We start from the raw sequence: 55,103 nt of genomic DNA, 5'->3' as shown, positions 1-55,103 counted from the left end.
TTTGAAGTACATAATACAGTATGGTTAGCTGTAATCACAATACTATGCATTAGATTTCCAGAATTTTTTCACCTTTGTACCCCTTGAACAACATCTTCCCAATTCCCTCACACCAAGCCCCTGGTAACCACCATTCAATGCTCTGTTTCTCCGAGTTCAGCTTTTTCAGATTCCACATATAAGTGATATCATACAGTATTTGTCTTTCTCTTGTCTAACTTCTCTCATTTAGCATAATACTCTCAAATTCCATCCAGGTTGTCACAATGGCAGGATTTTGTCTTTCTCGTGACTGAATAATATTCCATTGTGTGTGTGTGTATACATTTATACCATACCTTCTTTATCCATTCATCTATTCATGGACACTTAGGTTGTTTCCATATCTTGACTACTATGAATAATGCTGCAATAAACATGGGAGTGCACATTAAAAAAATAAATAAAAAGAGCCAAAGTAAACACACAAAAACGTGGCCAACTTTCTTCTGACTTCTTGACCTTTGGTTTTCTTTCTCCTTGCTGCACTGGGGTCGCTGGCTACTTAATTCCACTTGCATTTTCCTGCCAGTAATAAGGTATACACTCAACGGTGTGACCTTTTCCCCCCCACTTTGCTGCTTTGTGGCCAGTGATCCTATTCTTGTTTTTTTTTTTTTTTAATCAGATGAAGTTGGTCCCTACTGGGTGTCAGTTTTTAATGCAACACTTTTTTTTTTTTTTAAATTTATTTATTTATGGCTGCGTTGGGTCTTCGTTTCTGTGCGAGGGCTTTCTCTAGTTGCGGCGAGCGGGGGCCACTCTTCATCGCGGTGCGTGGGCCTCTCACTATCGCGGCCTCTCCTGTTGCGGAGCACAGGCTCCAGACGCGCAGGCTCAGTAGTTGTGGCTCACGGGCCCAGTTGCTCCGCGGCATGTGGGATCTTCCCAGACCAGGGCTCGAACCCGTGTCCCCTGCATTGGCAGGCAGACTCTCAACCACTGCGCCACCAGGGAAGCCCCCTATTCTTGTTTTAAAAGGACACATCAGGAACAAATGAAAGAAGGCTATTAATTGTGAAGTTATTCCTAAAAATGGAGGAAAGAAATGAGCTGTAAAAATGTGAACCATGTAACTGACTCTCAGCTGAGTGTTTACCGTATTAGAATTGCAAGTGCCAGAATTCATTTTCCCACCCAGTGGCTTGACACAATGGTAATGAGCGGCTTACACACACGATTGTGTGTTTTAAAAGCCTGTAGTTTCTTATAATTAGAGATTGATTTCACTGTTAGCCTGGCAAGCGGTTTAACTGTTAGCGTGAAGGCAGGATTGTTCCGCCTCTGAGTTGCTGTCATCGTGTGGAGTGGGGTGATGTCCCCTGCCTGATTATTCAGCCCTTGGGCAGAATCTCCTCCTCTGACCCGAGTCATTTGGGGTCATTTCCCTGCTTACCAGCACCCATAACAGGAAGTAAAATAAAAAAATTTTAAATTAAAGTGTAGTTGATTTACAATATTGTGTTAGTTTCAGGTGTACAGTAAAGTGATAGTTATACACATATATATTTTTTTCATATTATTTTCCATTATAGGTTATTATAAGATACTGAATATAGTTCCCTTTGCTATACAGTAAATCCTTGTTGCTTATCTGCTTTATGTATAATAGCGTGTATCTGTTAATCCCATACTCCTAACTTATCCTTTCTGCCCTTCCTCTCCCCTTTGGTAACCATAAGTTTGTTTTCTATGTCTGTGAGTCTGTTTCTGTTTTGTATATAGATTATTATTTTTTAGATTCCACATATGAGTGATATATAATATTTGTCTTTCTCTGTCTGACTTACTTCATTAAGTGTGATATTCTCTAGGTTCATCCATGTTGCTGCAAATGGCCATATTTCACTCTTTTTTATGACTAATTTTCCTTTGTGTATATATACCACATATTCTTAAGCCAATAATCTGTTGATATTCACTTGGGTTGTTTGCATGTCTCGACAATTGTAAATAGTGCTGCTGTGAACATTGGGGTGCATGTATCTTTTTAAAAATTTTTAAATTTTATTTATATTTACTTTTTTATTTATGAAAGAAACTAAAATTCAAAGCAATTAATTTTACTTTTTACTTACAGTTTTTTAGTTCATGCTGTTTTTTCCAAAACAGCAATATTATTATTTTCTGTTTATAAAAGTAATGATAAGCTCATTTAAAAAAATTAGACCATTCAGAAATGTATCAACTATAAAGTCCCATTGCAAATCCTACTCCCCCAAATAACTACTACTATCTACGGTCCTGTCTATCCATACTTACATAATTCATTTTGATTTTCTAATGCGATCATGTATCTACTGAATTCTGTAACTTATTTTTTCGTTTTACAAAGTGCTAATGTCATGTGGTTGATGAAATGTGACAATGTGCTTCAAGTGTCTAGCCCAGCACCTGGCACATAGTTAGGACTTGGTAAGTAGTGAGATTTACTAAAGTAAGGTTTGGGGGTTGCCTTTGGCTTTCAGATCTTCATTCTCTATTTATCATGGATAATTGAGAGTTCATATAAAATACCAGAAAACTGAGGCTTACCGTGAGGAAGCGAAAAATCTAGCCTATGGGGCTTGACCTGGTATCTCTGAGGTGACCACTCAGAGGTGCTGTGTACAGCTGGGTGATGTGTGCACTGCACAAGAGGAGTCGAGCGGAGAGCTCAAACCCAGCCTGCATGCACTCCACGCTCTGCACCGAGGGGGCTACACCTGCCCAGAGGGGAGCCTCTTTCTGATTTTCACACAAATTCCCACACCAGCTAAGTGGCACCCCTTTGACTACTAGTAAGAGGTTGCTTCTTATCGGGTAATTTTCTGTTACACCCTAAGACCTAGCACAGCATCACCCTGAAGAAGTTGGTCTGGAATATTGAGCTCCCCTAAATGGGCTGCTGCTGACTCCAGCAGGCCTCCCAGAGTGCACCGGGCAACATCTGCAAGGTGGACTTGCACAGGCAGCTGGTGTGACACTTGGAGGACCAGGGCTCCTGGATTCCAGACACGCCCCAGAAGCAGGGGAAGGAGGTAGGGAGGGCCTACCCTGCACATCCACGCACGTGGTGCTTAGAAGGCAATAGTGGGGCTCCAGACAAGGCCCAACAAGGTATAAAGGATTGGTTCTGTTAATCACACAGAGTGTGGCTCAGGGGACTCTGGAAGGAGAAAACCACATGGGAGCCAGTGTGGTCCAGGCATCTGCTTGGCCCTGGAGAGACAGCAGAGTAAGAGGATGAGGTCCACCGTCTCATGGAGCTTTCATTCTGTTATAATAAGTACATACGGAGGTGATTTGAGATAGGGGCAAGTGCCGTAAAAAAAATAAAGCAGACTGAGATTATAGCATGCAGCTGGGCAGAGGTGGCCAAGGGCCTGGGGATACTGAATCTGAGGTCTGCAGTCAGCAGTGTGAATGAAGAGCTGGAGAAGAGCATCCCAGGCAGAGAGCATAGCAGGTACCAAGGCCCTGTGGCAGGCCAGCATGGCCAAAGCACGGTGAGCTAGGGGGACAAAATAACTAAATGAGATGGGAGACGAGGTGAGATGTAGAGCATGCGGGGCCCTGGAAGCCACGGGGAGAAACGGGCGCTGTGTACTTCCCTGCAGTGGGAGGCCACTGAAGGGTTTTAAGCACGAGTGTCAAGATCAGAGTTATATTTTCAAACAATCGTTCTCAGAATGAAAAATTAACTTAATGATTAACTCTGCGTGCTGGGAGGAGCCGGTGTTGTAGGTGAGCAGGAACAGAAGCGGAAACGTCCTTTAGGAGCATCTGCAGTGGTCCAGGCGAGCAGTGAGGTCTTCGACTGTGGGTGGCCATGCAGATGGGGAGTGGTCAGATTCGTGATGTCAGGGATACAGGAACCACGGTCTCAGGGGAGCCAGGATGGCTATCATGAGAGCCACTAGGATAGTAAAGGTTGAGACAGGCCCCCTGACTGGGGTGTGAGGTTAGAGGGTGGTTATAATAACCAGTAGGAAACCACACCCCAGAGCCTCTGAGCCATCATGTAGGCTCCTAAATAAAGGTTAGATTCTCCCAGTGCCTGGTCTCAACTACAGGATAAAAGACTTGAGAAATGTGTTCGTTTCTTCTGGTTCTTGAAGACCTCCCCCTCATTAAGAACATTCTGGTTCTTGAAGGCCCATTAAGAAGCAATGAACTTAAACATTTTAAACATACCATACGACAAAGCAGTCAATTAGATCTGGGGAAATGGAGACAAGGAATGGTGCTATTAATTGTTAAACATTGATGCAGGGCTGAGATCATGAGTCATCGCCCCTTCCATCCCAGCCCCCTCTCTCCAAAGAAATAAATCTGGTACTAAAGCTGGAAAAGCACAGAAATAATTTGAAACCCATTTCATGTTAATGTTGCTGCTTTGAAAATCCCACAGGATCCCCTGTAAGATCCCGATGTACCCTCTGAATTATCTGAGGAAGATGAATTATGTCCAGTAGAGTTTGAGGGTTAAGGGTAGTAGAAAGGAGCTGAAGATAAATGTGCCAGTGACTTTTGTAGGTTTTAGGTTCCGTGGTGAGAAATAAATCAGCAAAGGTTCATTCTCTCCCCGGGGCAGTGAATTTATTATGATCATTCCTCCAGCCACTTCTGGCAGAGCTCTCACATATCCTGGGGAATAAGCAAGTAACTTAAAAGCAGCATGTGGTGGAGGGGGCTTGAGCCTCAGCCACCTACCTCCTCCGTTAGGGGAAGTCATACTTTTCTCGTCAGACCAATTTACGCTCTTACCAAGAGTGAATGAGGGCTTCCCTGGTGGCGCAGTGGTTGAGAGTCTGCCTGCTAATGCAGGGGACACGGGTTCGAGCCCTGGTCTGGGAAGATCCCACATGCCGCGGAGCGGCTGGGCCCGTGAGCCACAACTGCTGAGCCTGCGCGTCTGGAGCCTGTGCCCCGCAACGGGAGGGGCCGCGATAGTGAGAGGCCTGCGCACCGCGATGAAGAGCGGTCCCCGCACCGCGATGAAGAGTGGCCCCCGCTCGCCGCAGCTGGAGAAAGCCCTCGCACGAACCGAAGACCCAACACAGCCAAAAAAAAAAATAAATAAATAAATAAAGTAGCTATAAAAAAAAAAATTAAAAAAAAAAAAAAAAGAGTGAATGAGAGGAAAGACTTCTCTCCACCACCCACCATCCCCTCCCCCAGAGATGGGGGTCCTCCTGCACGTCTTAGCTTCTCCAGGTCAAAACCAAGAGAGCTGGCCCCTGCTGGCAACCCAGCTGGGACCCTCCTTCCCAGTTCTTGGCTCTTCTCCAGGAAGAGACTCTAAAATTGACCACATTTCAAGGAGCATTTTCCCCAGTGCAAACACAAACAAGGATGTGGCATCGCTTCAAGGCTTAGTAGCATAACCAGAGAGCTATTTGCTTTAAACCATAGATTTTGTCTTTTACAACTTTATTGAAATATAATTGACATACAATAATCTGTGCCTATTTAAGGTGTGCAGTTTGATGAGTTTTGACATACGTATGCATCCAGGAAGCCAGCTAAAAAATTAAGATAATGGACACACCCATCATTTCCAGAAGTTTCCTGTGCCCTGTTGTAATCCATCCCTCCCTTCCCCATCCCCAGGTAACCACTGCTACTCTGTCACTATGAATTAGTTTGCATTTTCTAGAATTTGTATGTAATTGGGATTATACAGTTTTTAAACTGGCTTCTTTCACTTAGCATAATCACTCTGAGATTTATTCATCTTGTTGCATGTATCAATAATTCGTTCCTTATTATTGGCTGTCCATTATTTCTAGCATCATTTGTTTTGATGTTAAAAACATTTTCAATTCTCAGTTGAATTGCCTAGGCACCTTTGTAAAATATCAATTGACTGTGTGTGTGTGATGTGGGTCTATTTCTAGACTCTCTATTGAGTTTCATTCATCTGTGTGTCTATCTTTACACTAATACCTCATTGTCTAGATTGTTTTAACTATATAATAGCCTTGAAATCAGGTAGTATAAGTCTCTAGCATTGTGCTTTTTTAAGTTGCTTTGGCTATTTCAGGTCCTTTGCACTTCTATATAAATTTTAAAATTAACTTGTCGTTTGCTACCAAAAAAAATGCTGCTGGGATTTTGATTAGGATCACCTTGAGTGTATAGACCAATTTGGGGAGAATTGACATCTTAACAATATGAAGTCTTCTATTCATTTTGCTGTACAGTAGAAACCAACAACATTGTAAAGCAACTATACTCCAATAAAAATTAATTAAAAACAAACAAACAAAAAAACCGATATGAAGTCTTCTGATCCATAAGCATGGCATCTCTCTCCATTTACTTAGGTCTTTAATTTTTCTCAGTAATGTTTTATAGTTTTCAGTGTACAGGTCTTGCATGTCTTTTGTCAAATATTCCTTAAATATTCTCTACTTTTTTTTTTTTTTTTTAAACACCTTTATTGGAGTATAATTGCTTTACAATGGTGTGTTAGTTTCTGCTGTATAACAAAGTGAATCAGCTATACGTATACATATATCCCCATATCTCCCTCTTGCGTCTCCCTCCCACCCTCCCTATCCCACCCCTCTACATGGTCACAAAGCACCGAGCTGATTTCCCTGTGCTATGTGGCTTCTTCCTACTAGCTATCTATTTTACATTTGGTAGTGTATATATGTCCATACCACTCTCTCACTTCGTCCCAGCTTACCCTTCCCCCTCTCCATGTCCTTAGGTCCATTCGCTACATCTGCATCTTTATTCCTGTCCTACCCCTAGGTTCTTCAGAACCTTTTATTTTTTTTTTATTCCATATATACGTGTTAGCATACGGTATTTGTTTTTCTCTTTCTGACTTACTTCACTCTGTATGACAGATTCTAGGTCCATCCACCTCACTACAAATAACTCAATTTCGTTTCTTTTTATGGCTGTGTAATCTTCCATTGTATATATATGCCACATCTTCTTTATCCATTCATCTGTCGATGGACACTTAGGTTGCTTCCATGTCCTGTCTATTGTAAATAGAGCTGCAATGAACATTGTGGTACATGACTCTTTTTGAATTATGGTTTTCTCAGGGTATATGCCCAGTAGTGGGACTGCTGGGTCGTATGGTAGTTCTATTTTTAGTTTTTTAAGGAACCTCCATACTGTTCTCCATAGTGGCTGTATCAATTTACATTCCCACCAACAGTGCAGGAGGGTTCCCTTTTCTCCACATCCTCTCCAGCATTTATTGTTTGTAGATTTTTTTGATGATGGCCATTCTGACTGGTGTGAGGTGATACCTCATTGTAGTTTTGATTTGCATTTCTCTAATGATTAGTGATGTTGAGCATCCTTTCATGTGTTTGTTGGCAATCTGTATATCTTCTTTGGAGAAATGTCTATTTAGGTCTTCTGCCCATTTCTCGATGGGGTTGTTTGTTTTTTTGATATTGAGCTGCATGAGCTGCTTGTCTATTTTGGAGATTAATCCTTTGTCAGTTGCTTCGTTTGCAAATATTTTCTCCCAAGTATTTTACAGTTTTGATGCTATTGTAAATGATATTTTAGTTCAATTTTTATTGTCGTATATACTGCTCATATGTAGAAATACAATTGTATTTGTATCCTGCAATTTTGCTAAACATATGTTAGTTCTTAATTTTTTGTGAGATTCAGTTGGATTTTTTATATAGACAATCATGTCTCCTGTAAATGAAGACTTCTTTCTTTCCTTCTAAGAACTGTTTTAAATGCATCCATAACCTTTAATCTTTCATATTTTGATTTTCATTCCTTTCAAAGTACTTTCCAATTTCTATTTATTTCTTCTTTGACTCATGAGTTATTTAAGTGTGTTGTTTAATTTTCAAGTAATTGGGGATTTTGTGCCAATCTTTTTCTTATTATTTTCTAACTTAGGCCCATTGTGGTCCTCCACGTACTTATTATTTGAATGCTTTTAGATTTATTGAGTTTTGTCTTATGGCCGAGAATATTATCTATCTTGGTAAAGGTTCCATTGCACTTGAGAAGAATGTGTGTTCTGCTCTTGGTGGGTGGAGTTTTCTACAAGTTTAATGAGGTTTGGTTGGTCAACACTTTTGTTCGAGTCTTCCATATCCTTACTGATTTTCTATCTGCTCGTTCTGTCATTTATTGTGAGACGTGTTGAAATCTTCAGTGGTAATCATGGTTTTGTTTATTTCTACTTACCGTTCTAGCAGTTTTTGCTTCATATATTTCAAAGCTCTGTTATTAGTTGCTTAAACATTTAGGGGTTTTTTGTCCTCTGGATGAATTGGTCCCTTTATCCATGGTAGAAGATCCCCTTAGAAATGATCCTCTATCCTCCAGCAGTGTTCCTTGCTCTAACCTATGCTTTATCTTTAATGAATATAAACACTCCACCCTTCTTTTGCTTAGTGTTAATGTGGAATATATTTTCCATCCTTTTACTTCTAACCTCTCTGTGCCTTTATATTTAAAGTGGGTCTCTTGTAGACAGCATATAGTTGGATCTTGCTTTTTCTTCCCCCAGTCTGAAAATCAGTGCTGGCTAATTAGGTGTTTAAACATTTACAGTTAATGTGATTTGATGATTAGTATGATTGGGTTTAAATCTACTATTTTACTATTTTTTCTGTTTGTTCCATCTATTTTTGTTCTCTTTTTTTTTTTCATTTTCTGCCTTCTTTTGGAGTAACTGAGTATTTTTTATTATTCCATTTTATCTTCCCTGCTGGCTCATTAGCTAAAACTCTCTGATGTGTTATTTTAATGGTTGCTAAAGGTTTATAATATCCGTATTTAACCCAGTCTATATTCGAGCATTATTATGCCTCTTCACATATAGTATAAGTACCTTAAAATAGTGTATTTCTATTTCTCCCCTCCCGGCCTTTGTTCTATTGTTGTCATACATTTTACTTCAACATATGTGCTGCCTGCTGTTCAGTGTCTGAAAACTGTTATTTCATGTATTTTGTCCAATATTTTTAGTCATTTAAGGCAAGAGGGTAGATTTAGCTCTTGTTATTCCATGATATTCAGAAGAGAAATCCTGAGTTTTTTAGCCACATCTTTTTAATTTTTAAGTAAAAGTTTTTCATCTCTGTTCATTACAAAAATTTTAGAAAATGTTAGGCAGTACTAAAAAGAAAATATTGCCCATAAGATTATCACCTAGAAATAACCCCTATTAATATTTTACCGTATTTCCCTTACCTTTTTTTTTTTACATTCTCACACAATTGAACCTATATATAGTCTTATAATTTAAGGGGAAGAAGGACATTTTCTTTTTTTTTTTTTTTTTTTTAAGGATTTTTTCTTATTTATTTATTTATTTATTTATTTATTTTTGGCTGTGTTGGGTCTTCGGTTCGTGCGAGGGCTTTCTCCAGTTGCGGCAAGCGGGGGCCACTCTTCATCGCGGTGCGGGGACCGCTCTTCATCGCGGTGCGCGGGCCTTTCTCTATCGCGGCCCCTCCCGTCACGGGGCACAGGCTCCAGACGCGCAGGCTCAGCAATTGTGGCTCACGGGCCCAGCTGCTCCGTGGCATGTGGGATCTTCCCAGACCAGGGCTCGAACCCGTGTCCCCTGCATTAGCAGGCAGATTCTCAACCACTGCGCCACCAGGGAAGCCCGGACATTTTCTTAAATAATGAAAAACTCTTCACCAACATCATGTTATTGGCTGTCTCCTGGTTCATCATCTGTTGGCTGTTTAGTGTGCCTACCCATCCCTGCCCTAGTACCATGCTACTAATCCATAAAACACAAATAAGTCTAGGACACCTGATCCATCATAGGTACTACTCAAGCCGTGAGGCCGTGAATGAGATCCTCTCCCTTCATCCCAGGGCCTTAAGACCCATCATGTCCAGGGATGGAGGAATAACCTGTAAAACAGATCATTTCACACAGATAACAAATGCTGCCAGAGGCAAGAAAGGAAAAGAAACTCTGTCAGGGAAGCTGAGCAAACCCACAAAGAAGGTGGCCTTTGAACTAGGTCTTGAATGGCAAGAAAAGGGGCACAGCAGGCCAAGGACACATACAGGTAGCACTCCAGAGGTGCAGAGTGGCATGGTGCCTTTGGAGAGCACCCAAGCTCTGCCATGTGCCGGGGAGGACAGGACGTGGTGGGAAAAGCTTCAGGAGGCCAGATTCTGGGGTCCTGCTAAGGAATTTATATTTTCTCCTATGAGCAACAGGAAGCTCATAGAGGTTTTTTCAAAAGGGAGCAATCCATAAATCATACTTGCTTTTGTAGCCATCACTCAGCGAAAGATGCTGGCGATGCACGAATGAACAAGTAACAACAGACAGTCCTTGCTCTCTGGGAGAAGACCACACTTTGCATTTAATTGTGAATACACTGTAAAAACTAATAGCGATGTGTTACAGCTGTGCCCCACTGAGAGACGAGGTCAGGAAAGGTTTTTTTGTTTGTTTGTTTTTAATTAATTAATTTATTTATGGCTGTGTTTGGGTCTTCATTTCTGTGCGAGGGCTTTCTCCAGTTGTGGCAAGTGGGGGCCACTCTTCATCACAGTGCGTGGGCCTCTCAGTATCGCGGCCTCTCTTGTTGCGGAGCACAGGCTCCAGACGAGCAGGCTCAGTAATTGTGGCTCACGGGCCCAGCTGCTCCGCGGCATGTGGGATCTTCCGGGACCAGGGCTCGAACCTGTGTCCCCTGCATTGGCAGGCGGATTCTTAACCACTGCGCCACCAGGGAAGCCCCAGGAAAGGTTTTGCAGGGTTTATTGCTCAGCAGGAAGAAGAGCAATAAGGAGATCAGAACAGGCCTGGTAAGACTAGAGGAAGGCCTAAACTAAGGTCATGAGGACCATGGTGATGGAAAGAATTCAGGAGGCATTTCTGAGAAAGAACTTAGGTACACTTTGGATTCAGGGAGATGGAAGAGGACAAAGGATGACTGAGGTTTCTAACTGTATTCACAAATGCACACAGAGCAGCTACTGTGTGCCAGGCTTTGTGCTAGGCACTGGTGACATATCAGCAATCAAGTAATTCCCAGCCCTCCAACTGCTTGGAACCTAGAAGGTGAAACAGACAAGCAAACCAACAATTACAGCACTAAGTTAGGCCTACCATAGGGATATGTAATGTTGCTCACAGGAATGTACATAGGAGTTCACAGAAGGGACACACAACCTGGTCAGTCCTCAAAGATTTGGTGAACTCATGATGTCTAATCCAAAACTTGAGATACACTGTAGAAATTATCCAGCCAAAGAGGTGAGTGGATAATAAAAGAGAGTTCTAGGCTTAGGTCCAGAAGTTGGGGAGAACGTGGCAGGGGTGTAGTATGAGAGGGGTATAGCAAGAGATGATATTGGAGAAGCAGAGAGAGGCCAGCTTATCTGAGGAATTTGTACTTTATTCCAAGGAGTACTATAGGGTTTGAAGCAGGAATGTCAATTTTGCATTTTAACTGAAGTTCTAGTTGCAAAATGAAGAATGGGTAGGAGTGGGACAAGTCTGGTGGTACCCAGGCAAGAGAGATGATGGCCTGGACCAGGGATATGGCAGTGATGGATCAGATAACTATTCCAGTGCTGGAATCAATGGGACATGAAGTTTAACCAGATAAAAGATGTAGGGCAGTCAAGCTAACCCCAAGTGTTCTGCGTTGGGGTAATGGTGATACTCTTCACCCAAAAGGGAGGGAAAGATTTGGGGCTTAAGGATGATGACTTCAGTTTGGAGCAGGTTGAGTTTGAAGTGTTTATGGGACATGTAAATGCAGATGTCTAGCTTACTGGAGAAATCTGGGTTGAGATATAACTTTAATGACATCAGGATATAGATAGTAGTGAAAGCTCAGAGAATGTGTTAGCGCTGTCAGAGTGTGTTGAAAATGGGAAAAGGACAGAACACAGGGAGTCGTGAGGAAAACGGACATTGAAGGGGAGTACAACAAGAGACCATTCAGGAGAACAAGAAGGACCTACCAGAGGCCTGTGGAAAAGCAAAGGAGTGTGGTGTCATGGAAACTAAAGCTACAGCGAGTTCCAACAAAAGAGGGGTCAGTTGTGTCAAATGCTGCAGAGAGACCACGGAAGATGAGGACTAAAGCATATCCATTGGCCTTCCCAACAAGAAGTTTCAGTGACTTGTCTGAGAACAGTTTTCTGGAGGTGGGAAATTAAGCCCATATTCCAAAGGTTCCAGAGGAGTGAACTGGAGATACGGAATGGAAACAACTGATTCTCTCAGCTGTTTGAAGACATTTGGCAGGGAAGTAGAGGAGAAGGAAGAGAGGTAGTGATCATAGGAGGAAATAGGAGAGACCTGAAAAGTGTAAATGCTGATAGGATGGGTCTAGAGAAGGACAATGAAAGATATAGGATAAAGAGGAGGTAAGTAATGGAGCAGGACCCCTTGGGAGACAGGTGGGAGACAGGCACACATGGCAGGATTAACCTTAGTTGGGGGAGGGCCACCTCATCCGTGGTGCAGAAGAGAAAGCTAGAAGGGTGTGGAAGCAGGGATGTGTGTAGGTTTCTTGAGAAGTTCTGTGCTAATGGCTTCTATTTTCTCTGGGAGGTGGCTGGTTAGTTGAATTCACACAAAGACGAGAAGACAAAGAAAAGAGTGAAGTGTTGGCATTCCTTGGGGAGCATCAATTCTATGGGGTGGATGGAGAAGGAGGAACCAATGAAGGGATGACCAGAGAAACGGGAAGAACCAAGCAGTTCCCTAAAGCCAAGGGGAGAGTTTCAATAAGGAGGAAGCAGGTCAACATAGCAGAACAATTGAGAACTAAAATGAACTGCTGGATTAGGCAAATCCAAGAACAATGAGGCACAAGTCAAACTGACAGAACTATTAGGAAAGTCATCTGGAGACAGCAAGTGTAGACAACTCCTAAACTTTAAAAAGATTGAGTGGTAAATGGAAAGAGGTAAAAGAAATTCATCTAAGGGCAGTTCAGGGTAAGGTTGTTTTTCCCCTGTGGTCCTGCCATTCTCTCCCTGCGGGTGGCGTGGCTCTGTGGAGCAGATGTTCATCTAGTGTGATTTGGAGCTCGGGCTGGAGGCGGAGCTTGTCAGGGACACGGCTTGTTGGGGGCGGGGCTTGTCAGGGGCTAGTCTGCTCTCCTCACCGGCTGCTCTGGGTACAGTAGGCAGGTTGATAGATGGAACTTTTGTGGCTCTTCCATGGGAACGTTGAGGAACAGAGGTTAAGTAGCTTGCCCAAGTTTCCACAGCTAACACGTTGCAGAGCCAGGTTTTGAACCCAGGGAGTCTGGCCGTAGAGTCCATGCACTTAACTACTCTGATCTCCTGTTAAAGGTGGGATCCCCAATTCAACCCTCAAAAGCCTTCATGAACGAGACACTCCAACCCGCAAAGTCCAGAAAAATATTTGGAGCTAGCTACATCAGGGAAGGTCTGTCTCATGTACAAGGAAGCAGATTTCCACTTTCAAGTGTACATGCTAAGGAAACTTCTTTAAGGAAGCCTATGGCTAACAGAGCCCACAGGTAACCCATTTTAACTGACACAGGGACTCCTGTTCAGGGGGCTTCATTCTGGAGATTTCTGAGGCTTGAGAAATCTGTAGCTCATGGCCTTGCTGGACTACATCATCGTAAGGGCCTGATCTGGACCTTGACATTCTGTCTCCATCCCCATCCTGCTGGCACTTTCCTGGGCACACCATGCTCTTTCTGAGCCCCTTCCTAGGCACTGGAAGTTCCCTGGCCTGGAACATTGCTCCCATCATTCTTCACCTAGACCGCTCAGCTCAGGCATCCTGCATCCGCCTCCCAGGGGAAGCCTTCTCTGATGTCCCCGACACTCCTCCCCTGGCCTTTCCCTAAACCCAGTCAGAGTTAGGGGTCTCCCCGCAGTACCACCTAGCACCCCAAAAGTCAGCAGGGTTTACTGATTAGGAAACAGCTTTGGAGTCCAAAAGACTGTATTTCTCTTACTGCTTCTGCGTCTTATCGGTTATGTGACTCTGGGCAATTTATTTTACCCCCCATAAGTCTCATGTGTAAAATGGGAATAATAATACCAGTAGTACCTACCTCATGGACTCCTAAAATAAAATAATCCATGTAAAGCTCAGAGCACAGAGCCTGGCACCCAGTAAACTGTTGCTATTATTATTATTATCATTCACTTATACTTGGTATGTTTCTGTCTTCACCACTGCACTTGCAGGTGGGAACTGGGTTTACTATTTCTTCATGATCTCAGTGCACAGCCCATAGCCTGGCATGCAGTGGGTAGTCCGTGAATATTGTGGTACGAATAGATTTCCTGTTTGCTCAAGGTCCTCCATCTGATGTCATGAGAACTGGAAGGGGAACTGTGGGAGGAAACACGGGCTGCAACCTGCAGGCCTCCTAGCCGTGAAGAAGATTCAGAGGCAGGGAGCCCTCTTCAGGTGTGGCAGCTGCAGCCACATGGCCTGTGCTCCCAGCCTTTCTCCCAAGAGCAGTGACACCTGGCAGGCTTTATGTACCCACCAAGAAAGGTGCTTAGAGCAAGGGCAAACAGCCTCTGTCCTGGGGGCTCCAGGTGATGGTGAGCGGGTCCTGGCATGGACCTGCCACCTCATGTGGTTAGTTCCATTTGGATTCTGACCTCTACCTGGTCCCTCATCTCTGATGTGTCCCTGTGCCTTGACCTCTGTCCGGATTCTTGTACTTTGCTTCTACCTGGCTATAATTAGGTAGCTCATGTTCTCTTTGGTTTGACCTGAAACCACTGGAATTTTCTGCCCTTGCCAACAATCCTGAGTGATCTCTACCAAGCCTGCAATGGGCTTTCCTACCACAGTGCTGTGTTCTCCTACCCACAGTGCCTGCTCCCCTACCCATTTGAATAAAGCCCTGAAAAGAGGTGAAGGGGTGAATCTTGCAGCTATCCAGGGGAAAAGCAGAGAGAGTAAAAGGTGCATGAGTGGGCCTGGGATGTAGAAGAAGCAAGGAGGCCATTGGGGCTGGAAGAGTAGAGGGGCTGGAGAAGTCGGAGGTGAATTAAGGAGGGGGCAGATTGGGTCCACTTTGTAGGTTCTTGTAAGGACTTTGGTGAATGGGGGTCACTGGAGGGTTTGGGACCAAGGAGTGTGTGAGCTCACATATTTCAGAAGGGTACCTCTGGCTGCTGTAGGATGTTTCAAGGACAGCAGCAGGGAGACCAGTCAAGAGGCTACTGTAAGTATCCAGAGAAGACATAAGAAAATCTTGGGCCAGCATGGTGGCAGGGAAGGTGTTAGTAAGGAATTGGGTTCTGACTATATTTTGGAAACAGAGTCAACAGGATTTCTTGACAGATTGCCTGTGAAGTGTCAGAGAAAGAGGGGGATCCAGGATGACTGTTTTGGGCCCGAGTAACTGGAAGGATAGAGTTACTATTTATTGAAAGAGGAAAGACTGTGGGTGGATCAGGTTGGAAGGCACGGTCGGAAATTCGATTTGGGACCTCACTGGGGACATCACTGTTACATGTCCAAGTGGAAAAGGAAAATAGGCAGCTGGATATATAAGTCTGGAGTTCAGGGAACAGGTTCAAACTAGAGGCGAAATCTAGGAGACATTAGCATTTAGATGGCATTCAAAATCAATGACACTGGATGAAATCATCAAGGGAATCAATATAGAGTAGGGAAGAAGCCCAAGGACCAAGGGCTGGGGCTCCCTGACACTTAAAAGACAGACAGATAAAGGAGAGCTAGCAAAGGAGATTGAAAAGGAGAAGCCAATGAGTTAGGAAGAAAACCAGAAGAGCCTTTTGTCATGGAAGGCAAATGAAGGGAGTGATTCAGTACGCCAAAGAAGGAGGTCCTAGAAGTGAGAGGCCGTGCCAGGGTGTTCATCTCTTCCATAGGTATACTGAAACCATCTATAATTGTGACAGGAGTAGTACTGAAAAGGTTGACAACTATAAGCCAGGGACTAAAATATTCAAGGAATATGGGGGAGGCACATGAGGATCTACAACAAGGGGAGAGGTGGGTGCATTATATATTCATTTCGCTTACACTGACCAACAGTCCTGTGGGGTATTATTATTATCATCCCATTTTACAGATGAAGAGACTGAGGCACAGAGAGGTTAAATGCCATGTCCAAGGTCACCCCGAGCATTAGTGGCAGAAGCAGAAGGCGAGTCCATGCTCTTCACCATGGCTCTCCACTGCCTCCCAGTGCGGGAGGTTTCCCCTCTCCTCTTCCCATGTGGGATCCTTTCAGTCCTGACTGTCTCTCAAGGGCATCTTTCCAGTTGACTGTATTTGGCCCCAGTCCAGTGGTTGTGCCTTTTCATGTTGCATAAATGTGTATATTTGGATTCTGGATAAACTAGATTTTATTCTACCTACAAATAATTGTAGGAAATGCATTTACTGGATATCGAGCAACAAGAAATCTCATATAATCAGACACTCCCATCAGTGCTGTTTCAAAAGAATTTATGATCGTTTTGACGATTCTGATTTACTGCAAGAATCTGAAATGCCATCTGAGCCATCGAAGATAGTTTTAAATATAATCTGGCAGAATTTGTGTGATAAACACATTTTGATGAACTTTGATAATTGCACGTGTGTCTGCTATCTATTGTAACCCTCAGTTAACCAAAATATTGATTGAACCAAGACTCATTCTGGATAAACAGTCTCCTTTACTTGTGCTTCTATCCCATTAAAGTTGTCCTGTTTTAGTAGTCAGGCATACTGTAACCAAGAAAAAATACCTTATTTATTTTGCTATGGATCAGATGGCAATGGCGATAGATACCCCCCATCCCTGGGAAATCGTTCTGATGAGGTTGGGTCCCATGCCCTTGACTGAGCTGAACAAGCCTTTGAATCGGAAGGGAGGTGACCACAGCCAGAGCAGACCTGTCATTGGCCCAGAGAGAAGGGTGCCCAGAGCACCAGGGACCTCCAATGAAAAGCTGTGGGAAGATACCAGAGCGAGGCTGGCCGTGTTCTGTCTGTCCCCACTAACGTGCCCTCCCAGCCTGTGTCCATCAGGGAAAGAGGTGGGAGAGCGAAGACTGTTTATTTTCTATCCCTGATAGAAGGGGGAAGGTGGGCTAAGTCAAAGTTCCTAAAAGAAAGCATTCACAATTTGACGTAACGCCTTGACCCGTGCATGTGGCCAGTGCTGGGCCAGCCCCTGGGGGCCAGAGGGACAAGGGTGTGACATAAAGATGGGCACAGGCCCAATTTTGAATAGTTCACACTCTTGCTTTCACGTCTGTTTTTCTTGGCTCCCAACAACTAGAGAAAAATGAGTAAGACCGACCACGGTAAAGAAAGGCTCCGTCCATGGAGAAGCTCAGGCTATTTGCTCTGTAGGGATATGGCAGCAGACCGAGCTGTGTGCAGTGGTAGTGCCGCTCTGGGAGCTGGAGAATCAGGGAAGGCTTCTTTTGTTGTTGTTGTTGTTTTGTTTTGTTTTGTTTTATTGAAGTATAGTTGATTTACAATGTTGTACCAATCTCTGCTGTACAGCAAAGTAGTCAGTTATGTACATATAGACATTCTTTTTTTATATATTATTTTCCATTGTGGTTTATCCCAGGATATTGAATATAGTTCCCTGTGCTCTACAGTAGGACCTTGTTGTTTATCCATCTTACATATAATAGTTTAGGGAAGGCGTCTTGGAGCACAGTGTTTGAGGCAGGAGTGGGTGAGTGGGTCGGGGGGGAGGAGGGAGGTTGTGATCTACCTGCCTTCTTTCCAAGTATTGGGCAAACATCTACCTCATGCCTGCTTGGTGCTGAGAATGGGTAAGGGAACATGACAGACAAGGTCCCAGCCCTCACAAAGCTTACGTTTTACTGGGGGAGATGTGTAAAGAGCCTAACATGCAAGATAACCACAGAGGGCACAGGCCATCCAAGGAAGGCCTCTCTGAGCACTTGACACTGGAGCCGTTCCAGCTGGGCTTGAGGGAGTCTTTGGGGCCCGGGTTGGAGGAGTGCACCTGTGAGAACTCCTGGACCCCTCAACCGGCACAGCCACAGCCTTTCTGCGCAGGTTAGAAATCAGAAATGGGGCCCACAGACTCAGCATCTGGCCCTCCTCTCCTTCCAGGCGCCCGCCGCTCTCAGGGCCATGTGCACGGCCAGTCAGCGGGCAGTGCGGCCACTGTACGCTGTCTGTTACTGGTGGCTGGCTCCAGTCAAATATGAGTGGAAATGCTATTCCAGGTGCCATGGTGAGGGCAGGATGGTGGGTGTCAAGTGTACCGTGGGATTAGGCCATTGGGATTATGTAAGGAGTTTTCCCAAGGCGCACGATGAACACTGAAGTTTACAGAAAGCATCACTTAGCAAACACTGTGCAAGGCACGATGCTTGGCCCCATATGTCAGTAACAGCGGCCCCTCTAGAGGACTAACTCTTCAAACTTGAGGGCACCACTCGAGCATTTTGCCTGTATTAGGTCATTTAATCCCCACAAAAACCCTATGAGGAAGGTGTTGTTACTACCTGCTTTTGCAGATGAAGGAACCAAGGCATAGTTTAAATAATTTGCTCAAGGTTAAGATAATGATCAAACCCTCTCTGCATCCCTTTCTAGCTGAGTGTCCTTGGGGAAGTGATGGGGCTCAGATCTGAGCCCAGACAGACTGACTTCAGGCTTCGTGTTCTTAGCCATTGTGTGTGTGTGTGGCGGGGTGGTCCCCGGAGTGGGAAGGCTGAAGGACAAGACTCTGCTTTTAAGGAGCTTAAAGTCTAACAGAATACAAAGAAGTGCTGATCAGGAACTCAATCCAGGCCTTCAGGCCACAGCAAAATAAGAACACCCAGATTAGCAAGAGAAATTGTGGGAGTTCCCTGGACGTCCAGTGGTTAGGGCTCAGTGCTTTCATTGCCAAGGCCTGGGTTTGATCCCTGGGCAGGGAACTAAGATCCCACAAGCTGCGCAGTGCAGCCAAAAGAAAAAAGAAAAAAAAAAGAAGAAGAAGAAAGAGAGAAATTGTTTGTGTGGAGAGCAGAAGAGAAGTATATTCCAAGGGAGCTATCAGGCAACCACAAAAATCTGGACGTTGATGGGACAAATTGCCCCTTCAGATAAATTCTGCTGCCTTTTGGGCCTCAAGTCACTTCAGCCAGGTTGAAGAAATCTCTCTGTTGAACCTACACCAACCATTCTCTTTTGCCTTTGCAGAGAAACTCATCCAGAAGATTCAAAAGCACAAAGAGAGAGCTGGTTTTTTAATTAAAAGTTAAACTTTAAAGCTTAGAGTATCTGGTCTGTGCTGAGCTCACAGACTAGGAATGGGCAAGAGTTCATCAATAACTAACACGGTGAGGTCAGGGCCTGAGAGAAGTAGGAAAGGCAGTTGGCAAGGGCCTTGAAGGATGAGGACATATGTTTTGGTTTTGTTTGGGGGTTTTTCTTGTGGAGGGGAGGGGGAGGCTCATAAAAAAATCTAGAAATAGAACTACCATATGATCCAGCAATTCCACTCCTGGGTATATATCCAAAGAAATGAAAATGCTAATTTGAAAAGATGCATGCATCCCCCTGTTCATAGCAGCACTATTTACAGTAGCCAAGATATGGAAGCAACCAAAGTGTCCATCAACAGATGAATGGATAAAGAAGATATGGTATATATACACAATGGAATAGTACTCAGCCTTAAAAAAGAATGAAATTTTGCCATATGCTGCAACATGGATGGACTTGGAGGGTCTTATGGTTAGTGACATAAGTCAGACAGAGAAAGACAAATACTGTATAATAGCACTTATATGTGGAATCTAAAAAATAAAGCAAACTAGTGAATATAGCAAAAATAAAGGCTCACAGATATAGAGAGCAGACTAGTGGTTACCAGTTGGAAGGGCGGGGGAGAGGGGGAAGATAGGAGTAGGGGATTAAGAGGTACAAACTAATATGTATAAAATAAATAAGCTACACGGATATATTGTACAACACAGGGAATACAGCCAATATTTTATAATAACTTTAAATGGAGTATAATTTTTATAATAAGTATTGAATCAGGAAGTTGTATACCTGAAACTAATATAATATTGTAAATCAACTATGCGTCAATAAAAACAGTCAATAAGAAAACAGACAACCAAAAAAATATATATGGTAGAGGGAAAGACTCCATTCACATCACCTACAAAAGCTAAGAAACAGAATTCAGTGCGACAATATTTGTGATGGATTTATATGAGGAAATTACAAAATTCTACTAAGGCTTATTTTTTAAAGATTTCTATAAACGGATAGTTTTCCTGGTGGGAAAACTCAATTTAGTAAGGATGTCATTTCTCTACAAATGAATCTCTAAACATAAGGCAACTCTAATCAAAAATCCAAATATCTTTTCTGGAACTTAACCAAATAATTCTAAAGCTCATCAGGGAAATTGGACATGAAATAAGCTGGGCATTTTTGAAAAGAAAAAGGAGAAAGGAGGAAGAGAAGAGGGGACAAGGAAGAGGGAAGAGTCTTCACGGATATTAAAAAAGGAGAACTGTTTGGGTTTGGGGTACCAGTCCCAGCATAGACAGATCAATGGAACAAAATACATAATCCAGAAACAAATTTAAGAAAGGTGCCTCTGATAAAAATGAAATTTCAAGAGAGTGGAAAAAGAATGGACTATTTAAAAATGATGCTGAAGAGCCTACACATGTGACAAAGTTGTGTAGAACTAAGTACACATACACACACACACGAGTACAAGTAAAAAAGGCAACACGTAAATATAAGATGGTAGGTTATAGCAATGTTAATATCCTGGTCATGATATTACACTGTAGTTTTGCAAAGTGTTAGCAAAAAACTGGGTAAAGTATAAACACACTATTATTTCTTATGATTGCTTATCAGTTTGCAATATCTCAATAAAAATTTTAACTAAAAATAGTACTGAGAAAAACGAACTAGTATTTTTTAAATGTTAGATCCCTACAGATAAAGAGGAATGATTATCAAGTTTTAAAATTCAAACTGTAAGTGAATACCAGTATATTCTTGGGGTAAGGAAGGACTTCTCTCTCCAGGACTCCTAAAGCCAAATGCCACAAAAGAAGATTGATGGAAACTGATAGATCTTCCTACATAAAAGTTAAAGTTTGGCATAGCAACAAAACATGTAAAAATAAACGACAGACATAAATTGGGAAAACTATTTCAACATATGTAAAAGATGACAAGTTAATTTCTTAAAAATCTATGAAGTGCTCTCACAAATCAATAAGAAAAACAATAGATACCCTAATTGGAAAATGGACTAGGCATGAATAGGAATTCACAAAAGAAGAGAAACAAAAGGCCAATGAACATGAAAAATGTAGGCAATGAAGCAGAAATTGGTAGAGAAAGAAAGTATAAATTCTGGAAGAAATATAGTTGAAGGAAGCTGAGAGGTGATATCTTATTTACTGATACCAATTAGCTCAGTATCTGGCACATAGTACACACTCAGTAAATGTTTGTTGCATGGATGAGTAAGCAAAGAGAAGAACCCAGGTGACCTGTCAAGGAGAAGGAATACTTCACATGCACATGGGAGAGAAGAGAAAGGTAGAAGTGTAGCATAATTTTAAGGGAGAAATGGGCAAATTAGGTGGACTTTGATCGTAGAGCCTGTTTTGCCAGTTAAACCAGAAATGATGTCATCAGAAGAAAATCTCTTTGTGTCAACTCCAGAAAGCCTCCAGTGACAGTACACTCAGATAGGAGAGTCCCTGAAATCAAGTTTAGGGTTTAAATCATTCTCTTCAAGGCCTATTGTCTGAATGTGCAGCTGCTCACTCCTCTTCCCATCCCCCAGTGGGTAACCAGTGCCTTTGCCCTTTTCCAGCCCTATGATTTTGCCATCATATCTGACGCCGCTCAGCATAAACAGTGTGATTGACGAGATGCACATCAGATTCAGGGTGCACCTGAATTCTGGTTTGCACTGGGCACCTCAGACTTGTTCTCCAAGTTTTAAGTTCACATTTCCATTTTCTGAAGTAACTTACCAGAGACCCTCGCATTTGGGTTAATAGCCTGAGTTCACAGGAAGTGATTGTCTTCAGTGTTTTTTCCCTCAGTGGAAAAATCAGTCTTAATGAATTAGCCCTTTCTTTCCCCATGACTAGCTAAAATACCATTTTGTTATACTATTTTCAAACAGCTCCACTGGCAGTTATTATACCAATTCCATTTGTGCCACAAGTGTCATGGTGCTTTCTGAAATGGGTTCTCGACTGGCTTTGGGCAAAAGAAAGTTATAATTGCTTTCTGGAACTAATAATATCAAAATTAAATGTTTTTAAGAAAAGGCCCCAACAGAGCCCCTCAAAGCACAGTTTATTACAGAGCAGTGACTCATTTAGGTACAGCCCAGAAGGTGCCTCTACAAAGAATGAGGTTTGAGTCTCTAAAGACTTTTTCAAAGAAATGGAAGGTAGGAGACTAGAAGCAAAGGAAGGAAGGGAAAAAAAGGAGAAAAACACTTGATTTGCTGTAGGGAGCTTTGATTCCCTAGAGCTACTTTTCTTTGCAAACATGAGGATGTTTGCCAAATGTTTCTAGGAAATTGTAGGTAATGCAGGGTAGGTATGGGTACAGTAGTAACATACTGTCTTAGCTCAGGCTGCTATAACGAATACCATAGACTGGGTGACTAATAAACCACAGAGATTTCTTTCTCTCAGTTCTGGAGGCTGGAATTACAAGATCAGGGTGCCAGCTTGGTTGGGTTCTTGGGTGTGACAGCCCCCTTAGGTGTTTCAGACTGCTGTCTTCACCTTGTATCCTCACGTGGTAGAGAGCAGAGAAGAAGAAACTAGCTCTCTCTGGTGAATCTTATAAGGGCACTAATCCATCATGAGGGCTCCACCCTCATGACCTCATCTAATCCTGTTTACTTCCCAAAGGTTCCACCTCCTAATGCATCCCGTTGAGGGGGTAGGGTTTCAACATATAAATTTGCAGAGGACACAAACATTCAGTCCGTAACATGTAGGAAATTTCATGAGTCTCTAGGGAAGCGGTACAGACTGGGGAGGAACATATATTATGATAGTACAAATAACACATTGATTTCTTCAGTCTTATATGATTCTGTCATTTAGCTTGCCTGGGCCATGCTTCTTTCATCCTTGTTACATCATACATCTAAGTAAAACCCTAAAAGCGAGAGAAACATCAATATTCTGTAGGTCTTTGACTTTCACACCAGATTTCTAGAAGCACTAGGATCCCACAAAGGAGCTAAAAGGCTGCTGCTGTGGGAGGAGCGAGGTGTTGAGAAGGTGGGCTGGGAGTCATCCCAGGTCAAGCAGAACAGGTGGGCATCACTGTTGTGTACACCAGCTACCACCACTCCAGGAGAACCTTACATCCCTCTCCGCAGCAGCAAGAAATTCAAAAAGGCAGGTGGATTTGCTTGTGCTTTATCTGGATATCCATTAAAATAAAGGTATCATTTTCATAATGTCTTGCAGCCAGATCCTCTCACTCATGTTGAAGAAAAGGCACCTTTCATCAGTTGCCACCTGTGTTGTGCTAACATACTACTTAATTGAACCATTTCTTTGTAGTCTTGGGGAGGGCAATTTTGTTCAACAGAGAACATAATTACAGGCGCTTGTTTTTTTTTTTAAATAAATTTATTTATTTATTTATTTATTTTTGGCTGCATTGGGTCTTTGTTGCCATGCACGGGCTTTCTCTAGCTGCGGCGAGAGGGGGCTACTCTTCGTTGCAGTGCGCGCGCTTCTCAGTGCAGTGGCTTCTCTTGTTGCAGAGCACGGGCTCTAGGTGCACAGGCTTCAGTAGTTGTGGCTCGCGAGCTCAGTAGTTGTGGCTCACGGGCTCTAGAGTGCAGGCTCAGTAGTTGTGGCACACAGGCTTAGTTGATCTGCAGCATGTGGGATCTTCCCCGACCATGGCTCGAACCGGTGTCCCCTGCATTGGCATGCAGATTCTTAACCACTGCGCCAGCAGGGAAGTCCCTAGGTGCTTGGTTTTTGTTTGTTTGTTTGTTTTGTTTTATTTTTATTTTTGGCTGTGTTGGGACTTCGTTTCTGTGTGAGGGCTTTCTCTAGTTGCGGCAAGCGGGGGCCACTCTTCATTGCAGTACGTCGGCCTCTCATTATCTTGGTCTCTCTTGTTGCGGAGCACAGGCTCCAGACACGCAGGCTCAGTAGTTGTGGCTCACGGGCCTAGTTGCTCCGTGGCATGTGGGATCTTCCCAGACCAGAGCTCGAACCCGTGTCCCCTGCATTGGCAGGCAGACTCTCAACCACTGCGCCACCAGGGAAGCCCCTAGGTGCTTGTTTTTAAGGAGTAGTTTCGCTACTTAAAAATTAAGAAGCCCTGGAATTGGGACACCCACTTGAGATAAGTAAATCAAATGATTTTCCCCCTTGAAAATGAGGGTAAAGTCAGAAATAATGATAGCATTTATTCCAGCTGTCACACTAGCTAAATGTTTGTGAGGAGGCAGAGAGCTTGAGACAGCACTAAACACAGAGCTGACGCCCCCATGACTCCGTGGATCTCTCAGGGAAATGAAATTTGTAAAATTCCTCTTCGGGAGCTGACGTAGTCTGATTCCCACGAGGCCAATTTTGTTACCTTCTGAGTACAAAACTTACTGTGACTTAAAGTAATGCAAATGATTTAAAGAATCCTTTTTTGGTCACACCCCCGTTTTCTGCTTTTATAGTTAGGACATCAGTCAGTTATTTATTTATTTATTTATTTATTTATTTATAAATTTATTTATTTTATTTATTTATTTTTGGTTGTGTTGGGTCTTCGTTGCTGTGTGCGGGCTTTCTCTAGTTGCGGCGAGCAGGGGCTACTCTTCATTGCGGTGCGCAGGCTTCTCATTGCGGTGGCTTCTCTTGTTGTGGAGCACGGGCTCTAGGCGCATGGGCTTCAGTAGTTGTGGCACTTGGGCTCAGTAGTTGTGGCTCACAGGCTCTAGAGCGCAGGCTCAGTAGCTGTGGCGCACGAGCTTAGTTGCTCTGCGGCATGTGGGATCTTCCCGGACCAGGGCTCGAACCCGTGTCCCCTGCATTGGCAGGCGGATTCTTAACCACTGCGCCACCAGGGAAGCCCAGTCACTTATTTTTGACTTATAAACTACTTATTGCTAAAGAGTTTAGAAACATCCCTTAGTTCAGAGTTACCTGGAAAATAGTTTAATCTTTACTACATATGATATCATAATCTTTTGTCAAGGATGCTCTACTGTTAACAAAATGAGAGAGGTGTGTCATAATCCTAAAAAATAGCACATTCTAAAAATATCCTGGATTACTTTGGAAGTCATTTCAATCCAAAGGAAGGGGAGCAGCTGCCATCATGTCTGCAGCTGCCATGGTCCCACAGCTAATCCAGAACTTCTGAAGACAGCTCATTTTGATATAATGCACCATCTGCAGTGTTTTCTGCATTGTATATTAATATACAAAAGAAAATGGGTTGCTTTTGCCTTTAGGACCCCAGAGGTATCAGTCCTTTACTGGGTTTTGGCAGGGAAAATGGGGGGCCCTACTTTAGAATCTTCCCAGGCAGACATGACTTTTGTTTCCAACCCTCCTGCCCCCTGTGCTCTGAACCCAGCTGGTGGTGTTTTCCTGAGTGGGGTCTGCAGCCCTTTTATCAGAATCACTATGGGTGCTGGTTTAAACGTAGGTTTTCTGGCCCCATTCAACCTCCTGAATCAGAATCTCTGGGGGTGAGGCCTGGAAATCCCCAGTTTTTAACCAGTTCCTCAGGGAATTTTCATGTGTACTTAAGTTCAAGACTTCTGTCCTAAGTGACCGTAGTTTCCTTCTACCTTATTCACTTCTCGGTTATTTTTCAGACTGTAAATAAAGGTGTGATCAGACCTTCCATCCTTCCTGAAGCTTGACAGAAGTTTTCCATCCAGGTTTTATGTCGTCTGCAGGTGACTCGGTAAAGGAGTCTACTTGATACACAACCTGGTACAGGTTTCCTTCTTGTGTGTTGTTTCTAGTACTTGATCTCCTGGACCAGGTTTGATGTTCTATCCTCTAATTACCCCCCACCCTGCCCCTGCTCTTAGCACAGTGTTTGGAACCTAACAAATACTGAAATGTTGCCTCACTTGACTGTCACATCAACACTGACCTTGCAGTGGCTCTCTCCTCAACATCTAGAACCTATCCAAGAGGAAGTAACTTTTGACTGTGAACATTTGACCCTCATGTTTTAAACCTCTGTCTTTAAGCATGCTCTTTAGAAGATACGTAAAACTTTATCCACACTTTTTTAAAAAAATTATTTATTTTTGGCTGCATTGGGTCTTCGTTGCTGTGCACGGGCTTTCTCTAATTGCGGCGACTGGGGGCTACTCTTCGTTGCGGTGCACAGGCTTCTCATTGCTGTGGCTTCTCTTGTTGCGGAGCACGAGCTCCAGGCTTATGGGCTTCAGTAGTTGTGACACGTGGGCTTAGTTGCTCCACGGCATGTGAGATCTTCCCGGACCAGGGATTGAACCCGTGTCGCCTGCATCGGCAGGTGGATTCTCAACCACTGTGCCACCAGGGAAGCCCTATCCACACTTTCAAGAGCCTGGGAAGCACGGGTGACCTCTCCACCCCTTCATGTACCTGCACGCCTCTCCCCGCTCACCTCCTGTACTAGCGTCCTAAGGTATCCTCCCAGTTTCTCATTATCCCAAGTTTCTTTTAAGGGACCCTCATCACCATTCTGGCACTCCAGAGTGCTTTTTTTTTTAAATTACTAACACACTCTACTTTCTTTCTCTGAAGGGACAGGGTCCGATCTTCTAAACATTTAATATAAGTAGCTAAGACAAGGTTTTACCCATCTAACTATTCAGTAAATAGCAGTTCACTTACTTAAACTTGTCACCCATCCCTCCAGCTCGTTTCCAAACATGTGAGGGAAGAGACAGGGCTTGGACGCCAGGACCTGGGTGGAATTGAAGGGCCTGCGCCATCCCTCCTGGGGCGGCTCTTCCCCTGCAGGACCGAGGCTCTGCTGAGCAGCCCTGATTTATTATGCACATGGGAGCCACAGGGCACAATGCTGGACCAGGAAGGAAAACTGAAAGAGGCCAGAGAAAGCCAGTTTCGCACCCCATCGTTCCTTCTTGGTAATTTTCCAGTGTTTGGTTGTGAAGAAAGAACCGTGTCAAAGGAGAGACATTCTTAGCTTGATTTTACTAATTAATAGGGACTGTCTTTTTAGTTTGTATAAGGAAGATTAGGGTGACCACAAACATGGTGCCATGTGAAATCCCATCAAGCCAAAGAGCCAAAGGGATGTTCTGTTTATTGGCAGAATTCTTTCTTACAGAACTCAACAAAGTGTTTAGGATGGGAAAGGAGTGACTTTTTAAAAGTTTTAGAAGGTCTTCAAAAAGGATGAGTCATCCTCTTGTTCCTTTGCCTTAGTACAGGGGTGCCTCAAGTGTGAGGTGAACGAAAGTTGTTTCTCTCCTGCAGGGCGTGTCAACATTTGGTACACAACCACAGCTTTCCATTAGAGGGTTCAAACCCTGGCTTATCATATAAAAATCCTGACAGGGTGTTAACACAAGCAGTTTCTGGTGTTATTGTGTTGTTTGAGTGGTCATTTACCATTAAACACTTCACTATAAACAGGTAAGTGTGTGTTGTGTACGTTAACTTCAGTTTATACCCTAGCAGCAGTTAGCCATCAATGGAAGCATCTCTTCTGGAATCCATTCTCAAGACGTGGCTGTTGGGACTTCCCTGGTGGTCCAGGGGTAAAGAATCCACCTGCCAATGCAGGGGGCGAGGCTTCAATCCCTGGTCCGGGAACTAGATCCCACATGCTGCGGGGCAATTAAGCCTGAGCGCCACAACTACTGAGCTCGCACGCCACGTGCCGCAAACTACAGAGCCGACGCACCCTGGAGCCTGCACGCCACAACTAGAGAGAGAGAACCCGTACAGGCCACAACTAGAGAAAAGCCCATGCACCATAACCAGGGAGAAGCCCGTGCGCTACAACGAAGAGCCCACGCTGCAACGAAAGATCCCATATGCCTCAACGAAGACCCTGCGTGCTGCAACTAAGATGCTATGTGGCCAAAAAATAGATCAATTAATTAATTAATTAATTAATTAAAATTTTAAAAAGAGGTGGCTGTTTAGCACTATGAATATTGTTATGAAAATCTATGCCATAGGGCTGGGGTCCCCAACCCCCGGGCCGAGGAGGGGTACCGGTCCATGGCCTATTAGGAACCGGGCCGCACAGTGCGGCCAAAAAAAAAAAAAAAATGGAGGGAGGAGCTGGAGGGGCAGGGAAATAGAGAAGATGCCTGGTGAAAAAACTGCAAGTCCCAGAGAAAAGTCATTTCATTATCCATTGCTTGCTATGTAGCAAACTGCTCCAAAGTAGTGGCTTAAACAACAACCATGGACATTTCTCATAATTCTGTGGATCTGTTGGGCTCAGCTGGTGGTTCTTTGGTTCCATCAGGTATCAGCTGGTATAACTCATACAACTGCATTCAACTTGGAGTTCGACTGGGGCTGGAATGTCCAAGATAGCTTTACTCAATATCTGGGGAGGCTGGAATGGCTGGGGAGAGCCGGGCCTCTTTCTCCAGCTGAGGGGTCACGCTTCTTACACGGCAACTCATGGATCCAGAGACAGAAAGACAGAACTGCTGGGCTTCTTACCATTTAAGCCTGGAACTGGTACAGCCTCACTTCTACCACATTCTGGTGATCAGAGCAAGTCTCAAGGTCACCCAAGATTCACGGGGAAGCGAAGTAGGCTTCCCCTGTTGATGGGAGGACCAGTAAGTGCTTACAGGGATGGGAGCAGTTAGCTCAAAATCATCTCTGGAAATAGTTGACCACAGGCAACAAGAGTAAAGGAGGGCAGTCTGGATGGAGAACCTGGGTTCAGGCCAAGCACCACTCATGAAGGTTACCTGGCTTACTGGTGCCTCAGTTTCCTCACCTGTAACGCAAAAACTTGGACGTGAAGGCTGTGTAGAGATAGTGTGCCTGGTGAGACCCTTGACTCTTCCATCATTGGAACCCACTCCCCACCCCCCAACCTCCCCCCCAAGAATAATCCATGGGGTCTGCTCTTGCCCCCTTTTTCCTTCCCAATTGAAATTGGAGGGTCTTTTGAAAAAAACACCCACAAACCCCTATGAAACCTCTTTCATCCCACACAAAGAGGCTTAACATTTCTGAATCAAACACCAAAAAAAAGAACTTTACTGGTGGCGCAGTGGTTAAGAATCCACCTACCAATGCAGGGGACACGGGTTCGAGCCCTGGTCCAAGAAGATCCCACATGCTGCGGAGCAACTAATCCCGTGTGCTACAACTACTGAGCCTGTGCTCTAGAGCCTGTGAGTCACAACTACTGAGCCCGTGTGCCACAACTACTGAAGCGCGTGCTCCTAGAGCCCGTGCTCCGCAACAAAAGAAGCCATCGCAGTGAGAAGCCCGCGCACCACAACGAAGAGTAGCCCCCGCTCGCTGCAACTAGAGAAAGCCCACGTGCAGCAAGAGACCCAACGCAGCCAAATAAATAAATAAATAATAGTTTTTAAAAAAACCAACCCCCCCCCAAAAAAAACAGAGTGGGTATATGTATATGTATAACTGATTCACTTTGCTGTACACCTGAAACTAACACAACATTGTAAATCAACTCTACTCCAATAAAAATTTTAAAAAAAGATTATGAAAACATTTATTCAAGTCAAAGTTTGATTTCTCGGTGTATTAAGGAGATGAATCAAGAGGAATGCTTCTTCTGGGCAGGTGTTTACCTGCAATCTAAGGAAACGTTCCAGAATAGTATAACATATTTTTCTCAGTTTAAAGGTAATAAACGATATAAATCATTAAGAAAGAATTACATCACCCATATTATCACCACCCTGAAATAACCGATTAAGACTTTTGTGTCTTTCCCTTTATTTTGTTTTTTTCTGTGTATGTTTGTGGCAGACATTGCCTGTTTTGGGGTCCGTCTCTTCCTCAGGGGCGCTGGTAAACCCTGACCAGTCTAAGAGGAAATCCATTCCTCCTGTAGATAACTGGTTTGAGAAGTGGATGTGTGACTTGGTGCTGCTTAATGGTATACAATGGGAATTTTGCCAGGGGGTTTCTGGAAAGGATTCTCTTCTCCAATAAAGACATAAACAAGGCAGGAACACAACATGTTCTGACTCTGGACACTGATGTGTGAGGAGGTAACTCCTGAAGCTTTTGGCGTGGAGGGGGAACTAGCCGACATGTTGATGGAGCCAGAGCCAGAAAGGTGAAATGATCTTGGTTCATAGATGATGTTCGAAAGCCACCTGATTAACCGTTCCTGGAGCTGCCCTATCTCCAAATTTCATGTTCTATGAGATAATATATCCCCTTCATGTTTAAGCCACCCCTACTTATGATTTGCTGTTACTGGCATCCAAAAGCACCCTAACTGCTACAATATATATAGCTGTATAAATATATTTTGTAAAGTTTATTCTTTCATCCAACAAATATTTAATGAGGATGTCCCAGGCTTGAGTCATTCTGCAGACACACTTTGGCTCTGCTTTTTTCCACTTAACATTTTCTCTAGTCATTAAAAATTATTTGTATATGTAATTTTTAAATTGAAGCATAGTTGATGTACAATATTATATAAGCTACAGGTGTACAATATAGTGATTCACAATTTTTAAAGGTTCTACTCCATTTATAGTTATTATAGAATATTAGCTATATTCCCTGTTTATATGTCCTTATAGCTTATTTTGTACATAATATATATATCTTATGTATACAGAATTTTTAAAAATTTATTTTATTGAAGTATAGTTGATTTACAATGTTGTGTTAATTTCTGCTGTACAGCAAGGTGATTCAGTTATACATATATATGTATATGTATATATTCTTTTTCATATTCTTTTCCATTATGGTTTATTACAGGATATTGAATATAGTTACCTGTGCTATACAGTAGGTCATTGATGTTTATCCATTTTATATATAAAAGCTTACATCTGCTGACCCCAACCTCCCACTACATCCCTCCCACATCCCCCTCCCCCTTGGCAACCACAAGTCTGTTCTCTATTATCTGTGAGTCTGTTTCTGTTTTGTAGATAAATGCATTTGTGTCATATTTTAGGTTTCACATATAAGTGATATCATATGGTATTTGTCTTTCTCTTTCTGACTTACTTCACTTAGTATGATAATCTCTAGGTCCATCCACGTTGCTGCAAGTGGCATTATTTCATTCTTTCTGATGGCTGAGTAGTTTTCCATTATTTATATGGACCACATCTTCTTTATCCATTCGTCTGTCAGTGGACACTTAGGTTGTTTCCATGTCTTGGCTATTGTAAATAATGCTGCTATGAACATAGGGATGCAGGTATCTTTTCGAATTACAGTTTTGTCCAGATATATGCCCAAGAGTGGGATTGCTGGATCATATGGCACCTCTATTTTTAGTTTTCTGAGGAACCTCCATACTGTTTTCTGTAGTGGTTGCACCAATTTACATTACCACCAACAGTGCAGGAGGGTTCCTTTTTCTTCACACCCTCTCCAGCACTTATTACTTGTAGACTTTTAATGATGGCCATTCTGACTGGTGTGAGGTGGTACCTCATTGTAGTTTTGATTTGCATTTCTCTAATAATTAGCAACGATGAGCATCTTTTCATGTGTCTATTGGCGATCTGTATATCTTCTTTGGAGAAATGTCTATTTAGGTCTTCTCCCCATTTTTTCGACTGGGTTTTTTGTTTTTTTATTACTGAGTATGAGCTGCTACATTTTGGAAATTAAGCCCTTATTGGTCGCATCATTTGCAATATTTTCTCCCAGTCCGCAAGTTGTCTTTTCATTTTGTTTACCATTGCTGTGCAAAAGCTTATGAGTTTGATTAGGTCACATTTGTTTATTTTTGCTTTTATTTTTATTGCCTTGGGAGACTGACCTAAGAAAACATTGGTATGGTTTATGTCAGAGAATATTTTGCCTGTGTTCTCTTCTAAGAGTTTTATGGTGTCATGTCTTATATTTAAATCTTTAAGCCATTTTGAGTTTATTTTTGTGTAGGGTGTGAGAGTGTGTTCTAACTTCATTGATTTACATGTGGGTTTCCAACTTTCCCAGCACCACTTGCTGAACAGACTGTCTTTTCTTTATATTCTTGCCTCCTTTGCCAAAGATTAATTGACTGTAGGTGTGTGAGTTTATTTCTGGGCTCACTATTCTGTTCCATTGATCCCTATGTCTGTTTTTGTGCCAGTACCATGCTGTTTGATTACTGTAGCTTTGCAGTATTGTCTGAAGTCTGGGAGGGTTTTGCCTCCTGCTTTGTTCTTTTTCCTCAGGATTGCTTTGGCAATTCTGGGCCTCTTATGTTTCCATATAGATTTTAGGATTATTTGTTTTAGTTCTGTTATGTATGTGTAATTTTAATGGCTACTTTTATTTAGTCTTTGCCCTGTTATCTGACACTTAGGTTGCTAAGATTTTCATTATTAAAAGTAAAGACAGGGTGACATCACTGTACATAATTAGTCACATTTCTAATACTTTGGAGGATATATTCCTAAAAACAAAAAAAAAAAACAGAGAGAAAGATATAAATATTTTTAAGATGTCTCATGCATATTCCCAAATTGCTTTCTAGACAGTTTATGCCAATTTGTATGTCCCCATGCAATGTTTGAGATTTGCTGCTGCATCTGAAGTCACTCTCATAATATACATTTTTCTCCAAATGTTTCTGGAAAAAATTATGATTTAAGTCTACAGGACACATTTGCCCAACAAGTCAATGGCATAAAAAAAAATGGAAAGGGAGACTGTTAACAAATGAAAGAGACTTAAAAGATATACTGCGTGGACCTCGTTAGGATCCTGATTCATACAGATGGTCTGTAAAAATATATTTTTGAGAGACTGAAATGTGGACTGGGTATTGATGTTAAAGAGTTAGTGTTAATTTCGTTAGGTGTGATAACGACATAGTGGTTATACTGGGAAAAAAAAGTCCTTATCAGTTACAGATGCATCATTATTAATGGATGAAATGGCATGCTGTCTGGGATTTACTTTTAAAAATTCCAGCAAATAAAGGGGGTAGGGTGGGATAGGAGAAACATGATTGGCAAGATTTTGACAATTGCTGAAACTGGGAAATGAGGGCTTATTATAGTAGTCTCTCTACCTCTGTGTATATTTGAAAAATATAATGCAAAGCTTTTTGATTTTTCACCTTGACTAATTTTTTGAAAGAATATGTAGTTGACACTATACGCATAAAAGGGTGGGAGACGGCAGACCTATTCTCCTCTCTTCATGGTCTAAGTGAAGGGCTCTTTTGGGGTTGACCGGGACGCTGGCAGTGCCTAATTGCTTCATTCCTGGCCCCAAGGACACCAGGGAGCCTGGTTTGGTCCCAGGAGCACATTAAAACAGATCTGAGGGCTTCCCTGGTGGCGCAGCGGTTGAGAATCTGCCTGCCAATGCAGGGGATATGGGTTCGAGCCCTGGTCTGGGAAGATCCCACATGCCGCGGAGCAACTAGACCCGTGAGCCACAATTACTGAGCCTGCGCGTCTGGAGCCTGTGCTCCGCAACAAGAGAGGCCGCGATAGTGAGAGGCCTGCGCACCGCGATGAAGAGTGGCGCCTGCTTGCCACAACTAGAGAAAGCCCTCGCACAGAAACGAAGACCCAACACAGCCATAAATAAATAAATAAATAAATAAACAGACTTGATCAATGCAGGGATGCCACAAACCTTCATTTAAAAAAAAAAAACAAAAAAACCCGATCTGAAATGGCCAAGGGAGCTCGGCCGAAGAAGACTGCCAGGCGAGCTCCCTTGGCCTCCAAACCAAACTCATGTGCCCTTGATCCCCAGTCAGCTAGCTCATCTGCTCCCAGACTCAGGGGCTGGACACAAATCGGATGACTTCAGGCTTGAAGCACAGGAAAGAAACTGTATATTGAAAAGCACCACCTGTGACAATCAGATTCATTTGTGTGCCTATGAAATACAAAGAGACCGAATGCATGGGATGTAACAGGTTTTTAAAACCGATTTAATGGCATCACTGGTCGGGAGAGGCACACGTACATTCAGAAATGTAAGTGAAGACTGTAGGGTTTCAGCTTCTGATTCAGCCGATCCCCTGATTTGGGTACCAGATCTGGCAGCTACTGCAGTCTGGGTGTCTAGGTAAAGCATGGAACTTAGCCGCTTGGTTAATTTCCCTCTCTCAGTTCTACTTACAGTGTGTACACCTGACAGTGGTTTCACTCACTTAGCTTAGGCAGGTGGAAAGATCACAGGCCTGGGAGACAAGATAAATCTCGGTTCTAACTCTGGCTTTACACCTGTACACCCGGGAGCGGGCCTGGGTATTAGGAGTCAGTGATACCTGGCAGAGGGCAGGCCTTTGATAATGCCTGTGTCCTTTTCCTCCACTAAGGAGGACCCTGAGGCTTATTATTCCCAGTCCAAGGGATCCGTAATGCTCAGTATTATGGGACTCAAAAAAGTGGGAGACTTTCTATGAAAAAGCCTGCATTATTAGCTGACACACTGTTAAGCTCTGAGAGTAGTAAAAGCTATGGCAACACCTCTAACTGCAAATATTAGGAAGCTGTCTCCCGTTGCTTCTATGAATAACACCACTTGTGCCATCTGTCATTTTTGCTGATTGAAAAGATGGTCGTGATCAAGCAAATAGTGTAGGTAATCAAAAGTCACAAGTTATCCTTTCTTTCATAAAATTGAATGTTTTAAAACCAAACAAACAAGATAGAATATAGAGATTTTAAATCCCTGGAACATGTTGCAAAATCACTAGAAGTCTCAGTCATTGGAAAAAAATCAGCTTATCAAGCTTGTCAGCTGGCTTCAGCAACAAACCTATATGGATCTCAGTCATTCATCCCAAGTGAGGCTGCATTCGGGACCCTGAAGCCAGGATAGCACCACTGTGCCTTTACTTTGGCCCTTGACTCACTCTGCCTTGTTTTGTAGACAGCAGTTTATCTGTCCCAGCCTGTATGATGGGCTCCTGGAGGCCAAGGACTTTGTCCAGGCCATCATTGTGTGGCCCAGACAACTAGTGCTGCCCCTGACCTTAACAGATGCTCAATAAATAATTGTTCTTACCTTTGACTGAGAGCTACTCATTACTCCTGCTTCTCTGCTGTCCAAGAGGAAAATCATTAAGTTCCTTCTGGGATCAGAGGAACATTTTGTAAAAGAAAACATTTGCCCACTTGAGTCTTGTGTTACACAAGAAAGCTCTCTGTTGGCAAATGCCTCCCCTCACTCCTCCACATATACACCTGTTGTTACCTCTGGGCCTTCCCTTTTTTTAATATATTTTTTTAATTTAACAAATACAGCTCAAAAAATGAGCTGCCCTGTTGAATTGTTTTTTGTTGTTATTGTTGTTTTTTATTGGGGTATAGTTCCTTTACAATGTTGTGTTAGTTTCCACTGCACAACAAAGTGAATCAGCTATACGTATACACATATCCCCTCCCTCTTGGACCTCCCTCCCACCCCACCCCCCATCTCACCCAACTAGGTCACTGCAGAGCACCCAGCTGAGCTCCCTGTGCTATATAGCAGGTTCCCACTAGCTACCTGTTTCACTCATGGTAGTGTATATATGTCAATCTCAATCTCCATCCCCTCTTCCCCACCGTGTCCACATGTTCATTCTCTATGTCTGTGTCTATTCCTGTCCTGCAAATAGGTTCATATGTACCATTTTCCTAGATTCCACATATATGCGTTAATATACAATATTTGTTTTTCTCTTTCTGACTTATGTCACTCTGTATGACAGACTCCAGGTCCATCCACGTCTCTACAAATGACCCAATTTCATTCCTTTTTATGGCTGAATAATATTCCATTGTATATATGTACCACATCTTCTTTATCCATTCCTCTGTTGATGGACATTTAGGCTGCTTCCATGTCCTGACTACTGTAAATAGTGCTGCAGTGAACATTGGGGTGCATGTGTCTTTTTGAATTATGGTTTTCTCAGGGTATCTTGGGCCTTCCCTATTTTCAATAACTTTATCCTTTTTTTGGAATGTTGTTGGGTCAGTAAATGGCTGCAGATAAACGTTTCTCCTTTTTCCTGTGTGTTGCCTCAGTTCTGTTTCAATGAAGAGAGCTGCAATACTCTGCTAGCCTTACAGCTTTGGGGCAAGGGCTCCAGCTTTCATTTTTATATCTTCTTAGTGCAGAAGCATTCACAAGCTTTACTGGTTTCAGGAATTCACTGAGCCAGAGGAGGTTCCCCCCGCAGCCCTAAGTAATCAGGAACTAATCACTCCACACCTTGGTCACGCCTCCATGTTCTTTAGACTGGGTAGAAGAAGACACTGCTCTCAGCTCAGTCCTTAAACTCACTAAGTTTTTTCTTAATTCTCCACTACTTCAACTGCCTCCTTGCAACTCAAGCTTGGGGATAAGAATTAAAGTTACTAACAAGAGAAAAGACAGCAAAGAGAGAATTTCCTTACATCATAATGAAGATATCTAATAAATGAAACCTACACTGCCAAGAGTCACTAAAGGCCTTTAATTTTCAGAACAAGAGTTCCCAGAGAAGAGATGGTGGTCTGACTTTCTCTCTACCATTAAGGGCCAGGGCTGTAACTCCCAGTGGAATTATTCCCTGTCCCTTGCTCCTTCCTTACCTGATCGCCCATTCCACTCCACGCCATCCCACTAAAAAGCAATCAGTATCTTCCTGCAGGCTCTTGGCTATACATTGTTAATTTCCTACCCTAGATAGACCCTTGTATGCTGAGAAAGGAAAATTGAATTTACTTGGAAAACTAAATGGTAACACAGTATGCACACCTAGGTGTTTGGGAAAGGTGGCCCGTTGGCTCCACAAGAGGGAGCAGGAGGTCATAATCCCAGAAGCTCACAAATCGCGAGGTCCGATCTGACCACGTCCCAGGATGCACTGGGAGGCAGCCATGGGCTGAGCTGTGGCAGCAAAGAAAAGTGTTGGCTAGATGATAGCAGGGTGTTATCAGGAAAGAGGATAATGGGTGAATCCTAGAGATCCCAATGATGTGGCCCCGGTTAGGAAACTGAGCTTGATAATAAAGAAAAAATACAGGGCTTCCCTGGTGGCGCAGTGGTTGAGAATCTGCCTGCTAATGCAGGGGACACGGGTTCGAGCCCTGCTCTGGGAAGATCCCACATGCCACAGAGCTACTGGGCCCGTGAGCCACAACTACTGAGCCTGCGCGTCTGGAGCCTGTGCTCCGCAACAAGAGAGGCCGCGATAGTGAGAGGCCCGCACACCGCGATGAAGAGTGGGCCCCGCTTGCCGCAACTAGAGAAAGCCCTGGCACAGAAACGAAGACCCGACACAGCCAAAAATAAATAAATTAATTAAAGTTATCCTTAAAAAAAAAAAAAAAAAGAAAAAAGAAAAAATACAAACAAGGAGGTTTGACTTGAATAAAAAAACTGAACCCAGGGTGGCATGATGAGTACTTATTTTTCAGATGGTGTTTATTTTCAGAAGGACTTTGATGCCCATCCCCTCAAACAAATCAGACTGCTCATGTTTACTGAATCATTTGCTTGGAAGAAATTCGTGTCCCTCACAGTGGGCTGAAGATTAGTGCCCCTGAGTGAGAAATACTGAGTGTATTTTTCTTCCGTTTCTCCTTTTTCTCAGTGATGTCCACTGTCCTACAGTTGGTATTCTTACTAACATATCTGTGTGTAGGGGTAGAAAGGTCAAGGAAGTCAAAACTGTGAACAGTAAGAGACAAAGGCAAGAGAGACTTTTTATATGTTATCAAACTATAACAACTAACACCTCAGTTACCACTCCCAAAGCATGAGAGTTTTGTTTAAAGATCGGAAAATCTTGAGCAAATTGTTCATTTCCATATATGCTGGCATGTACTGTTTCTCTGCCTGAAACATCACCACCACCACGCACGCACACACACACACACAAATACACACGCACACACACACACACATATACACACGCACACACACACATGCACCCTCCTTGCCTTGCCTAACTCCTCTTTAGCTTTAGGTTCTCCCTGTTTAGTCTTCCTAGACCCCAAGTCTGAGATGGGTTTCCCTCTTAATAGCTCCCATAAGACCCTGAACATTCTCCAGCACCACGCTTATCACAACACATCACAAAATATAGTAATCACTTCACTCCATTAGAGCTCCATGAAGGCAGGGGCCAGATCTATCTTTTTCCACAGTTCTAGTCCCCATTCCTGGAATGGCAGCCAATAAGTGTTTATAGAATAAATGAACTCTGTAAGACTTTTCTTTGTATGAGCCTTTGTTTATCTCTCTGAACAACGTCTGTTAAGTATGGTTGTTCAGGTCATCTACTGTATGAGGACATCTAGCAGAATCGGGAGGGGAGGCTGAAGTCCAGCCCACGTTCTCATCACCAAGCCACTGTCACTGGTGGTATCCACTCAGAGGAAGAGGTACCTTTCTCTGATTTGCACTGTGGCACCATGTGCGCTTTGAGCAGCCCAGCTCTGAACAACGCTTAGTGTCTTCAACAGCAAGTCAGAATTCTCCCTCTCGTTCCTAGAAAGGCTAGGACAGAGTGCTTTTACCAAACTGTTTCTTCAGGTCCTTTGCCAGCCATCAAAGCCAAGACTGACCCCATTCACGGCAAAGATCTCCCTCACTCTCCTCTGATTTGTGTCTCCTGCAGGGTTTGGGATGACGACTCCAGCCACAGTAGAAGGAAAAATCTTTCTGATCTTCTATGGCCTCCTCGGGTGCTCCAGCACCATCCTGTTCTTCAACCTCTTCCTGGAGCGCCTGATCACCGTCATCGCCTGCATCATGAAATCGTGCCACCAGCGGCAGCTCCGGAGGCGGGGGGCCTTGCCCCAGCAGAGCCTGAATAACCCGGGGAAAGGTGAGGTGGACCGCTCGGCTGGCTGGAAGCCCTCCGTGTACTATGTCATGCTGATCCTGTGCATGGCCTCCCTCCTCATCTCCTGCTGCGCGTCCGCCATGTACACCTCCGTGGAAGGATGGAGCTACTTCGACGCACTCTACTTCTGCTTTGTGGCTTTCAGCACCATTGGCTTTGGGGACCTCGTCAGCAGCCAGAACGCCCGGTATGCCAGCCAGGGCCTCTACCGCTTCGCCAACTTCGTCTTCATCCTCATGGGCGTCTGCTGCATCTACTCCTTGTTCAATGTCATCTCCATCCTCATTAAACAGTCCATGAACTGGATCCTGAGGAAGATGGATGGCGGGTGCTGCCAACAATGCCAAAGACGACTCTTGCAGTCCCGGAGGAACGTGGTGATGCCAGGCACTGTCCAGAACCGGTGCAACATCTCCATAGAAACGGATGGAGTCAGAGAGAGTGACACGGATGGGCGGCGTCTCTCGGGTGAGATGATCTCCATGAAGGACTTCTTGGCGGCCAACAAGGTCTCACTAGCCATCCTCCAGAAGCAGCTGTCCGAAATGGCCAATGGCTGCCCCCACCAGACCAGCACTCTGTCACTGGACGATGAATTCTCAGGGGGGGTAGGAGCCTTTGCAATAATGAACAACAGGCTGGCAGAGACCAGCGGGGACAGGTAGGGGCAAGGAGAGAATGGACAACGAGGATACTGTCACCCAGCTCAGCTCTGTGCCCTGGCTGGGTTCATTCTGCTCCTTCTAGCCTGGAGCCCAGCTTGAGAAATATCTTCTTGTCTCCAGCAAACAGCCACTTCCCAGGGCTGCGGGAACCTGCAGCCTCCATGCCTTTCTCCTTATCTTTATTCTTTAAGTCTAAATTCAGTCTTTTAAAAATGAACCACAAAAGCAGTCTAAGACATCACGTTGTCTTCTTTACCCACCTTGCTGCAGGGTTTTAACTGCCTAAGAGAGGGAGGGCTTCCTTAAGCCTTGATATCCTGCTGCTCTATTTTTCATTTGGAAATAAAAATCCTGAAGATCCTGATTTTCCCCTGGAACTCTGAACAGCTGAATTAACTGCCTCTCTTAGTCCCTTCAACAAAGGGAGGGTGGGAACTGTTTGAGAATGTGACTGGGCTTTCTTTTTGCTGGGCTTCCTTCTGGGCAGATTCATCCATGGGGCCATGGCTAGGGAAAGCATCTGTTCCTCTTTATACCTGCCTCTCTATTTTTGTTTTTCCTTTCTTTTATTTTTAAGCTCTTAATGCTTGACTAAGGTGTCTGTGGGACCTCAGTGTGGTAAGAAAACAAAATTCAGCTTCAGGCCTTTAAACTGAGGCGTGGTGGTGGGAAGACTCACTCTTGTCACTAAGCTCTATTCTTAACACGTTAAGCTCTGTTCTTAACACGTTATGCTCTGTTCTTAACACGTTAAGCTCTACTGAATGGACCCTTTGAATGGTCCCAGAGACCACTTCATTTTTACCAGGGCTTGGGGCCCATTGCAAAGATAATGGCTGACTATTTATTAGAATCGAAAGTTTAATAAATCCTCATTTTATTAACGAAGATTACATGATTGCTCATTAAGGACATTGGGGGGAGGGTGCCTAATTAAACAGGCACTTACTGCACTCAGAGAAAAAGGAAATAGGAAGTTAATTTTAAGAATGTGAACATCATCTTGGATTCTTGGCTGGAGAAACATTCTAGACCACATAATGAAACTTGGCTTCTCTTGTCTAATCCATTTCATTTCTGCCTTGTGGTATTGTAACAAGTCTAATTACATAACCTCCCATGTTGTTAAAGCAGTCCATGCTAGGAACAAGAGCTGTTGATCTTCTTCATCTACGCAGGAGAGAAGATTTGGGGGGATGAGAGCAGAGTTCATAAGAGATAGCTGCAGTTTTTATAAGATGAGAATGGTGTCCAAAAGGCACTTTCAGAAATGAGGAAGAAAGATGGGCGCCATAAAGAAGATAAAGCAGAAAAGCTCTGCCCAGTGAAACTGAATTGTTGAGCAGAAAGCATCAGGCTGGGAGGACCCTTAGGAACCATCCCATCCAACCCCCTTGTTTTTGACACAAGGAAACAGAGGCACGCAGGGATTGCTCCTTGTCTGAATGCTCAGGGCTGATGGGGCGCAGCTAGGAGAAGCGCCCAGGTCTCTGATGAAGTCTGGGCTCTTCACCCATGCTCTACCCAGCCTCAGAACACCCCCAACAGCTCCCTCTCCAGGCTGAGTTGACTTTTCTTCCAGCTGGCAAACCCAGATATTTTCTTTACGGTACCAGGAGTGCCCTAGAGCCAAAGTGTGATAAGCAGCAGTGCTGGGCTTTGAACTTAGGGCTGTGAAGCTCCAAAGTCAGAGATCTTCAACCATTACCTTGTATCACGCTTACAGGGCAGCAGCCTGGAGCTACTGCAAAACCCTTGTTAGGAACTTCTGATCATAAACTGAGCTCCCTGGGGGCTCTGCCCTGCACGAGGCACTGTGGGGATGGGGAGAGCATCTGGGTCCCTGTCCCTAGGGGATTTCTTGATCTCCACATTCCTGGTACAGGGACTGGCACGAAGCAAGGCCTTGCTTCTCTAACCTGGGTCCCTAGAGATCTCGCAGGTGTACCAAGAGGCCAAGAAGCATCAGTATAAGCAAGCCTCATCTTTCTGGAGGGTCAGTTTTACTAAATGATTTTTGCAGAGAGATGTTATGTCAAAACACATCTATTTAAGTAGGTCCCAAAATTGGCATAAACTTTTAAGCTAAACATGAAAAACATTTGTGATCTTATGATGAGCTTTCTAAGTCTTCTCAGAGTCTCAGAGGATGAGTTTGTTCTCCTCTAGGTTGGGGGTTCCCTGGTGGAAACACTTGAGAACCAGTGTAAGGAGAGAAAAGTGCAGTGCATTTAAGATGGATGGATAGATGGATGGGAGTAACATGCCAAAAAAATTACAAAACTAGGAAACTTTGTTTAGATAAACCTCTTTATACTTACCCTTAGGCGTGAGTTGGTCAATAAGAGAATTTCTAGATAGTAATATCAAAGCTGGAGTTCAAAACCTGGAGCCCACAAATCCCCTAATATTGTTATGTATGCGTACATGAACGTGAGCAGAAACACACATGTGCAATTTCCTAGGTAACGAGCTTCATGGTTTTCATCATGTTTCCAAAGGGGTCCTCACATCTTCACTAGAGTAAGAACGTTTACTGCTATTTTCTCTTGTTACCTTTGTCCCCACTCAGCATGTCTCTAGCCCTCCTGACCAGTTCTCTCTATTCTGTTCTCTCTGAACTGTCACTGTGTGACCTTTTGGTTGGCCCAGGTTCTTCTGTTTAGGAACCCAGAGACTCCCCGGAGTGATAAAGGACCTTTTGACTCAGCATCATGAGGTGGTCAGGCTTCATCTATGGCTGGGCTCACAGCTGGCCATCTTGAGCTCTCTGTGACGCTATAAATGTGAACTGGCCTTGAATGCAGGGACCTCAAAGCTAAGACCCAAGTGACCATCAAGTTTCTCAAGTGACCATCATCCCACGCACTTGCACAAGTTTTGTTATATCTCCATCCTACCTGAAATAGTATCTTCTTGATATTTTAATCAGCTCAGTTTTAATTAGTTTTGTTTTAAAAAGAAACCTTTTCTCACTACCTAAACAGAAGACTCGTCACTTGCCATAAACAGAAAATAGAGTCATTGCAAACACCAATAAAATGAAGATAAAACTATGTTATAAAATTCTAACAAGATCCCGTATCCTAGTAAAGGCTTTAATCCCGAGATCTTTTCTCTCTCGGTTAAAAACGGAGATTGGCAAATGTGGGGGGGAGTTGTTATAAAGACTCATTAGCACCAAACAGAGACTCTCTTCATGATGTAATGAAAGGACTGGAAGAGAATTGGGAAGGGAGTAACTTTCTCACCGTACGATTCAGTGTTAATTCATTCCAAGCCTGCGGGCCCCGAAAATCATCTCATGTTCCACCCAAATCATTGGTGCACATCCCACATTGGGGGGGGGCTACATAAAAGTAACAAAATACAGCACAGTTTCTGAGGTCATGCCCACCACGTGGTAAAGAACAGTTCTTGGATTTGAACACCAGGCCCAGTAGTTCTAATGTGAGAGACAGTGGGCAGGTCTCTCAACCTCACTGTGTCCCATTCCCTCTGTACCTGTGATGTGGAAACAGTAGCAACACCAGATCAAATGAGGAGATGCTCAGGGCAGGGCTTTGTGGCCTCTGAGGAGCTGCAAATGCAGTGGGCGCTGGTGGTCCACGTGCTACGGGGGTGGGGGGACGTTATATCCAACAGGGAAAGATTTTGTTCTCTTCTTGCACCTGCCACCCAGCACTTGCCACACTGCGCTTCATTAACTGTTCTCATTTATTAAATGGTGTCACTCTTGGTGATGGTTATATACTAAACCAAAAGACCCCAATGCCTTTGTTTCTGTTCCACTGAGTCCTTTTATTTTAGTATTAGCTGAGCCAATTGAATGATTTGGCACAGTAGAATGTTCTGGGAAAGCTGTAATATCTTGGATATTGCTAGAATTTTATAGCTTTTAAGGCTTATCCATTCACAGTTGTAATATTTTGACTTTCATAACCACATTGCGAAGTAGGTAGGGTACTTATCTTCAAACTGCCTTTAATCTTTTCTGAAATAAGAGAGAGAAATAATCACACTTCACATAAAAATTAACTGGGGTTCAGATTGAAGTAAGTTAGAGAATAAGTAAGTTAAAATTATACAGACTGGGTTTGAAGTTTGGCTTTGTCACCTTCTGGCTATATGAACATGGGAAAATTACTTAATGTTTTAAAGCCTGGTTTCCTCATTGTTAATGTGGGAACAGTTGTATCTGCATTGCAGCATCACTGCACCAGGTAAATGAAGTGATCTGGGTCTAGGCTCTCATCATCAGGACTATGGTCCCTAAGCCCTTGGAAGTGAAGGATGATAAGTCACAGCATTTCAGAAGCCAAAGGAAAAACAAGACCAGCTTCTAGAAGAGCCCATTTTATTCCAAGATTTGGAAAGAAAGGAAGTTTCCTCCTTCTTATATGACATAATGTAATACATTCTTTTATGACCAAGTGAGATTTATCCCTAGGATGCAAGGATGGTTTAACATTCACAAAGCAATAAATGTGATACACCACCAATAGGCTGAAGATAAAAATCATAGAGTCATCTCAATAGATGTAGAAAAAGCATTTGACAAAATACAGCATCCTTTCATGATAAAAAAAAAACTCTCAACAAATTGGGTATAGAAGGAATGTACCACAGCATAATAAAGGCCATAGATGACAAGCCCACAGCTAACATCATACTCAACAGTGAAAGGCTGAAATCTTTTAAGGTCAGGAACAAGACAAGGATGCCCACTCTCATCATTCCTATTGAACATAGTACTGGAAATCCTAGCCAGAGAAATTAGGCAAGAAAAAAAATAAAAGGTATCTAAATCAGAAAGGAAGAAGTAAAAATTCTCTCTGCAGATGGTATGATCTTACATATGGAAAATCCAAAAGACTCCACAAAAAATGTTGTTAGAATTAATCAATGAATTCAGTAAAGTTGCAGGATACAAAATCAGTTGTATTTCTATACACTAACAATGAAATATCTGAAAAAGAAGTAAAAGAATCCCATTTATATTAACATCAAAAACAATAAAATATTTAGGAATAAATTTAACCAAGAAGTTGAAAGATCTGTACACTGAAAACTATAAGACTTTGATTAAAGAAATTAAAGACACAAATAAAAGATATCCCATGTTAATGAGTCAAAAAAATTAATATTGGTAAAATGGCCATAATACCCCAAACCATCTGTAAATTCAATGCAATCTCTATCAAAATTCCAATGGCATTTTTCACAGAAATAGAAAAATAACCCTACAATTTGTATGAAACCACAAAGACCCCAAATAGCCAAAACAATCCTTAGAAAGAAGAACAAAGCTGGAGGCATCACGCTTTCTGACTTCAAACTATATTACAAGGCTATAGTAATCAAAACAGTATGGTACTGGCATAAAACCAAACACATGGACCAATGGAACAGAATCAAAAGCCCAGAAATAAACCCAAGCATATGCAGTCAACTAATATTTGATTAGGGAGCCAAGAATACTCAATAGAGAGAAGACAGCCTCTTCAATAAATGGTTCTGGGAAAATTGGACATTCACTCATGCATTCAAGCAAAAGAATAAAAGCAATACATTCATTTGTTCAAGCAAAAGAATAAAACTAGACCCTTATCTTACACCACTCACAAAAATTAACTCAAAATGGATTAAATACATAAATACTGAAACCATAAAACTCCTAGAAGAAAACATAGGGGGAAATCTCCTTGACATTGGTCTTGGCAATGATTTTTTTAGATATGACACCAAAAGGACAAGCAATAAAGGCACAAATAAACAAGAGGGGCTACATCAAACTTAAAAGCTCTGCATAGCAAAAGAAATAACAAGATGAAAAGGCAACCTACAGAATGGGAGAAATTATTTGCAAACCATCTATCTGATAAGAGGTTAATATCTAAAATGTGTATGGAATTCATGCAACTCAACAGCAAAAAAATCAAACAATCTGATTTAAAAATGGGCAGAGGACCTGAATAAACATTTTTCCAAAGAAGACAAACAAACGGCCAACAGATACGTGAAAAAATTCTCAATGTCATACTCTCTGTGCCTCCAGAGGAATGGGGTTATCTATAGCCATGTACCACATGGGAAGCAATGAGGAAATTCCCACCCCTTACTTAAACAAAAAAGTGTACTGGAAGATTCAGTCTTCTGGTATGGAAAAAAGGTAGCCTAGTGGTTTGATAGATTGTCTTGTCATCTCATTTAAAAATTTAGCTACTGCTTCCTGGATATACAGTGGTGTGCTAATAATGTGGGATGGAAAGTACCAGATGAGGTGGGAATTCTCATGCCTGGCTGTGCATCAGCATCCTTTAAGGACTTTTGTTAACACGACAGACTCTCAGGTTCCATTCCTCACCTACTGAAAAATATTCTCTGATGCTGGAACCTCAGAAATATATTTTGCACAGTGTTCATTGGTGCTTTTGACGTGCAGTCAGGTTGAGAGCCCCTGTTGAGGAGGAGCTTGTTATCTTGGGTTCCAGAAATGACTGTATATAATTAGTAAGGATGATCTAACAAGAACAGTACCTTACCTGGCATAATCTTTATACTTTTTGAAGAGCTTCCATGTGTGCCATGTGCCACTTGATCCTGATGACAGTCCTGTGAAGAAGGCATCACCATTCCCACATTTCTGATGAGGAAACTGAGCCTCAGAAAAATGTAAGGACTTGATAAAACTTCTGGCCTCTACCCCTAGATGTGGAGAGCTGGAAGGAACATCACTCCAGCCAAACAATGAAAAAGAGCCAGATGAGCTTCAAATTCTCCACTTTGTGGGAAATCACTGGAGAGCTGAGGTCGCAGAGCAACTGGCCCAAAACAGGAGGAAAAACATAATCTGCCGAAGAAGAGGAAACGCAAGTGCTCACTTAGCTGGGGTAGAAGCATTTAGCCAGAATAATTGATGAACTGGTGAATGATGAGTCTAGCCTCGTGGGATGTGTGAAGCCCCAAGGTCCACAGAAACTGGAGGAGCCCACACCCTCTTGCAGATCTTTTCTCCATGAACCCCACTGAGCACTCACAGAAGAGACCCAAAAGAGCTCCAAGAAAGTGTCCATCATGGCACAAAGCCAGAGGAGGGGAGTGGCTGCCACGTGGGGAGAGAAACTCCACCAGGACCCTCTCTCTCCTGTCTCCCCTATGGGACAAAAGCCTTAATGTGGAGTGGAGGTGGGGCAACAAAATCTGCTCTCAGGGCAGAGTGAAAACTCACTGCAGTGGGGGCAAGGGGACAGAAAAGCATCTCTGCTTCAGGGAGAGAGGCAGGAATATGTGCTGCACCAAAAGGCACAGGCAGGGGACAAGCAGGAGGACTGGGACGAACACGCCCCGGATGCCCAAGGACAGGGCACCTCTCTGAAACTAAGGCTGAATCTGAACAACACAAACACTCCCAACCTCCTCCCCATCGAGCTCAGGAGCTTCCGATGACAGGTATCAGCGGCATACTGCTGGGAAGATGAGAGTGTGCAAAGAGACCCTATCTCAGAAGGGTGCAGGGAGAAGACCTAACATTCAAGATCAAACAGACCTCGCTCTGGCAAATCAAGTTTCATTCTAAACACAAGGATTGCTACAGGTATGTGAGGCCTGGGGAGCAGAGGGTAACCATAGCAACCACCAACCTCAAATCCAGGCCAACTGCTAACTGGATTAATTCAAACATCCACACTAAGCATCTATCAATAGGAAAGGCATGCTCGTGTCTAGGCACAAAAACTCTGCCTCAGTCTCTGCTGACATACACAAGATGCCCAGCTTTCAAGAAAAAAAATTATGAGACAGGCCAAAAACATCGAAAAAGAAAACTTCCCCCAGAGACAAAGCAATTGTCAGAACCAGACTCAGATTTGAAACAGATGTTAGACAATATCTGGCAGGGAATTTAAAATAACTATCATTAGTATGTTAAAGATTCAAGAGGAAAAAGTGGGCATCAGGCAACATCGGATGGATAATTTCAGTAGGGAGATGGAAACTATAAGACAGAATCAAGTAGAAATGCTAGAAATAAAAAACATAGCAACAGAGGTAAACAGTGCCCTTGACAGGCTCGTCAGTCGACTGACACAGCCAAGAAGAGAATCCACGAACTTGAAGATAGGCCAATAGAAATTGCTCAAACTAAACCACAAAGAGATGAAAGAATGAAAAAAAAATGACATCCAAGAGCTTTGGGACAATATCAAATGGGCTAGCACATGAATAATTGGAATCCCAGGAGAAAACAATGAGAACAGAGCAGAAGATATATTTGAAGAAATAATAGCTGAGAATTTTCCAAAATTAATGACAGAAACCAAGATCCAAGAAGCTCATAGAACACCTAGCAAGTTTTAGATATAAACACAAACACACACATATATAATACACAAATGCACACCACATACACCTAGGCATATCATTCAAATTGCAGAAGACAAAAGACAAAAAATCTTGAAGGCAGCTAGGAAAAAAAAGAACATTACATTCACAAGAACAAGATAAAAATTACAACAGATCTCTCATCAGAAACCATGGCTGTCATAAGACAGTAGTATGACATCTTTAAAATGCTGAAATTTTTTAAAGAACCCCTGTCAATCCAGAATTCTATATCCATCAAAAATCTTTCAAAAGGGGAGGAGAAATAAATACTTTCTCAAACTAAAACTTAGAGAATTCATTGCCAGCAAACCTACCCTTCAAGAAATGTTTTTTAAAGTTCTTCAACATTTTAAAACAATGGGAGAGAAGGAACAACTCTTCCAAACAGAAGAATTCTAATTAGTAAATGTAGAGGAAATTAAGGAAATAGTGAATTACCATTAGAACACCAAAGTAATAATTGCTGCAGGTGAGACCCACAGATGGATGCTAAAATTAGTGATGTAAAAGTTTAAGAAGAACCAGGATATTTGCAGTCTCAAAGGATCTCCTCCAACCACCAAAATATTTAGTCATTACAAAAAGAAAAATAGTCACTTAACAGTGGACAATTCTGGTGGACACCACATTAATCAATTGAGTGGAGTTAATGTCACCAGTGACACCATGATGTCACAAATATCATGAGCCACCTAAAATGATGCATCGAGACGGGAGCAGCATCTAAAGCATCCTTTGCAATAACTTCGATCCAATCATGAGAAAGCATCAGACAGACCCAAACTGAGGGACATTCTACAAAATAACTGAAAAGTATTCTTCAAAAATTTCAAGCCAGTGAAAGACAAGACTAAAGAGGCATGACAACTAAATGCATGTGGGATGCTGCACTGAATTCTGGAATATAAAACAGACTTTAGTGGACAAACCGGGGTGACATTCAATAAATTCTATAGTCTACTTAATAGTATTATACCAAGGTTACAGTCTTAGTTTTGATGATTGTTCTATGGTTATGTAAGATGTTAAATAAGAAGCTGGATAAAAGGTATATAGAAACTCTCTGCACTATTTTTTTTTTTTTAAAGGATTTTCTTATTTATTTATTTATTTATTTATTTTTGGCTGTGTTGGGTCTTCGGTTCGTGCGAGGGCTTTCTCCAGTTGCGGCAAGCGGGGGCCACTCTTCATCGCGGTGCGGGGACCGCTCTTCATCGCGGTGCGCGGGCCTTTCTCTATCGCGGCCCCTCCCGTCGCGGGGCACAGGCTCCAGACGCGCAGGCTCAGCAATTGTGGCTCACGGGCCCAGCTGCTCCGTGGCATGTGGGATCTTCCCAGACCAGGGCTCGAACCCGTGTCCCCTGCATTAGCAGGCAGATTCCCAACCACTGCGCCACCAGGGAAGCCCTGCACTATTTTTACAACTTGACTGTAAGTCTAAAATTATCTCAAAGTAAAAAGTTAAAAAGAAAAAACCCAAGACTTTTTCGAGTTTGCACACAGCCAGTCACAGCTCAGCGTGGGCTGTGACTTGAGCGTAGTACAGCCGTGATTCCAGACCAGTTCTCACATCCTAAGCAGGTCTTGGCCATTGCTCTAAAGCTGTAGTTCTAAGAGTATGGTCCTCAGATTGGCAGCCTTAACAGCAGCACCTGGGAAGTTTGAAGTGCAACTATCTCAGGCCCCAAACCTGACTTAAAAGAATCAGAAACTCTGAGGGTAGGGCCCAGCAATCTGTATTTTAACAAGTTTTTCAGGCAATCTTTTCCAGTAAAGAGTGCTTTCCTGAGCATGAGCTATAAAGGATGGGAAAGAGACCCTCCCTGGGACCCAGCCTGCATCCCCATCAGGCTATTCCACTGTTGCCAGATCCCAGTGGCTCTCAGAAATTAATTTCTTCTGTATCTCAGAGCCATTTCTAATCATTTTGAATTTCCCAGACACTAAAATAACTACTCTGGAAACTATGCTCCCTGCAAGTTATTAGATGAAGGTAATGATTCTGGATTTAGGCAGAAGATGGTGTTTTTCTGTTTGCAAGGGATTTTTTAAAAAATATCATCTCATAGTTGTCCTTGGGTAGATTTCTGTGTGTTCCTAGGGCATTTGTTGAGTGAATTTTGTTTAGTCTTCCCAGCAGCTGGCCTTGGAATTTAAGTCATTACAGAATTCCCTGCCAGTGGGAGCCACGCGTTCAGTATGTCCTACGTTCCTCAAAAATCACCATAATCCCCTAGGGAGATTGTTTTTAATGCAGATTTTCAGGACTTTCCCCAGACCTTCTCAATCAGAACCTCTATGGGTGGGACCAAGGAATCTGCATTTTTTATTTTAATATACATCCACCATCCCCGTAAAAATCAGTCCTTCAGCACATTAACATTCGAGAACCACTGCTTTGTGGGGTTAGGTGGGAGGAAGAAAGGACATCGCCTCAAAGAAGATGCAGGATCTGCCTCGGGTTTGCTGAGAAAGATTCATGGACACCTGAGATTGTAAATTGCAGCAGAGCTTTGTGCATTCAGCTTGGTTGGGCTGATGGCCACTGAGACGATCACCTGCATGGTGCACCCATTCCCATGATTTATTCCTGACTTTCTCTGACCTGTGTGGGAACTTGGGCACCACCCCATCCGCTTCTCCATGTGCAATGGAAATGTTCATCTCTGCTTTCTCGCAGGCTCTTGTAAGTCAGTTCAATATTTAGTAAGTATCAAGACCTGCCCTGTGTGAGCTGCTTTGAAGGTACAGAGCAAATCTCAGGCAGTCAGTCCCTGACTTTAGGGACACACTCAACACACTTTATATAACTAAGGGTTGAAAACAAAGTATCTGAAAAATTTCCAGGGTGACCAGGAAGGGGTGAGTGTCCGTGTGGACTGAGCAAGTCAGGGAGATCGCATGGAAGAGGTGGGCTGGGAGCTAGGACCGGGAGAATGGATACGAGCAGTAAAAAACTCTGCTGAAGGCATAGGTAGGTGAGAAAGGGAGAAGGAAGATCATGACTGCAAGGAAAGAGACTGTGTCCTGCAACCAACATTGAATATTTAAGAGCACCTCCCATGCGCAAGGGAAGTCAGGGGTGAGAACAAGTCTAGAGCTGAAGGAAACTGCTTGCTCATCTTTTTCTGGAATTATTTTTCTCCCTCCTCTAAGGAGAGTCTGCCCTGACTCTTCTCTTTCCTTTACTAGAATCTCTCTCCTTCTTGGTCACCCTGGGTCCTCCGGGATTTTACACTAACTGCAAGGACCCTTTAAACTCTCCGTGAGTCGCTTAAGCTCAGTCTAGTGGGAATGGAAGGTAGCAACCAGCATCAACACCTCATGCTCCTGGAGAAGAGACATGGGACAGAGGAGAGTGATGAGCTGAGCGGCACCACCTGGGGAAGACGCGCAGGCCACAGCCTGTTGTATCAGCCAGAGGTCTGCAGAGACACGGAACCCATAGGTTGTGTAGATACATAGAGATTTCTTTTAAGGAATTGGCTCATGCACATGTGGGGATCGGCAAGTCCAAAATCTGCAGGGCAGGCCAACAGTCTGGAGACCCAGGGAAGAGTTGATGTTGCAGCTCAAGATCAAAGGCAGTCCAGAGGCAGAACTCCCTCTTCCTCCGGGGACCTCAGTCTTTTTCTCTTGAGGTCTTCAACTGATTGGATGAGGCCCACCCACATTTTGTACAGTCATCTGCTCTACTCAAAATCTACCAATATAAAGGTTCATCTCATCTTAAAATAGCTCCACAGCAATATCCAGACTGGTGTTTGACCAAATATTTGGGTACCTTGCCCAAGCCAAGTTGACATAAAATTAACCATCATCACATCCATCAAACCCCTCAGAGCCTAAAGCAGAAAAAAATCAGAAACTATCCTAAGCCCTGAAATCCCCTCCAGTTGAGCTTCAGAGAGAATGCCCAAAATGGCACACTCTCGCCTCAGGGGTCTGGACCTCAGCTCTGAGGGAGGGGCGAGCACTCCTCTAAGTGTCCAGGGTCCCCCTCAGCCACTCTCCCTCTGCTCTAGGGGCGGTAGCTGCTTTCTGCAGTTGCTGCATCTGCACACTTAAGATCCTCCTTCCCCCTTTGAGTGGTTAACACCTTTCACCAGGTAACCATTCCTTCTGTTAAATTTTCCCTGTTCAGATTGTCGGTGTGGTTTCCGTCTCCAAATGGACTCTGATTAAATCAGAGGGAGAGCCCTGAGGAGAGCACCTTTGATCCTTCCCTTCCCTAATTCAGCTGGGAGACTGAAGAAGGGAGAGAAGAGAAAATTCTATCCTCTGCCGAAAGTGGAAGCTGCTGTCTGTAGTTTCTCCTCTAGCCTTTTTCCTTCAACAGGGCATCCTCTTCTCTCACTGTACACTTGAATCATTTGAGAGCTTTAAAAAATATATGATGCCCCATTCCTGTCTCCAGGGATTCTGGCTCAGTTGGTCTGGGATGGTGCTCAGTCATGAGTATAATTTAGTTGCTTCCATAGTTGTTACAAGAGAGAACTGCATGATGTACTAAATTTATGCTGTATAAATTGCTATATAAATTCTGTGTTTCTATGTATTTTTTTTTATTTTCCCTGAGCTATATTTTGTAAGATTTGTTTTGAAATTTTTATCCTGGCTCAGGAGAGAGGTGGTTTGGTCCTCACTCAGCCTCAGGAGAAGAGCATGAGTAGGAAAGTCAGATTAGACATCCATGTCTTGCCTCCTGCAGGGAGGCCACAAAACATGCTCTTCTTTGTTGGATCCACGTGTCAAAACATAATTTTCAAAAAATTAATATCATAATTCTCATGCAAATATACAGTGAGCAAAAAGAGAAGATTTCTTTTTTTTTAATAGAAGATATCTTTAACTCAGTGAGGGAACAAAAAGGAAAGAAAAAATGAGAGATGACCATTCAAAGGATGATAGGAGATACATAATTCATATGTATGTACACACACACAGTGAAAGAAAAGATGCTGGAATAAGATTGCTAAATTAGATACAAAGTGGGTAAAGCTAACAGATTTATACAGAACACTCCACCAAACAACAGCAGAACACACATTTTTTTCAAGGGCACATGGAACAGTCTCCAGGATACACCATATGTCAGGCCACAAAACAAGTCTTAACAGAAAGATTAAAATCATACAGAGTATCTTTTCCAATCACAACAGAATGAAACTAGAAATCAATAGCAGAAGGAAAACTGAAAAATTCACAAATATGTGGAAATTAAGTAACTCTTATGCAACCAATAAGTCAGAGAAGAAATCACAAGGGAAATTAGAAAATATCTTGAGACAAACGAAAATGAAAATACAACCTACCAAAACTTATGGAATGCAGCAGAAGCAGAGTTAAGAGGAAAATTTATAGCTATAAGTGATTATATTAAAAAGAAGCAAGGGGCTTCCCTGGTGGCGCAGTGGTTGGGAGTCTGCCTGCCAATGCAGGGGACACGGGTTCGAGCCCTGGTCTGGGAGGATCCCACATGCCGCGGAGCGACTGGGCCTGTGGGCCACAATTACTGAGCCTGCGCGTCTGGGGCCTGTGCTCCGCAACAAGAGAGGCCGCGATAGTGAGAGGCCTGCGCACCGCGATGAAGAGTGGTCCCCACTTGCCACAACTAGAGAGAGCCCTCGCACAGAAACGAAGACCCAACACAGTCATAAATAAATAAAAAATAAATAAATAAATAAAAATTAAAAAAAAAAAAAGGAGAGGACTTGAAAAATTAAAAAAAAAAAAAAAAAAAAAAAGAAGCAAGATCTCAAATTCATGACCTAACTTTACACCTGAAGGAATTAGAAAATGAACAAAGTAAACCCAAAGCTAGCAGAGGAAGGGAATAATAACGTAGAGGTAAATAAAATAGACAATACGACAATAGAAAAAAAATAAACAAAACCAAGAACTGGTTCTTCAAAAACATCAACAAAATTTACAAAAGTTTAGCTAGATTGACTAAGGAAAAATGAGCGAAGACTCAAATGACTAAAATAAAAAAATGAAATTGGGAACATTACTATTGATTTTACAGAAATAAAAAGATTGTAAGAGAATACTGTGAGTACTTGTATAACAACAAATTGGATAACCTAGGTGAAATGCAGAAATATCTATAAACATACACTCTACCAAGACTGAATCACAAAGAAATAAAAAACCTGAATAGAGATTGAATCCATAATGAAAAACCTCCCAACAAGGAAAAGCCCTGGACCAGATGACTCCACTGGTGGAATCTACTAAACATTTTAAAATAATGCCAATTCTTCTCAAACTATTCCAAAAGTTGAAGGGGAGGTAACATTTTCTAACTCATTCTACAAGGCTGCATTACCCTGATACCAAAGCCAAACAAGAACATGACAAGAAAACTATAGAATGATATCCCTTATGAACATTAATGTGAAAATCCTCAAAAAAAAAAAAAAATACTAGCAAACTGAATTCAACAGCCTATTGAAAGGGCTATACACCATGACCAAGTGGGATTTGTTCCTGGAATGCAAGAATGATTCAACACATGAAAATCAATCAACGTAACACATCACATCAACAGAATGAAGGGATGAAAAACACATGATCATCTCAATTGATGCAGAAAAAGTATTTGACAAAATTCAACACCCTTTCATAATAAAAACATTCAACAAATGAGGAATAGAAGGAAGCTACCTCAACCTAATAAAGCCCAAATATGAAAAACCCACAGTTAGTATCATTCTCAATGATGAAAGACTAAATGCTTTTCCTCTAAAATCAAGAACAAGACAAGAATGCCCACTTCAGCCACTTCTATTCAACATAGTATTGGAAGCAGTAGCCAGAGCAATCAGACAAGACAAAGAACCTATGAGAGAAACATCTAGTTAAAAAAGAAAGAGGAAAGAGAGGGAGATGGGGGGAGGGAAGGAAGGAAGGAAGGGAGAGAGGGAGGGAGGGAAGGAAGGCAATTATTTCAACCTCAATATTTTTCATTACTTTACATGGATCGTTTCAGAAATATCTCTTAAAAAGAAGAAACATTTATTTGAAGTTTAATGATTTCCTCTATTTCTTGT

The 55,103-nt window shown here is 42.9% G+C and overlaps 1 protein-coding gene across 1 annotated transcript; it reads left to right on the top strand.

Moving 5' to 3' along the window:
• Positions 1-13,600: 13,600 nt before the first annotated feature.
• LOC114236132 (potassium channel subfamily K member 13) lies at positions 13,601-39,663 on the top strand. Its single transcript, XM_057539550.1, has 3 exons — positions 13,601-13,624; positions 18,095-18,218; positions 38,771-39,663. Exons 1-3 carry the CDS (start codon positions 13,601-13,603, stop codon positions 39,661-39,663), a joined length of 1,041 nt encoding a protein of 346 aa, XP_057395533.1.
• The last annotated feature ends 15,440 nt before the right edge of the window (positions 39,664-55,103 follow it).

The sequence above is a fragment of the Balaenoptera acutorostrata genome, unplaced genomic scaffold (genome assembly GCF_949987535.1).
Source record: "Balaenoptera acutorostrata unplaced genomic scaffold, mBalAcu1.1 scaffold_606, whole genome shotgun sequence".
In the NCBI taxonomy this organism is placed as follows: domain Eukaryota; kingdom Metazoa; phylum Chordata; class Mammalia; order Artiodactyla; family Balaenopteridae; genus Balaenoptera; species Balaenoptera acutorostrata.
Note: the sequence above shows the minus strand (reverse complement) of the source record. Positions and strands in the feature narration are given on the sequence as shown.

What these genes read in the sequence shown, in the direction of transcription:
- LOC114236132 (XM_057539550.1), top strand. Translation starts at nt 13,601, where the DNA reads ATGGCCTTGCTGGACTACATCATC. An exon ending in CCTTGCTGGACTACATCATC is followed by an intron (nt 13,625 to 18,094) that starts GTAAGGGCCTGA and finishes CTCTCCTTCCAG; the next exon opens with GCGCCCGCCGCTCTCAGGGC. An exon ending in ATGCTATTCCAGGTGCCATG is followed by an intron (nt 18,219 to 38,770) that starts GTGAGGGCAGGA and finishes TGTCTCCTGCAG; the next exon opens with GGTTTGGGATGACGACTCCA.